Source organism: Ornithodoros turicata, chromosome 1 (assembly GCF_037126465.1).
Source record: "Ornithodoros turicata isolate Travis chromosome 1, ASM3712646v1, whole genome shotgun sequence".
NCBI classification, from domain to species: Eukaryota; Metazoa; Arthropoda; class Arachnida; order Ixodida; family Argasidae; genus Ornithodoros; species Ornithodoros turicata.
In genome coordinates this window covers 139,829,755-139,901,843 of record NC_088201.1, presented here as the reverse complement: position 1 = coordinate 139,901,843, position 72,089 = coordinate 139,829,755, and the positions used below count along the sequence as shown (strand labels likewise).

The 72,089-nt window shown below is 44.9% G+C and overlaps 1 long non-coding RNA gene across 1 annotated transcript; it reads right to left on the bottom strand.

Annotated features, from left to right (window-relative positions):
- Positions 1–49,769: 49,769 nt before the first annotated feature.
- On the bottom strand, positions 49,770–56,654 carry LOC135369940 (uncharacterized). The gene is made up of 3 exons (XR_010415161.1): positions 56,508–56,654; positions 55,125–55,188; positions 49,770–49,981 (listed from the first exon to the last, which is right to left on the bottom strand). It is a non-coding gene; the product is annotated as an uncharacterized LOC135369940 (long non-coding RNA).
- Between the last annotated feature and the right edge of the window lie 15,435 nt (positions 56,655–72,089).

Here is a 72,089-nt window from a genome sequence, read left to right as displayed (position 1 = left end):
TAGCTCTAATATGGAGCCTGGTCCCTTGATCCCATCAACGTCTCTTCCTCGAAGTGTACCCAACTTCATTGCTTTCAATACGCTACCATGGGTCCGCTCGATGAGCATTTCTGCTGCACACGCTGCATACTTCAGTGTTCCTGTGAAAGAGGTATTGAATATGGGTACAACGCACAATTAAACTTTCGTGACAAAGCGGGGTACCTAGAAACTGATTTGTCTATTCATCATTGTGGGAATACTAAATTTAAACCATGAGGAGCCCTGTTTCGTTTAGATGATATTATTCATAGCAAAGAGTAACAGACCATTTTTGCTGCCATTTTCCTTTTCCATATCTTAAAATAAACGTCAACTATCATTATACATTATAATTTCATTATACATGGGAGCATCCAAAAATAATGCAAATTTTCGCATTGAAATTTCAATATTTATTTTTGAATGCTGAAACCTCACACCCTTTCGAAGTGGTCTCCATTTGATGCAGTGAACGTGTCCTGACATCTGTTCCCCTGCTCAAGGCAAATTTGGAACCCAGATTTGATACCCTCTAATGCTTATGTCATTTTTGGTTCCACTTCCGCGACAGGCGTGTTCAGCAGCGTTTGGCAAAAACTGACATCCCCTCATTCCAACTCCCTTGTGCACCTGACCTCATTGTTTGTGACACTGTTTGTTGCACCGAAAGCAGAGTGAAGCGTTGTTCTGGTGCTGGTGGAATGAAAGGCGACTGAAGCACAATAGGTTTCGAAATTGTTCTGAACACTGGAACAGAAATCTCGACAGATTCACTGTATGAAAGGAAGACTGCTTCAAATGTGTGTGTGGAATATCCGCATTCAAAAATAAATCTTAGATTTTAATTTGAAACCTTGTCATTATTTTGGGGTTCCCCTATTACCTGATAATTTCATTACATAACAATTTTGTTATAATTTCTTTTCTATTACTGCTTCTAGTAATGGGGATATTCAACACAGCTTACCACTTAGGGAACAGGTAGGAGTTGTCGAAACAAACAGGTGGAACTGGTAGTCGTTTAGTGCAAACCTGTTATCGCCAGAAGACGGCTATAACTGCTATGTCCATTGCAACATCTAGTACTGCACTGTAAAGCAATTCAGGCACTGCACTTCAACAACCCATCCCTTCCTAACTTGTCTAACTTTGCGGCAGCTGACCCTGATTATTTGCTGATTGAAAATCAGTATGGCACATGTTGCTTTAGTGAGTTTACAGAGCATGGGAAGCATACCATTCACCAATTCTCCTTTCTTCAGGCACCAGGAACAGCCATAATAGCCGGAAGCCCTGGCAGGAGAGTCTGACACGCAGCACACTGCATACACTCTTTACTTTAGCGTTGTATCTGCAGCTTTCCAGACAAGTTCTCCAACCTTGTTAAAGGTGTGCGCAAAAGACTTCATAAAGAGGTGGACTGGAGGGTGTGTTTTCGAAAACAACAAGCTGCAGACAAGTACATTGCTCCATCTTGCTGGTATAGGCAACTCGTTTATCATCACCTGTATTGGCCACACAGATGACTTGCTGGACTCGAAGGCTGGAGGTCCGTCACTACTGAATGTCACAGTAAAGTCTGTCCACCTTAGACTCAGCTTTTCCCGAATGGTCTTGTACAGCTGTCCATCAGTTATGTCGGTGTAGACGCCTTCAATAGATTGGCTGGCAGCAAGTGTCCTTAGACGACTGAAGAGTGCTTCTCCAACGTGCTTCAGCAGTAACTGCAGCCGCTTCTTTAAGTTGAAAATGATGAAAAAACTCCCAGAAGATAGGAGCTTTTGCTGTCCTATTGTCATGTCACAGATGTCACATTTGAATGTGCTGCCTCGTGAAAAACGTGTTCGATAAACAAGGCACATAAAGCACGTTGGACAGAAAAAGTGTAGCTGAAGTAAATGTCCCTGCCGGCGTTTCCAGATTTTTCGGAACATATACTTTGTTCTTGGCAAGATGTCTTGGCCAAACAGAGTGTTAATCAGGGTCAGAAGACCGTCCACCTGCGACCATGAAAGACCTGCTGTCACTGCGTACATCAAGACCAGGAGGACTGCCTGGCTCCTTCTGATGTCTTGATATGGCAGCGTCTCTGCACCATAGTCGCTGAGGAATTTCTCAAATTCATCACTACTTTCATCTTCAGAGCCCTCGCACAGGTCCTCCTCCTCATGGCTGGTTTCCTCTTCAGCTTCGTCATCACTGCATTCAAGGCAGTTTTGAGCTGCCTTGAGCTGCCACCTGATTCTTGATCAAAATCCTTAGGTGATGTTGACAGCTCAGATGTCTGAGCAACTTCGTTGTTATGGAGACCCTCAGTGTTGGTCTGATCTCGTTGTGGCACCTGCAACAAGAGTGATCCTTTTGTAGGCTGTTGCAAGCTACGTTACCAAGTCGAACAGCTGAAAACTGTCAACAATAATAGCTACAAAATATCATCAGTTTTCATTTTTGTATGCAAAACTCTGTCAGGCTGTACAGACATCAGATTGCTTTCATGCTCCAACTTATATTAAAAGATTAGTATCATAACGTAGAATGTAATCGCACGTCGAGACTTGACTAATGCAGACCATGCCTCCACTGCGAGAGAAACTAGTTTTGAACTATGACCACGTAAAACACATCGTGACTACACTGATGCAGACCGTGCCGCCTTCTCTGTAAGTGAGTCTAATGTTCAATTACAATCACGTAATCCCACATCAAGACAGCACTAATCCAGAGTGTGCCTCCACCATGGGAGAAGTAGAGTTAAATTAAGGTGACATAACCACATGCCATAACTACAATAATGCAGACCATGCCTCCACCATGGTGAAGTAGATTTAAATTAAGCTTATGTAATCACATGTCACGGCTGCACTACTACAGACTGTGGCTTCACTATGAGTAAAATTAGTTTAAAATTAGGATCACTTAATCACGCGTCGAGACTGCACTAATACAGACAGTGGGATGTTGAGCGAGCTTGAGTGGTATGCAATTTCCTACTGTAATACAACGTGATCTTTTCAGCCAGCGACACTAACCTGTGCAAACTGCATCTTGTCTATGTGCCGTGTTTGCCTTGGACTGACATTTTCCGCTGCCGTCGGCTCCATCCACGCATGGTACGGCCCGCGACGTTTCTTCTTTGACGGCGGGTCCATTAGTTTTTGTTTACTCTATTGCCGCGTTAATGGTCAATCGATAAACTAAAAGGAAAGAGTGATGAGAAGCACAGTTGTTCCGAAGATCTCAAGATCAATGGATGATACCGCCATGCCGGCTAGACCGCTGGTCTTGGCTTGGAAATTTCTTTCGACAGCTTAAAAAGCAACACGGCAGTAGAGTGCAACACCAGTGTACAATTACATAAACGGCGACGAATAATAACCAAATGTTAGCAAAACAGTATTTCACGTCAACATTTTCAAAATACGATTAACTGTTTAAAAAACTTACTGCGCTATGGATAATGTAAAAACTCCAAGACTAGGGAACACGAATGGACAGACACAACACGAAGTCTCAAATACCGACAATATATAAACAAGAAGAGTCTCCAACAAGAAGAGTCTCCAACAAGAAATATATACAAACAGAAGGGAAGGGAACCCTTCCCTTCTGTTTATATTTCTCGTTTGTGAAGTAAAATTTTCAGCTGTGTTTGAGACTTCGTGTTGTGTCTGTCCCTTCGTGTTCCCTAGTCTCGGGGTTTTTACATTATGCATCATCTTCACCAGCTCGCTTGCTTCCTAGCCATTTTTTCATTATTGCGCTAGTCATTGGCAAGTTGTCAAATGTCTTAGATATTGGACGAATAGAAAAAAAAATGTAGTTGCGCTTACAGCAATGTCGACTTTTGTAAAGATTTTTGAAAATTTGATTACTTTCATGCAAAATTTGGCTGCGCCACCGCCACCGAGGACTTCCGTCCTTCCGCTTTCCGGCCTCTTTGTTTGTCTTGTGTTGCTTCTGGTTGCTTCGCAAAACGTGGTTTTCTTTGATGTGTTGTACGTTTACGTGGTTTACTTAAATATTGTGTATAATGTACTTCGTGTACGTCGAATTTGTGATCGACAAAGAGAAGTTGGTTTCGACGTCCGATTATGTGAAGAATTTCGTTCCCGAAGACGTCAATGATTACGATGGAGATATCATGTACTTAGTCTACTGGCCTGGGGACGACAGAACTGATGGCGACTACTACGAAGCCAGAATCCTACATATGACTGGTAAGGTTATTTAAGATTATCCTGCGGGCACAGTGGACAAAGGTGATTCCTTTATTACGCCTTGTTTGAAAACGGTGTGGGCGATCTTGGAAGAATGATTTTCACGTGTCATCGTATCATGACAGTTCGCCCAACAATGTCTACTCAAAAGCTTTCGGTGTATTGATCGTGCTTGCTATCGCATTCAGTGTGATACGCGATGAGGTAGAGTATCGCCCCTGACGATGAAACTCCACATGATATCACAATAAAGTTGTTATTGTTCAGTATGATACTTTTGTCACGAATAAAGGACACCTTTATTTGCAGAAATAAAAGAAGATATGGACATGCACTTGGAAAGACGCCACAACGTAGCAGTGCGCCGAGATAGGCCTTCGAAGAAGAGAAAGCTTGGGAAAAGTGTGCATGCTGCGATCAGCAGGGCAGAACTCAAAACTCATTGCGTCCAGCTAGCCTGCATTTATGCCATTCTTTCCATGTTCAGCTCTTTTTTTGGGTTGCATATGGGCGCAGTAAATTAAATTACCCGGCGGCGCAAATTGCCACCATGATTTGCTCAACTTTTGGCATGATATCGAGTATTTAAAAAATGCATCAGAAGCACGGAAGCTAAACTGATATGTACTTGGTACTATGACAAGAATGTGAAAATGTCCCTAATTATGTGCAGATATGCTAGTGAGACTTTGTGAAGTTGTGTTACTGTATGAAGAGCATGGAGTTCTATGTAGAATGTGCTTAAAAATGAGTTTGCGTTAACTCGAGTGCCACACTGATGAGTGCCATACAAATAACCCTGGCTGACTGCAATTATTCAGGAACAGATTACCAAGAATGTGGCTGACAAGAAGAAATGAAAGTTGGCTCGGGCTGTAGAGGAGAATCGTTTGCTGCAGACCATTGACAGTTCCGACGATGAAGAATTGATTCTCAAGAGGATCTACAGCGCAAGTATGAAAAGCTGAAGAAAGAGAGCATGCAGCTAAGGAAACTCAAAATTGATCTGCAGGGAGCTGTGTGCTCAAAGATCTTTGAAAAAGGTGAGCATTCTTAGAAATTGACATCACGTCTCTGGTTTGCGTGAATGTGCCGTGTGTACATATGTGGGGTCTGTTGCATGATTTTACCTCTTTTCTTCGACGTGTACCACCAGTCCTAGCACGATGCTTTAAATTTTGTTGTGTCGTCTCACACTTTAGTTACAACCCAGACAGAACAGACTGTTTTGTCTTCCTTCGTGTCTCCTATCTAGGTTTTTCATTTAGTCATGCACCAACTAGTATCCGCCCTGGGGGCGCTTGTCGCTTAGCGAGCGTTTCTCAGCAGGCAGCGCAAGTCATTGCAGTCTCCTATTCATGTAGCTTTGCATCTGTTTGCACTAATTCGGTATCCTGCTGCTATGAAACCCTTTCCTGACGTGTTGTTCGAAGTGTGGAACTGCTTATAAGTAGTTTTCACCTACGTCACTTAGTGACGTGGCATGCTCGTAAGCTCCTCATATGGTGGTCACTTTTCGTGCTAGCGGCTTTGAAAGATGACAAACTGCACCATTTTTCAAAGTGACGACTATAGTTTTCATAAAAGAAAATGTGAGAACGACAAGGATGAAGTGTCTGCAGGATAAAAGAAGGGTACAGACGCGACCGCATTTCGAAACACCATTCAAGGCTTCATTTTTGAGCAAATACTAGATAATTTCGGCCGTTTGCTCCGGAAAAGTGACCACCGCCATGGCGGCCAAACGCGTTCGTTTGACGTCATGTGAAAACACCCAGTTTGTCCCTTGTTTGTCCTAGCCAGGCAATGGGTGGTTTGCAACTTCCTGTCAAAATGATATAAGGGAAGTTGCAATGTCACATGGATTTAGTTCTGCTGCAGTCGTATAGCGTCAGCATGTTTTCAACGTAAAAATATGTGGATGTTCAGAGCTTAACTGCACAAAAAAGTGGAAGAAGGACAAAATGTGTCGTGTACCTTGGAATCCTGTGCCTTTGAGAAGATCGTTTTAGTGCAGCATATGCTTTCAGTAAATGGAACTTGTGATAAATTGAACACACTTCCTCGGTTCACCTCAGGTTCCATTAAAAAGATTGTACTAGCTGCAAGTAAGGAATTTATGATAATTGTAGTGAATTCATCATGTGCTATATGGTGAACATTTTGGTGTGCCACCATGCCATGTAATCCAGATGATGTCCCGTTTCCGACAGAATGTGATGCATGGCAAGGGGCCCCTACTCCGCAGTATCTTACACATCATCCTGCTGAAAGCGAAGACACGTCACCTACCATACTGCCTTGTATATCCGAAGAATCAACCCGGACAGCCCTATCCGCAACATCGCCCAGCCGTCACGGTGACACATGCTCCCGTTCCGACACGATACCTGATCCCAGTCCCCCTTCGCAGCCACTGTGTGACGGGGTGTTGACATGTCAGTCGCAGTTGCCTGCTTGCAACATGGGTAATTTACCATCCGTGTCTCACAATGTACTATGCCTAATGGTGCAGTTAGTGATGTTGTCTGTATGATCCAAGCTACACAAATACACATATCTCTTGTTAGTTGTATCTGAATGCTTCAGTCCCTTTTTTTCCTGTTCCTGCCCAATATTGACTACTTGATATATTTCTATGCGCAGGTCCAGGTGAGGTATCACTGGCACAATCAGAAGCAGATCTTCCCTGTGTGGGAGCTGAAAGAGATTCCATGGTATGATATTGTTTTGCTGCTTTCAAAACCACTGTTTTAGACACTGCACTACTTGAAGCAAGAAGCCTGACATCATACCGCATCGTGAAGCTATAGCACAAAGCAGCATAGCCTCTGAAACTTCTCTAGCAATTCTCTGCCTGAACTAGGCCAAAATCGCTGTCCATTCAAAAAATGATCTGCATTTACAGTTGCGGCAGTGGATTGCCAAGTGACCGGACGCATGTATTCACGACAGCTGCTCTGTGTTTTGAACAAGCGCGTATTGAAGAAACGATCGGTTTGGCCAATACAGTCAAACTCCTTTACAACGAAACAAAGGGGACAGTGAAATAAATTCACAGTACAGGTATTTTGTGGTTGTGGTCATCCAATACAAGCACAAAACTTAATCCTCTCTCCTCAATCGCTGTTCCAATTGATTTGTTTTGTTCAATTTGTTTTCTCTGCTGTCTGATAGGCAGATGACACTCGTGACATTTATTGTGCTTCTGTTTTCAGATACATGCAGGACATGATGTCTGGATAGCCAGGGCGGTCTGGGACAAAGTGTTCCTGTATAAGGAAGACTCTATGTTCATTAGGCAGGCCGCCCTGGCTATCTGGTCAACATCAGTTGTACTGAAGAAGTCTGTGTCTGGGACGCTGTCCAACCGTGCAATTTCTGAGGGGCATACAGAGGTTAAACCAGGACTAACACCACGAAAACTTAATGCTCTGTATGGTAAGTGGCATTTCCTCTTCAGTTCTAAAAGGAAGACGTCACATAGTTCATAGTACAGTAGTTGATACAGTGTGCACAGTGTTTCACCGAAGACTGTCCAGAATAAAAAAAAAAAAACTATGAGAACAGCATAGATGGTGTTTTTGTAGTTGAGTTCTCCGGCCAGTCGGACATCCTCTTGAAGAAAGTGTGCAACTACGAGATGAATAATTACCTAAAGTTCATTCTATCATCTGCTATCTCGCTTTCGCCTGAAATCCCCTAATTAAAATTTGATTAATGACCTAAAATTCATTAATTATCTCGTAGTTGCACAATTTCTTTGAGAGGATGTTAACCCGACCGTAGAACTCAACTGCAAAAACACCATCTATGCTGCTCTCACAGGTTTTTTATAAAATTCTGATCAGTCTTATGTGAAGCACCTTGTAATGCAATGATGCGCAGGTGCCACAATTGTGACAGGACACAATTGAACCTCTGTATGCAATAAAGGGATAAGTCGAAAAATCCCAAACTGAGAAAAGCGACCTGATCTGATTGTGCGTCCCATTGACATACATGCATTTCCCATTCTTTACCTTCCTGTAGCGGGCCAATAAATTGCAACAGGGTCCTAAATTTTCTTTGGCCGGTACATACTGGTATGTAGATGTCATTGCAGCAAATATAACAAAAAGGAGATAAATTGGCTTATCCCCTTATTGTATACAGAGGCTGAATTATAGACTTCTTTGGTGCGGCTGTGAGGGAAAATGTTGAATTTAGTGACCATGTTATGCTGTCCTGTGTATTATGATTGTGCTGTATTATTCGGACATTTTTGCGGTTATTTATTTATTGTATGTACGTCAAAAGCCCGCAGGGCGGGTACAACATGACGGAGTGGAACATAACAGAACAAAGGAGGCAAATGAACATAAGAAAAAGTCAGGCACGTGATACATCCCATCAAATTAAAAAAAAAATACAATGCGCAAAAATATATGTACAGGTCACAAGGCACGAACAGCAAAGCGCAAAAAGTTATGAGTAAGAAGAGGATTAACTAGGGCGAGCAGAATAAATCGAGGATTGCTTGCTTAAAAGCAAATGATCACTAATCGTAGCGATGTCACGAAGAAGATCGTTCCACCAACGTGAAGTTCGCGGAACACAAGAGTCGGAAAAACGCTGAGTATTACATCGGTATTCTCTAACCTTAAACACATGATCCACACGGTGAGATATATGGCTAGGGGGCAGCAGTATAGAGGAGTAGAGGAAGCTATTGTGGAAGGTTTTGTGAAAAAGTAGCAGGGCAGAAATCTACGATGAAGGGCCAATGTGGTTAAACCGAGCTTCAATTTTATCGCAGAGACTCTGCTATCGGGACGATAGTCACAGGCTATGAACCGGGCGGCCCGGTTTTGAACCTTCTCCAAAGAGTCTATGAGGTACGCCTGATGAGGGTCCCATATCGCCGCGGCATATTCAAGATTTGGCCTCACGAATGTCGTATAGGCTAACTTTTTCACTGACACTGGGGCCAGTCTCAGAGTCCGCCGAAGGGATCCCAAGGTTCGATTAGCGGCAGCTATAGTCTGAGAGATGCGATGAGACCAAGAAAGCTTGCTACTTAGATGAATCCCGAGGCACTTATATGAGGTAACGTGTTCAAGCAGAGACGAACCACAAGAGTATTGAAACATTGTGGGGCTGGACCGCGTCAACGACATTGATTTACATTTATCGGCGTTAATAGTAACTGCCATGAGGAGCACCAGGAAACGATCTTATGAAGGTCATCTTGGAGTGCAGTTTGTTCTGACGAACTTGATATATAACGATAAATGACGCAGTCATCAGCCAATAGGCGAATACGAGATATCAATCCAGATGGAAGGTCATTAATGTAAATGAGAAATGATAGGGAGCCAATAACCGAACCCTGAGGGATTCCGGAAGTTACTCGGTCTAATGAGGACGGGGAATTGTTAACCAACACGAATTGCTTTCTGTTACTCAAAAAATTCCGTATCCACGTAAGGACAACCGGTTCGATGTTTAATCCGGAAAGTTTTGATATTAAGCGAGCATGTGGGACCCTGTCGAATGCTTTAGCAAAGTCAATAAATATTGCACCAACCTGGCATCCGCCATTCATGCTACTCAATAGGTCATGTGTTAGACCAAGCAGTTGGGTATACTTGCAAGGTATACTTGTGAGAGAGATGGGCCTGTAGTTATGAGGTTTCACTGTTTCGCCAGACTTGAAAATCGGAATTACCTTCGAGATAAGCCAGTCGGATGGGATATCCCCCGTAGAATGTGATTGGTTAAATATAAGCATTAAAAACTTGGCTGAGACCTGTTTAGTGTTTTTTTAGGATTTTGGATGTTACTCCATCGGCACCGCAGGAGGAGGAAAGTTTACAGTTATCAATTAGTTTTAATATACCGCGGTAGGTAAAGGATAGGCCCTCCAACCGGGTGAAGTTGTAGCAAGGGGATGAAGGCATAAGTGTAAGGTCCTCACTTGTGAATACCGAAGCAAAGTATCGGTTTAGGATAGAGGAACAATCTTCGTCCGGGGCCATCACACCAGTACTGTCAAGCAGCCTTGTAGGGGTAACAACACGTGGGGAAATAGTTCGCCAAAATTTTTTTGTTGGTGCTCTAGGAGTGATGGCAACGTGTGGTTATAGAAGGAAGCTTTAGACTGCTTTACACACTTCGTAATTTTTTTCTCAGCTGAATAATAGCGATTCCAGGCACGTGAAGAGTTAGACGTTTTAGCCAAACGGAATAATCGCTTCTTCTTGGCACGAAGTCGCCTAACAGTAGCACTATACCAGGGAGCTGAATCCGAGGAGGGGGCAGAACAAGTGGGTATGTGAATCGATTCCAGTTCCCTGAGCTTCTCCTTGAACAAGCACCAGTTGTGTTCAACAGATCGCGTGTTAAAGTCCATAGCGAAGTTTAGTATTGAAAGCTTCGAAGTTGGCAGCATTAAAGTTCTTAATGACTTTGCGCCGTGTATGAGAACGGTTATGTGCCGCACAAATAGAAAAAGAGATAAACTTATGATCACTTAAGCCATCAAATGAGCGCAAGTTGGAAATGATGTCTTGTCTAGATGTTCGTACAAGGTCGAGGCAGGAAGCTGAGGAACGAGATACTCTAGTAGGGAAAAGGACCATTTGTTCTAGATTAAAGCTCAGGCACGTATCTAAAATATCCCGTTCTGATGGGGGAAGGTGTACTTGATAAGCAGGATGCGCCCAGTTAATGCTGGGGTTTTTAAAATCGCCCATCAAGACAACAGGATAAGACAGGAAACGTTCCACAAGGTTTGCGAGTGCAGCGCTCAGCTCATAGTTGAAACAATCAAGGTTAGGCGACGACGCCTTTAGAAGAAAGACGGTGACCCCCAGCTCTGACTTCAGAAGATCCCGGAACGTCAGGGCAGTGACACCACACCGGACAGCGACAAACGAACCTTCCAGAACGTGACTCATCGACGAACGCCAGGTGGCGCGAATACACAAGATTACATCAACAAGCTCAATCCATAAAGGCCTTGGACAATCTTGTTGCCTCTTCTGTCCCGAAGAAGGAGGAGCTTCCCTCCGAAACGTCGACACTTCCCTATTTCATAAATAATGTTTTAATTATGTAAAATAAACATTTGTTTTTATTCTATTAACACCTCAAATCCGTCGCTGTGTCCCCTTTCCTTTCGCTCATATTCCACGTCGCGGCTGTTTGATTTTTCATCTTCTGCAATTTATTTATATATTATATATATATAGATACTCATGGAACGATGCGGCAGCACCAGAGGACACGTGTTTCGCCGTGTTTGCGGCTCGTCGGCCCTTGGTAGCTGCGCATCGTTCCGAATTGGCAAACCAGGGGTCACTCAGCGAGCGATATACACCTGGGAGGGTGACTGAGCACTCCTCAATGCCACAGTGCAAGCCAGTGAATTGTAATGGATAATTGTAATGTACCCAGGGCCGACGAGCCGCAAACACGGCGAAACACGTGTCCTCTGGTGCTGCCGCGTCGTTCCATGAGTATCTGTTTCTCTGCGTGCAGCCATAGAAGCCATGTTAATCTGTAAGTTTGAATTTCAAACACGTCCAGTATCATTTATTTGTTTCATTATATATATATATATATATATATATATATATATATATATATATATTTGTATATAAAGGAATCTGTATATATTACCGAAGACTTTGCAAGCACGAAGAATGTACTGGAGTGCCAAGATAATGGCATGAAGCTCTGCAGTAAAGATAGATGCTGCGTTGTTAATACGATGTGACTTTGTGCATGTGCCAGAAATCATGGCACAAGTCACTCCTGCACTAGAGTTTGACCCATCTGTGTAAATTTCGGTGTGACTTCTAAAGCTTTCTCTCAAGTGTTCGAAATCTTGTTGTACTACTCGTGCAGCAGTTTTCTGTTTACTGTAATTTGTCAATGTGGCATCAGACTTCGGAAGTGGTTCCTAAGGTGGGACCCTCTTACCACGCTCTACAACTTGGGAATTAAAAGAAAATTCGTGCTGCTCAATATTCCTCTCAATTAGAATTGAGAAAGCAGGAATAACCGAAGGCCTGTTAATAAACATCTGTTTGAACTATGTTTTTGTAACACAGGTTAAATGTGGTTGTTGTGGGTAGCTTCTTATTCTTAGGGCGTATGATGCCCCAAGGTAAACTCGCCGTCTGTTCGAGGAACATTCATGTGATTCAACATATAGACTTTCGACCGGCGAGGTCCGGAATGCACCGAGTACGAGCCTAAGCCCCTAGTGGCGGACAGGGTCTAAAATTTTCAATACAGACTTACGGGCGGAGCCATATACGACACATCCGTAATCTATCTTTGAACGAATGCAAGAGGTATACACACGTCGCAAAGTTTCCTGGTCCGCTCGCCATGACTTGTGTGCGACAATTTTCACTAAATTCGTCGACTTTATACACTTAACCTTCAAGCTTTGGATATGGGACTTGAAGGTGAGTTTGGAGTCGAATATGACGCCAAGAAATTTGCTTTCCAATTTTACAGAGATGTCTTGCCCATTAAGTTTGAGTGTGGGTGGTAGAAATGCTCCTCTCATTCTCACGAAGTGGACACACTGATTTCTCTGTGGAGAATTTAAACCCGTTTAGTGAAGACCATTTACCCATTTTATTTATACACAGCTGCATCTGTCGTTCCCATCTTGACAAGCTTGCCGAACAACAGAATATTTGGATGTCATCCACATATAGAAAATATGATATGGAAGGTGGAATGACATTGGCTATAGAGTTAATTTTGACCAAGAATAATGTGGCGCTAAGAACGGATCCCTGCGGGACACCATTCTCCTGCACAAATGTACGGGATAAAGTAGTTCCCAGTTGAACTCTAAATCTTCTTTGCTGAAGGAAATCAGCGATGCGTTTCAAAAGACAACCCCTTATACCCAATGAATACAGGTCCTGCAAGATACCGTATCGCCATGCGGTATCATATGTCTTTTCCATGTCAAAGAAAACTGACAAGCAGTGCTGCCTCCTGACAAAAGCTTCACGAATAGTTGTTTCTAGACAAATGAGGTGATCCAGTGTAGAGCACCCCATTCGAAAACCGCATTGGAATTGATATATACAGTTATTTGTTTCTAGGAGATGAATCAGCCGGCTGTTCACAATTCTCTCAAAGGTCTTACCTATGCAGCTTGTAAGAGCAATAGGGCGGTAACTGCCTGCACTTGAAGCTTCCTTCCCTGGTTTCAGGAGGGGTATTACAGTGGCAATTTTCCATGCGGATGGAAGTGTGCCCTGTATCCAAACTTGGTTGCAAAAGTTTGGAATTTTTTTGATGAGTCAGACATGTGGTCAAGCATCGAATATGTAACTCGGTCTGGGCCTGGAGCAGTTGCTTCGGCAGATAATAAAGAGCGTGAAAGTTCTGCCATGGTGAATGGTTGGTTATACGCAAACCTTCACCATTACGTAACGGAAATTTTTGTTTTTCAGCTCTTTGTTTAGTCTTAATAAATTCTATTGTATAGTGTGAATGCTTTCAAAGTGTTCACCGAGGACATTAGCCTGTTGTTCTAGGCTTTGGCATACCTGGCCGTTGACTTCTAGAAGAGGAACCGAGCGGCTGACATGCTCCCCACGGATTTTGCGTCACACTACTTTTTTTCCCACACTACTTTGGATGGGGTATTAGAAAACAGAGAAGACACAAAGTTGTGCCAAGAGGACCGCTTAGCTTGTTTTCGCGTCCATCTGGCCTTTGCTCGTGCCTTTTTAAAAAGTAAGAGACTTTGTGTTGTGGGGTACTTCCGAAAAGTGCCCCACTCCCAGTTTTGAAGTTTGCGAGTTTCCTGCCATTCACTATTCCACCAAGGCTTTGGTCGCTTTGGGAGATGACCAGAAGTTTGGGGAATGGACGCAGTTGCTGCATCCAGGATAATCTTGGTGATTAGGTTGTTAGCTTCCTCTATTGTCACCACATCCAAGGGGGTTAGTAGGAGGTCACATTTTTCGATAAATTTATTCCAATCTGCATCTTGCAATTTCCACCTGGGTGGTCGTGTTGTTAGACTGTTCACAGACTGTAGATGTTTTAAAATGACAGGGAAGTGGTCACTTCCATAAGGGTTCTCTTCCACAGTCCATTCCAGGTCCTGAAACAGAGATGGACTGCAAAAGGAGAGGTCTAATGCAGAGAAAGATTGAGTGGTTGTATGCACATGTTTGTAAGCAGGTATTCAGGAGACAGCTAGACGATGACAACAAACAATTTTCGAGCATTTTTCCGCGACTGTCGATTCTACTACTGCCCCAGAGGGGATTGTGGACGTTAAAATCACCCAAAAGGATAAGAGGGGATGGAATCTGCCTGTACAGGTCTTCTATGTCCTTTTGTGTAACGGATAGCGATGGTGGGAGATAGACTGCGCAGATGGTAACAATTCTGTCGAGGCACACCTGCACAGCTACAGCCTCCAAGTCTGTAACTAAATTAACTTCTTTGGCTGGAAGAGACTGCCTTGTAATGATGGCTACACCACCAGATGCACGGTTTGTGTCATCTCGATCTTTGCGTAAAATATTGTATCTACGGAACGTATTTTGGACATGTGTGTTCAGATAAGCTTCTAAAACACAAACGCATACTGCGTTGTGCTTCTCAAAAAGATCATGGACATCGTCTAAATTAGAGAGTAGACCACGACAATTTCACTGAAGGATTGTGTGGCCCGTCATGATAGCGGAAACAAGAAAAAGAAAGAGGGTGTACAGCGCTTTGCTCTGCCGACCAGAGAGAAGCATTTCCATTACTGATGGCTGCTAGGTCTTACGTATCTGGGGAGGAGTAATCCTCGGCTTCCGCGCTTTTCTTCTGGTCTCCGCCAAATCCTGCTCTGATATATCTGGGAGAGAACCACTCCTCGAGAGGTTTCCTCTTGCTGGTATCAGAAATGGTGAGCTCGTGCTCCCCAAGGAGAGCTCCGAGCTCGAATTATCATCACAATCCATGGAGGGCATCTCCACGGAGGGTGATGACGAGGGTAGGACTGGTGTCGCAGTCACTACCACATTTTCATTATGGGTTTTCACCCCGTCTTCACTTGTTGTTGGTTGTGTTCTAGGTGGAGTGTCTGTCTGTATCTGTACCGTTGATGTCGGTTTCTGTTGAAGCACAGTGGCGAAAGATTTTTGAGTGAAGAATGGGGATACCTTTTTCCTTGCTTCGGGGTAGCTGATATTTTCGGTAACCTTGATGCGCAAGCTCTCCTTTTCCAATTTCCACTTAGCGCAAGACCTGGAGTAAGAGGGGTGACCACTGGAACAGTTTACACAGCAATCAGGCCCTCTACACTCTTTGGTATCATGGGCCTGCTGGCCACAACGAGCGCAGCATGGCGACCCACGGCAGGCATCAGCAGCATGTCCGAAGCGGTTGCACTTGAAACAACGAAGAGGGTTTGGAATGTATGGACGAACCTCTACAGACAGCTATCCAACTTTCAATTTATCGGGCAGCGAAGGACGATCGAAGGTAAGAACTACGTTTCTGGTTGTGATATATTCATTGGTTTTTCGTATCTTGAGTTTCCTCATATCAATTACTGCCTGTTCCTTTAGATTTGCAAGAATCTCTTCTACTGGGACATCGATTAATTCGGCAACGGCTACCACACCACGGCATGTGTTCAGTCTTATGTAAGGATGCGGATATGGGGACCCCAAGCAGCTCTGTGGTGGTCAAGATCTGTTGGCAGTCTTTTTGCGATGTCCACTTGATAAGGAGGTCACCTGATCGTAACTTGTTAATTTCGGTGATGTGGTTAGAGAGGGACGACACCGCCTTCTTAATAAAGAAGGGCGACATCTTCCCAAGTGGTACACGTTTGTCTTCTTCCGAAGATCTAGAAGACAACACTATGTATTTGGACAAGAAAAAATGCTCTTTTGGTCTGGAGACTTCGGTCCGGGGGCGTTTTCCGCCCCCGATCGTAGGGGAAGACAAGTGTTTAACCATATAGGTTTGATTGCTAGGCATTCGACGAGGTCACCCACACTTCATGCCTATACATGTGGGAAGGTTCCGTAGTTTCCAGAAAAACCCGTCGTCCAGGGCCTGACCAAAACCCTGACCGCCACCGTTCAAGGTTTCTACCCTTCACCTCATATCCCCTCGGCACGGTAAGGTTAACACCTTGGGAATGGGGTCCATGGTGGCTCCACTGACCAAACACCAGCCGAAACCGGTGGCCCCTGCTGGGCGCGGCGGATGTGGGTGCGGTGAGTTTCGGTGTCGAACATTATACGAACGATGCGAGAGGCCGTGCGTCCCTGGGCCCATGCTCGGGCAGTGTGTAGAAGGACGTGGGGCGTTGCTGTGCCACTGTCGGCGACCGTGGTGACAGAGGCATTCAATGAAGTGGTTGTGTGGTCATGAGAGTGATCCGAATGCGCTCCGCGCGGACCCTGTGCTTGGCTGTCCTGCACTGTAGCGGCCGAGCGGTTGCACTGGATGTCGCAAACACTCTAAACCAAGTACCGTCTAGTAGAGGGTAAACATTTCAAGATTTTTACCTTCTATTTTAGAAGTTACCTTGTAACCTATGGGTAATACCCTCTATAAACGTTACACAATTCACCTGTAAATAGAGGTTACAGTCTTCCCTCGCGTACCCGGATGTAAAGGTTACAGCTGTCTGGATCCATACGGAAATTGACGGATCGCGTAGATTTCGTGTTTCTTCTGTAGAACACGTGAATGTAATGTGGAGAGAGAGAGAGAGAGAGAGAGAAAGAAGGAATTTCAAAAGATTTTATTTTGCACAGTGTGAGGGTGGGGTGATGATGAGAAATGGAATGATGATGAGAATGATGAAGGGATGAAGGTGAATAAGGCTGGAGTCACTGTGTCAATGATAACTGGTTTATTGACGAACGAGAAAGCGTTCGTCCGCACGCGAGGCAAGGCAGGAGAACACTCTGGCCGGCAGCGGGGGAGAGGGGCGCCGCCAATGGTAAGCGGGGGGAGAAGGTACTACGCTCATATCCCACCCTTCTCCGAAGAGACCAAGTCCTCTTGGTCGCACAGTGCAAAGGTTCAAAAATATAGCAAGAAATGCAAGAAACTGAACAAGGAAAAACAGTGCCAAAGACACAAAATGACTGAAAATGTAATAATTGATGGTCTAGCAGAGTTCATGGTTGTGTAGGTGACTTGGCAACCTGCGCTGACGCACTGGACGGTCCGAAGACGGTAGATGAAGCCCTGGAGAGGCACCAGGTAGTGCGTCGCTCGTTTCTTCGCTAGAAGTTCTGGAGCTCTGCTCATCCACAGGCTGGATGGGGACCATGTGATCCACTGGTGATGCAGGCGGAACATGACGGTTGATTTGTGACACGTGGACAGTCCTTCGCTGATTCAGAATGCGTGTGCTGTTGGGAGACACATGGAGGGCCTTGAATATAGTGTCTGTAAGCTGTTCCACTAGTTGGTAAATTACTTTGAATCGTGGGGCGAGCTTTTCCTTTGAAACCGGCTCTTGGCGACGAACCCATACAAAGTCTCCAATGGAGTAGCTATGTAGACGATGGATTCTGTCGTAGATTTGCTTGCGTGATGTCTGAGCTACTTCAGAGTTAGAGGCTGCTTCGCTTCGTTGGGACGATAGGTCCAGGATACGTTTCATGAGTGAAGACTGCTGGACGGAGCGGTGCTGTTGCAAGGGGATCTTTGGAATATACCCAAACAAAAGTTCGAAAGGGGCGAAGCCTGTGCTAGAATTCACTGTCGTGTTGACGGCAAATGCTGCCTCCTGTAGCTTTGGTTCCCACGTTGAAGATTCGATTGCACACAGTTTGCGAAGCGTTGAGACCAAAGTTCCACTGCTTCTTTCTACGAGGCCCTTGCCTTCGGGTCTGTATACAGTGGAGTAGTGCAGCTTAATGCCATGAAGGTGCATGAAACGCTTGAACTGGATCAACTCAAACGCTGACACATGATCCGAGATGCAGCAATCGGGGGTCCCAAAAGTGTAAAAAGCATGATGCAAATGGTTAATAACTTCACTTCCTGCTGTTGACTTCACTGCTGTTGGAATGATGTAACGGGTACCGAAGTCAATTACATTGTGGGTATAACGCACACTGTCTAAGGCAGGCATGGTGACATGGTCCATGGCAATAGTCGAGAAAGGTATGTCCGTTGTAGGCATGTGCCCTAGCAAACCAACTTTACGAGAAGTGGGACGATTGAACTGTTGGCATATCTGGCAGGAAGACACACAGTTGCGCACTGGGGGCTCTATGGTAGGCCACCAATAACGGTCCTGAACTCTCTTGAGGGTTCGTTGAATATCGAAGGGTCCCGCGGAGTCATGCATGGCGCCAAGGATGGCAGGACGCATTGACGCTGCTGCTACAAGGACTAACTTTCCCGAGGGCCGCTGTCGGTAAAGAAGCTCATCGAGGACCACGAAGTGGGTCTCACTGTCGGCACCAGAAACTTGTTCGAAAAAGCTTTGGCATCAGGGTCTTGGCGTTGGAGATCACGTGGAGACTGTTCAGACTGCGTGAGAGCACATAAAAGACGCGACAGATGGTCAGCAACCACATTTTGACGACCCGGACGGTGCTGGACAGTGAATTCAAACTCAACAAGATCCATGAGGATAGTTGTGAAACGGCGTCAGGGTTTGACATTTCTCTCAAGCATGCGACTGTCCAGTTATCGGTGAACAAGGTGTACTTCTTGCCAAGGAGGTAATGGCGGAACTTAACTGTGATGGTCCAGTGAACAGTAATGCATTCCCATACGTTGCTATGCAACTTGCGCTCATCTGGAGTGAGGCTTCTGCTTGCATATTCGATGAACACTTCCTGGCCGTTTTGTGCTTGGGAAAGAACCAAACCAATTGCTGCTCCTGAAGCATCTGTAGTGACAGTTGTTGGGGATTTGGATTCGAAATAAGCCAAAAGCGGGGCTTCGGACAGTGCACGGCGAAGAGTCTGGAAGGCTTCTTCACACTGTTCTGTCCAGGCGAAATCAAGCGACTTGACAAGCGAAGTCAAGGCTTGGAGTGGAGCTGCAACCCTGGAAAAGCTGGAAATGAACCTGCGGTAGAAGTTTGCGGTCTGGACCCATGAGATGACTTCTTTCTGGGTATGCGGACGGGGGATCCGAATCATAGCTTCCACTCGGTCAGGGTCTGGCCCTTCACTGGAGAGAACAAATCCAAGGAATCTGATGCTGGGGAGGCCAAAATAACACATGTTTAGCGAAACCTTCAGGCCATTCTACTGCAAGAGATGAAGAACTTAATCGAGAAGGCTCTTGAAGGTGCCAAAGGAGTCAGCATAGATCAGAATATCGTCCAAATAAGCACGAATGCCATGCTTGCCAGTGTGAGGCTGGAGGTCCCGAAAGACAAACTGCATAATACGTTGAAACGTCGACGAGGCATTTTTCAATCTGAATGGCATGCGAGCCCACATAAAAGTGCCATGGTGGGTAATGAAGGCGGTCTTTTCATAGTCCTCTCTGCGAAGGCTCACTTGCCAGTGGGCGCTTTTTAAGTCGATAGAAGCGAAGAATCCACATCCGGCAATGTCTTGGATGATGTCATCCGCATGAGGCAAAGGTTGAACAACACTGATAGTACGTTCGTTCAAAGGCACATAGTTCACGCAAAATCGCTTTTTCTTACCCTTGGCGACGACGACGACGGGGAACGCCCAGGGGCCTGTAGCATAACGTATAATGTCTTGAGACAGGAGTTTCTTTGTTCCTCCAGAAATGTCCTGTCATCCGGAGCGTAGCGGTACGGGATGCGGCTATAACGTGTGGTATTAGGCAAAAGGTCAATGCGATGTTCAATGCCCGTGTAGTGGCCTATATCATCTTCATGGCGGGAGAAGACTTGATGATGACCTGTGAAGATGGACTGAACTTCGGACTGTTGGCTTGGCGATTGCGGCTGATGGAAGCTCACTATGAATTGAAACCGAGATAACACCGGTGGGCTGGGATTCGTTGTTGGCCTCAGGCATGTTGAAAGGTACTTCCTGGTTGAAGGCTTTCTAGGGAGGTTCCTGCTCAGAAGGCAAGGGATCCGTTTGCAGGCAGTCTTTAGGAATGGGGGCACCAGCACAATGGGAGCACCAGTACAGGCAAGGGCAGAACCTCGGAGGATAACAGCATTGGCCACGCGAGGTGCAACCTTGGGGCGTGCCTGTATGATAGTGCCAGAGAAGTCATGCTGTAAGTAGGTTGGCTTGGGTGGCTGGAAAATCAATCGAGCTTTGGCATTTTCGAACCAATTTTCAGCAATGATGAAGGGCAACACATTGTTGGTCAGAACTGCTGCTTTGACCAAGGCATAGACGTTTCCGATGGTGATCTCAAGGATGGCAGTACCTATGGGCAGCTCTGAGGAACCACCTACTACATCCAGAGGAGGCTGGGTCCATGGAAGGACCACGTGGGCGGGAAGAAGTGATTGGGACACGAGAGTGAGCTTGGATCATGTGTCCGGGAATGCGTCGTGTTTACCAAGGCCTGTGATGGTGGCCTCAAAGAAGGAACACTCTAGCTGGGAGCCATCCGTAACAGCTGGGGTGCTGTGAAGTTCTGATTGTGACGGCGGTACTTTAGTTCCTTGAGCTTGGCTGGGCTGAGGGCGAGCCCTAGAAGCAGGGCACTTGGATGCCAAATGTCCCATATTTTTACATTTGTAGCACATAGCGATGGAAATATCTTGTCCTCTACGAAACGCTGGGGCTCCGATATTGGTCGGATATCGCGTTGTATTTCGCTTCTTGCTCAGCTGTAGGCAAGGCAGAGATACGTTGGCGACGAGCAAACAAAGAGTTCGTGATGCCGTTCCAGGAGATGGAAGAGTGTGACTAGGGGAGGTAGACGAAGACATGCGACCATTTTGAATCTGTGATCCAGTTGTTGACGTTCGCGGTTGAGGTGGGCTGTCAGTCCGTTGCTGAGACGTAAGGCGATGACAACGTCGGCTCAAGGAGGAGGCTATTGTCGAGGTCAGTGACGATGTCAATGAAGCCTGCAACCGTCTTTGGTCGCTGGGCAACAATTGCTGCCACAAAGTTGAGGTCTTGAAGTCCTTGAAGAAGATAGTCAATTTTCTGCTTTTCAGTCAAGGGAACTGGAAAACGGGCAAGGAGCTTGAGCTTGGCGAACGTGTAGCTGTCCAGTGATTGCCCTGGACTATGAACGCATTCAGAGATTTTTGCTTGCCATTCTATCAGAGTGAGATCATATCTGAACTGAGTCTGGAACGCCGTTTTCCAAGCCTTGTTCTTGTATACAGTCGAATAGTCTCCGCATGAGGGCATTTCGATGACCATGACATGATAACCCACGATGTCGCAGATCTTCTTTGAGGGCTTCGCCCGATACATCACCAAGCTGAGTGGTACTGGACAATGCGTCCCAGTTTATGAGCGACGCCATCGCGTTTCGAGGCTAACGTGAAGCGAAGAGCTAGGAGCGGAAAGGGCAAATGGCAAGTCACGTGAACCCGCGACGACATGAACGGGGGCTATGCTCGGGCGGGGAAGCCAGGCCGCCAGGCGAGGAGGATGATGCAATGGCGGGACGAATGTTCAAGTGGCGGCCATCATGGAATGTGTAATGTCCGTCTTCGGTGGCGAGGCTGCCGTGGGGAAAGGTACAGGTTTTTCAGCAGGGGACGGGGCTGCGGGGCTGCTAGGCTTGGAGTGATGATCATCTAAGCTTGTCTACTTATCGGATGCGGGCTCGCCCATGTTGATATTTGAAAGTAGACTACGCCATGCGAGGGTGCAGTCTGGTTTTGGCTTAAATGACTAGTGAACGCCGGATTCCTGAAACGGAGATCCATGGGTGGACTGTGCCATAAGAGGGTACAGTCTGGCTTGGGAGGCTTGAATGACTAGTGAACGCCGGATTGCCGAGGAAGACATCCGTGGGTCGACTGCGCCATGGGAGGGTACAGTCTGGCTTGTGCGGCTTGAATGACTAGTGAACGCCGGATTGCCGAGGAAGACATCCGTGGGTCGACTGCGCCATGGGAGGGTACAGTCTGGCTTGTGCGGCTTGAATGACTAGTGAACGCCGGATTCCCCATGCAGAGATCCGTGGGTCGACTGCGCCATGTGAGGGTACAGTCTGGCTTGTGTGGCTTGAATGACTAGTGAACGCCGTATTCCCGAGGCAGAGATCCGTGGGTCGACTGCGCCATGTGAGGGTGCAGTCTGGCTTGGGCTTGAACGACTAGTGAACGCCGGATTCCCGAGGCAGAGATTCGTGGGTCGACTGCGCCATGTGAGGGTGGGGTGATGATGAGAAATGGAATGATGATGAGAATGATGAAGGGATGAAGGTGAATAAGGCTGGAGTCACTGTGGCTACATAATGATAACTGGTTTATGCATGAACGGGAGAGCGTGCGTCCGCACGCGAGGCAAGGCACGAGAACACTCTGGCCGGCAGCGGGGGAGAGGGCGAGGCTTGGCACCGGGGCGCCGCCAATGGTAAGCGGGGAGAGAAGGTACTCCACTCACAACAGTCATACAAATGGCTCTCAATATGCAATAACCTTTCGGTAATTGAGCAACGCAGTAGTACACAACAGTATTTCTAAAGGAGGTAGAAAAATTGGTAAAAGTAGAAGCTTAACTCAAGCTGCCCAAAGTGTAATATGCACTTTCCCCTTCAATAAAGTTGCGGTAAGTTCAACATGAATGCAGCAATAGTGTGGTCCCAATACTAACATCTTGGGGTGCATGATGTTCCACTTTTTAAGAAAAAGTACCTAGCAATGAAGTATAAGGGAGAAAGAGTGAATCCTGGATTCGGAAAAGCGCATCAATCTTTTGAAGAGGCTGTAAGGACATTGAATGACATGAAGTTGTACCCTCATAGTAAATATAAAACGAACATTTGAAATTCGGTTAGGTCACATCATAAGTAGATACCAAAAACATGTAAGAACTTGTGAAGGCCATAGTTGCTTCTCATTGGCCTTCCAACGCTGAAACTAGTTTGACTTGGACAAGAACAGTGGGGCATGTCAAAGGTACAAGGACCACTATCAACTATTTTAGCTTCCAAAGTACCGAAAAACGGGAAGAGAAAGGGGAGAGGAGAGGGAAGGAGGAAACGTAATAAGGAATATCTGGAGGCGTGAGGCCCCGCACGCTGTTTTTCGTATCTTCCTCCATGTGCGCCAGCAGTTGACTTCATAAACCCTTTCATCATTCAACGCTTTCTTGGCACCTCGTTGTTACTGAGAGACATAAAAGGGCTGCTGACGCATGCATATACTCAGTGAAGTAGTAAGGTACGCTTCTGTAAATTTCGGTGCGATTTTTTTCTTGTACTCCGGCTATCACAATTGTCCTATGGAACAATGGTGAACATTTGCAACAAACACAGTGTTGCGCCATGTGACCAGGGGACTGTGTACTTGCGTATGCACATTTGTGGCCTTTGGTTTTCATTAATGCATGAAGAGTGAGGGAGCACCCATATGGATATGAAAGAAAACAGTCCCCTGGCGCAACGCTGTGTTCGTTGCAAATGCTCACCCTTGCTTAGCAGGACAACTGTGATAGCCGGAGTATACAAAAAAAATCGCGTCAGCACCCCTTCCATTGCTTTCAGGAACACCAAGACGACAATGATGAAAGCGCCAATCAAGAGAACTCCCCGCTCACAAGAAAGGAGGTACAAGAAACAGTACACGCAACTTCCATGTCCCCAGATTCCTTGAGCCCTTTTCTTGTTTTTCTTCGTCCCCCTCCGGTGCCTTTTTTTTTCAGTGTTTTTTGATACCCCGGAAAACGAAACAGTTGATAGTTGCGCTTGTACCTGTGCACAGGTCCTTCCACTCTCCATGTTCCTGTTCAAGTCAAAGTTGTTTCAGCACTTGGAAACTGCGAATACTTATGGACAACAAACTTGCCCAAGGTTTGACACTGACAAACACTGTTCCCATTGTTGGGACTTGGAATGTAGTACACAGAGAAAACATACATCACGACAAGATGAAAATGGTAAAGCTGAGTCCTGCAGGGACTTCCACTTAATAAAATATATAAATGGCACAACTTGCGAGCAAGATTAGCTGCGCATTGCTACATATCTCTGTCGCTGGGTGCGCAGAAACACACAATTTCCATTCAATAGAAACGTAAGGCACTCATAAGTGTAGGCTGCAGACCAAAATATTCAAGGCATGTTGTAACAGAACACTGCCTTTCATTTTCAGTGTTTGCTTACTTTTATGCCCTTGAGTTTCGACAATATGCCTCTGAGTGTCGCATTCATCAAACCTCTTGGAACTGAGTCTTGTGGCAAAACAACTTTTTGTAAGAGAACAAGTGTTTGAGCAAATGCTAATGGGTACTTGAGGTTCTTGATGTAGTAGATGGCACGGCAGAGTGCTAGTGCCTTTTCAAGGCTGCAAGTTGGCTGCAAGACAATCAGTTCACCAGATGCTCCTCCATACACTGCCTTTTGGTTAGATGTGTGGGACTGGAAGATCAACATTCTCGGGTATGGGAACCTGTAACGAAAGATACACAATTCCTTCATGTGGGCACTGGCTGTTTCGGTAAAGAAGTATGAAGCGGGAACTGCCTCAGTATGAGAGCGGCCGGTATTTCGGACAGAAACCGTTTTTCTGCTCACCGTCCTCATCATTGGCATGGTATTTAAATTGTTGAGGATGATGTGTTAAAGGTGCATGCAGGAGTGACGTGTTAAAGGTTCATGCGAATTCTGGGTCGACAGACAAGGGGAAGAAACGGCCCATTCAGTATTTCACGATTGTAAGGCCCATTCACCTCGGTCATAAAAGACTGAATGGACCTTTTCTTCCCCTGGGCTGTCGACCCGTAGTTCACATGGACCTTTAACACCACGTGGGTGGCATCGAATGTATTGCTCCATGGACGAAGGCAATGCATCCTGGACAGGTCCTGGTAACACGTCACAGCGAATGCCAATGCACTCGTGACCAGATGGCCACGCCCGTGATTGGCGGCCAAACAATTTGTAAAAAATGTGTTCGTTGTTTCTGGGCGACAATTTGTACATCTATCGATCATGGTAATTATTTCATCTGATAATCTATCAGTCCAACATCCAGTTTCGTAATAAGGCCTCGTACTTTTACCGACTTCCAAAGATATTGTGACGACCGCACATGAAGACGCACTGAGCCAATGCACTTAAACTCAGCAGATATGGCATACTATATCTCGAAAGAAGCAACAGATAGTTTTCGGTAGCAGAATAGGTTCATCTCTTGGCTTTATGCCGGCAAACGATAAAAGAACATGTAAACAAAGTCACATGGCTTGAAAACAGTGGCGGTCCCAAGGGGGTGGGGGGCGGTTGCACCCCCCCCCCCGCAAAAAGCATAGTCTGGTTCAGTTTTCGTCTCTTTCCAAGTGACACTGTAGAGTACAACAGGCTTTATGCTGGGCACTATACCTAAAATAGATTACCAGTGATAGGGTTTTGTGCAAGAAAAGTTTGAGCCCGTGGCTAGAACCCCCCCCCTCGCACCCAAATAAATAGAAACTGGCTGAAGGCTCGCAGACGTCGCCTGCCCCCCCCCCCAAAAAAAAAGTACTTCGCAGGGACCGCCCCTGCTTGACAATGACCCATAACAGAACAACCCAAGACTGGAGGACAAAAAACGACAAGACAGTCAAGGTCTCTCAAAGGTTTTTTGTCCCCCAGTTTCTGGTTTTTATGTTACGGATCGATACTACCAGCTCGCTTGCTACCTCTCTATCCTTTGAAAATGACGTTGACATGTGAGCAGGTCAAGGTGATGATTTTGACAAAAACCACATGTAAGGCCAGTTACCAAAACCATGGATTTAGGTCACCCCTGTATTTAACACGTCCCTGCATGAAACTTTAGCACATTATCCCTAATCCTTTACAGATGCTTCTACAAATGCCATGCAAATGATGACGAGGGTGCCCTGAAGAACAACAACCTCTGTTCTAAATATCAGCGGCTCTCGTACTGAGACACTTCTCTTCCCATTTTCTATTGGTTTATGCTTTAGAAGAACTTTTTGTAATGCATTGGTTATTATTTGTGTGATGCTTATATTGTCACACGACAAGCTCGCAAACTGTGTGGGAATTTGTGGTTTAGCAGCTTGAATCAGTAAAGGACTTCACCATTACTTTCGCAATTTAGTTAACCAGTAATGCACAATAGAGATGCACAAGTCACTCACCTCATTGATCAGAACGTGCTCCAGACCTCCAGGCTGCAGAAAGCACTCGATGTCTGCAAATGTGAGTTCGCTTTGCTAGATATTGGAAATCTCCGTTGCAACCTCCTTGAACTTTGTTTCAATCTTGTGTATTGGAAAACCAAATCGTAACTCAGTCTCCACTGTCAGCTGTAAAGCGGGCAGAGTTCAAAGGTTATTGAAAGTTATTGAAGAGCTAATATGCAATGTACACAAATGCATAAGGATGCCGCTCACTGATTTTACATCGAGCACAGCACAATAACATGTTCAGTGCTCTGATTTCAACAGCTTCACTACTAGTGACTAATTTGAGTGCATACCACATCTTTACTTAAGAAATACCGGGCAAGTGGATTCATGTGCGTGACACGGCGTTCATTTATAGTGACCTTTAGATGTGATGTCATTCTACCAATACCAATGGATACATTATGCTGTGATGATGCAAGCATCTGCAATGTAATGCAATATAAATGTAAGGACTAGAAATGACATTTAAAAACTGTAGGTGAAGAAAAGCAGAAAAAGATACCTCAAGCTCTGCCAAGGCGTTTTCTTTGGTCACTTGTGCAATCTGCGCCTCGCTTGATGAGGAGCTTCCTGTAGACTTCTCTTGGGTTCTGTACCTTCGGACTTTCCGTGCAGTGGTCAGCCCTTTCAAAAAAACACTCTGAAGTGGAACAAAAAGGAATCATGTAAAATATGTTTGCATGGACACTTGTACAGACAGGAATTGTCTCTGAGATACCTAATGCTTTGATAGCACCATTTAGCTTGCATGAAACACTATGGATGTGAACTTACATAAAACTGTCTTCGCTTGTCGTAACTGTGAGTACCCTCAGGTGGGTTCTCCCACTGTAGGAAGGGATACTTTGCTGCTAAAGCGCCGCCAAACCCTTGTACTCCCATCTTCTTTGTCCTCTGGACCCAGAATTGATCACGTCGTGCTCACTGTAAGTTGCAATAGAGAAAGCGCTTCAGACTTATCCTGTGAATTGTTGAAACCCACTTCCAGCTTTTGAAGGGATGACTGCTTGATAAATATACAAGCAATTTCGAATATGAGCTTGGTGTTATGAACTGTCTATGTAGGTCGTCCTTCTGCTTCTGTTAAAACAATTAGCGTTCCAATTTCTTCCTCAAGGAAGTTTAGAGTGAAGTGTAAATGAAATACAAATTGTCAACAGTGGAGAAAACCTTGCAGTTCAGCTTTGCTTACTCAAGGAACATGGTGATCTCATCTCTCAGCTGCCGGCTTAATCTTTTATGTTGACGCTGATCCATTTAGAAGCGGCTGTACAACCGTAGAAAAGCTTGGTAACTTATCGAGTGCCCAGGAATGCGATATTTAAGAAGAAGAAGAACACAACAACATCATAGTTAAATATAATATTCTTGAATAGCTGAATACAATAAAGATCAATTATACACATGAGTCACCATTTTATAGTCTTACTACAATGCAACAGATGTGCAGACATTTGGAAATGCCGCGGTAGGTTTGATTGATCTTGTATGTCCACAGTGGCCAGGGGAAGAGTATTGTGTCTGGTGTTACCACGAGGACATGAGAAGTAGCTTTTGGTAAGAAGCTGTTACACTTGGCATCAAAGCGGGTTTTTAACAAAAGCCTGCATAGCACAAACAACTTGTCACCCCACAAAACAATCCTGCCAATAACACCAAAAGATGGCTCTTCAACTCCTTTTCGAATAGTCACAACGTCGGTACCTCGTGCAACTACATTGGCTATAACAAATGACTCAATAGAAATAGCAGTTTTTCCAATGTCAGACTTATCAATGCTAGCACTTTGGAACTCATGTGTTGACACAAAACGCATGCCTGGTGCACAGTTGCTTAGCACAGTGCTATCATGTTGTGTATTTAAGATTCCTGGGCCATCCCACAAACCAAATGAAGTCTTCATTGGGAAATACTCAGCCACTGAATACGGGGCATTCTTGAAATTCCAAAACTTTTTGACTTTGGCAATGCATTCTTGCCCTCGAAACGCATTGCCCAATAATGGCGAGGAGGGCCAAAGCTTCTTATTTGTTGGACAATGTGCACTAACAAGTGGTGCTTTGGTGAAAAAGCAGGGCTGCCATATATTTCAACAAACAGCTTATTGTGCTCTGCAATCAACGCCTCTAATTGACAAAGGGCATCCGCGGTGAGTATTGGGGACAGGGTAATTTGTGTTACAATACACAACAGGAGGTAGCACTTCACATGAGGTTCCTCGTCCGATGTTATGTGGTCTTTCACTATTATGAGGAGGTTTAAAAGCAACACAAGTGAAGCACTTGCTGAGGAAACCAGTGCTAGACCAGGTTCGAACATCCGCGGGTAGTCACTTTTACTGATTGAGCAGTGGAAGGGGGACGTTGTGATGAGCTTGTTCAACTCCTCCAGTGATAACCACTTAGCATCTCTCACAATGAAGCGCACAAAATGGGCTATTTCTTTTGGCACAATGCCTTCGAAAGGGATGTGCATCGGATCATACATCAAATCAGATATTAGTGAGAAATGATGTATTTCTGAAAGCACAGATGGACCATTGACTCCAAATTGTGCTGAGAGCTCAATCTTATGGTGCCTACCTTGGCACGCATTCAGCTGCATTATTTGATCTTTAAGGTGCTGCTCTGTTCGCAGGGGACACTGCATGGAAAAGTGATATAGTTTGGAAAATCTTTTGTTGGCAGCGTACATGATCTGCACGAAAGTCAGACATTAGGGCCAAAAGACTCCTTGATTCCAGCAAGGTTATGGCAGGCAAGAGAGTCAGTAATATAGGCTAGCAAACACCCTTGGAACTGCACTGGTCCATATGTGCTCTGCAAGAAGCAGCCTTCTGCTAAGCTGTTAGCAAATGATATGAAGTCATGGAGCAACACACCCTTCGCAGCTTGGGTCTTGAGACTTTTTGACTTCCCGACAGCCACTAAGAAAATGTTACTAAGCTTCGACCTTCGTGACACGGGAATATTAACAAATGTTACTAGAAAACCACGAGTTTGCCTCGATGACCCCTCTTCATTCCCAGTGGGTTAGCGATCTCAATATCGTCTGAATACAAGAGCATTACAATTGAGTTGCGGCTATTAGCGCAATTAAGAGGATGTGAAGTGAAACAACTTTCGTCTATCCAGTCTCGAAGGACACCGTCATCGTGTGGACATCGTGGTGCTGCAAAATGTCTTGCAAACGAAGGATGCGTCAACAAGTTCTCCACTAAGGTGTTCATACGGATAAAATAGGCCTTGTCACCACATGGAAGTGCCACCTCCATTTGTCTGACATAGATGCCCTCACATTCATAAAGAGCTCTTCGCGACTTGTCGTTTGCAAGTTCTGATATGTCAATATTCACAACCCTTGTCAAGAGCACATCTTTAACACGGCACACAACTGCGTCCACAGCAGCCTTCGAACACCTGTGATGAGCCTCAAGGTTCCTGCACAAGTTTGCTAAGACATCAGTTGTACTAGCAGATACAATATCAGTAGGTTCTTCCGTAGCTTGAATGATGGTCTCAGTCTCTATTTCCATGCTTTCATTTTCATTCAGTAAAGGCTGCACTCGAGTGACGTTACAGTCGTCAAGACGCTTCAGGTAACGTGTAATGAAACGAAATTTTGTTTCACAAGTGGCGCATTCTATTGCATAACCCGATCCATGTATGCGTTTAATGTGGTCACAAAAGCGTTGAAAAATAGGTGTCACAAAACTGCAGCTTGAGCATATATGCTTACGAACCTCACAGTTTGTAGTATTGGAGGCCAAGGTGTTGGGGTGTTCATCTGGAACACAAATGAAAGCAAGATCAAAATTAATTTCTGCTAGAACGCACGCTTATTAATTTCTAACATTAACAATTTTGGGAAAACGTGCTATTTTTAGAATATGGATACATACAAGAACTTCTGCCAATAGGAAACATGATGTAGCAACATAAATTTTCTAATCTTAAAAGGCACTACTATGCAAATTATAGTTAAGAGTATCGTAAGACATTTCAAAACTATTCAAACCATGATACAATTTAACAAAAAGAAAGTCACGTGCAATAGGTACTGTGCAGGGGGCTTCGACGGATGTCGCTGGTGGGTTACTGATAGGACAGGGCGGTGACATTCCTACAAGAGCACAGAAAAATGCACTGTAACATGATGTGTAAAATCAAATGTGCTGACATAAATATGTTCCCTTGACAATAAAGCAATGCATGTCACAAGTTTTCTTCAGTTAGTACCCCGATGTTTTTGCATAATGTCAGCAATGTGGCACACCAAAGTCAGAATTTGCAGTTAAATGCAAACACTTATGTCATGGCTATCTCATATCTCCAATCTCGCTAGCAGATGTTTCGTATAAGGATAGAGAGCGTCACACCTGCCTACTTAGGTGTTACAAGGCATTACACACAAATAAATAAATTAGTTTGGCATATGAGACCAACCTTGTGTGTTGTTAGCATCATCTGCAACAGTGCCTGCTTGACCACATGCCTCATTTGCACGACACTGTCCTGAACTGTGGGTTGGGTCGTCTGCACGCATGGGAGATACTATAACTCGATATGGCCATGGCAAACTTTGATTTTCAACATATACAGTCCCTCTTATATGCTCACCTGCAGGTGATCCTTCTATCCACTGGTCATCACTGAAGGAACCTGACTGTAAACAATCAAATAGGAAAAAATTACCACAACTTGTTTTGCATAATGCAAAGCCTCCTACAGAACAGGACACTATATTTTTAATGACAATAATACAGTGCGTATGTATATGCCCTAGTGAAGCAAAAATACCTTCTCCATGCCATATATACGGTGATGCTTGTACTTGAGATCTTGCAACCATTGACTCGCCCTGGTCTGCAATTATGAAGTGAAGCTTTAGCACCATTAAAACTGACCAAAGAAACATAAAATAACAAGCGCTCTGTGGTTGCTGTGTTTACACAATAAGACAAACTACTCAGTCAGTTTGATTCAGTGGTCTAATAACCAGAGTTCGAGGTAACTCGTTACTGTAACTAAGTTCCTTTTTTTGGTAACTTGTAACTTAACTCGGTACTTTTGCGCCGTGGTAACTTTCAGAGGAACTCGTTCCTTTTGCATGTAACTTTGCCAAAGTAACTTAAGTTAAGTTCCAAGTTACTTTTAACTCGCTTTTCACTCACGTCTACATATTTTCTTGCTTTCTCTCCGGTTGCTTCATGGCATTTTTTTTTTGCCATAAAACGTGATATTCAATCAATGACAGTATTTTATTCAGGAAGTAAGAACCGCTGCCATTGTGAGCCATTGAACCATTGAGCGCCCACAGGGACTAAGATGCAAAGCGTTCGAATAGACCTCTACCAGAGAAACGTCATGATGACTGAAACCGACACAAATCGGAAGGGGGGGGCTGGGTTCCACGAACGGGCACTTGTTCGCTTCCTCCCATTGACAGAAAAGCAGGACCGAGGGTCACGTCCCTTTAAGGGACCATATCGTAATCCCCTCAAGACCGTGACTTTCGGGCGCGACCTTCACCTCTAGCTTCGAGCGTAGTTCAATTCTATCAAATTTGTGGCGCTGTCGAACAACATGACGTCATTTGTTTACAAACAGGGAGAAGACTATTGTTGGGCATAAACGAAAACGATCTAAGCGTGTTGCACTCCTCCGCAGCCAACTCAAGGTCTAACTCAACTGCTCACGCGCACTGCACCTGCGTAATGCGATTTTGTATCCGAAGTAACTTGGTAGTAACTCGTCCTTTTTTATAAGTAACTCAGTAACTGCGAGTTACATTTCAGGCTGAAGAACTTCGTTATTAACTTAAGTTACCGTGTGTAAAATGTAACTAACTTGTAACGAGCTCTTTTCGACGGGTAACTTCTCAATCTATGCCAAGAAGTATCAAACACAAAATGAATAATAGTGTCAACCCTGTGCTCCTTTCTACTGTGTTTTTTGTGAAACTTTTGATTCGGTGTATTGTTACGTATGCGACATCTTCTAATCTTGTGAACTTCTGTCACATTTACAGGGTGTAGCTCTTTCAGCTTAGCTTATACCTAGGTTTGCTGTGTTCTACAGTTCCCGACAAAAGTTAAAGGGACCGAAAAGTGAAAAATAACCCCCATATTTTTGCCCACTGTCGTGCACAACATCATCGTTTGATAAGACACAGAAAGCATTACTTCTCAATTCGGCATATTTTTTACGTATAAATATTTTGAACATTGCCGGAACATGGACGGTGCTGCCAACAAACGGCGAAAAAGAGAAACTTGGGTTTCGGCGGTTTCCGGTCCAGGGCTCCCAGGGATTGGTCAATCCTTACCACGTCAGAGCTAATTTTATAGAGAACAAAGTTGACGCACAGGATCTTACAGCTAAACGACATTTAAAAAATGACGCTCACTTCCATAGTTTCTACGTTAATAAAGCATTCAGCTACTTCGCCGCTACGGGCTACGATCCACCGCGCCATCTGCAAGGCCGTCTGTGTTATCGCGTTTATTGTTTACGTCGTGGGTGGTCATGTTGGTCTCGCGAAATAGTAAGTGGAAGTGTGGCTGCTGTGTCACGTATTCAAGATACCTACATCTGCCTGGTGTAGTTTTGGTGTTCGGGGAAGCTAAAATCCTGTTCGTTCGAGGAGTGAGTGCGAGAAGGAATGTGGTTCGAAACACTCGGCTGTTGGACACAAAGTCGTGTCGTGTGTACTGAGCTTATTTTGCTGCAGTTCCCTTAGAAGTCGGCCCAGGACGCACATTCCCCCAGGGCGTCAGTCGTGACGTTGCCCACATACGTGAGGCCGACAACGGTAAGCCCTATCACCACCACCACCTATTTTGCTGCCGATGACTACGAAGAAGATGACGTAGACGGCGAATTGCGAAGGCGTCTGAAGCAAACTGCCGTTCAGTAACCAGTGACTTTGCTTCACCGAAGTGACGGGTTCAGCACAACTCTTAGGTATGTACGACGTCACACATGTATAAATTATAATATAAGGATGACGTATTCCATTTAACTTATGTTATCCTACTTGTCCCGTACTCAGTATTGTCAACATCAACAAATTTAATTTCAGGGGCTTTCCAGTGTTGAAGTGGCGCCAGACTACTACGTATTGTGTGATCCAGGCACTCAAGTTGACATGACAGAAATAGCTGAAAGCAGGTATGCAAAGTCCAGATATGGAAGCAGTAGATTTGTTAGGTGTTGCAGACTTTGTGACATTTATGGAGTCTTTGGACAGGCGCAGAACGTTAGTACGACGTCAACAGTAGGAGAAGAAACCGATGAGAACTGCTAGCTTGTTTGAATGGTAGAAGAATACTTCCTGTGTGAAGAGGTGTAGTTATATGACTAAGAAACGCGAATTAATTTTCTAGAGATGCATCCTCTACACTTGAATGACCATGAAACAGTGAAAGTTCATTGTCTTTGAAGCCCCACCACGGGAATTGTTCAATGTGTGTCAGCGCTGTAGCCATGCAAGGTTATCACATCATATTGGTCCTAAATTTGCAGAGTTCCCCTATCTCGTACGCAACTGTCATTTCTCTTGATTGCTCTTCCGATCCTACCTTCTCAGAGATTAGTGTGGTTCACCGTACACAGCATGGGCAGTGCCTTTCTCTACTCATGCTTTCGGTTTCTTGTTGAATAAATCTTCACTTGATTTGCAGCCATCACGCTGTCTACTGTGTTTGCCCCTCATCTATATTGATGTGCTATAGCGGTATAGCACATCAACATGCCAACAACCTACCAACAACTACCAAACAACCTTGCCTAGTCCTACTTTTGGATGGAAACTACATGATGTGGTAACATCCACATATATAAAGATTTAGTCGACGGATATTTGCTGTTTTTGTACAACCTTCATTGTACATTTCTTCTGCATTACATTAAACATTTTGTACATTAAGCCCCACTACTGGAATTGTTCAGTGTGTGTCACTGCTGTAGTGAGCCATGCAAGGTTACTACATCATATTGGTCCTAAATTTGTAGGATATGCTGTGTAGTCACGGTTGGATCTGCAGCATTATTGTCCCTGTAATATTTTCACCAACAGAGAATACAAAGCTGCACAAATGGTAAAATATAACTAGCTTGTTGAATTCAAAAGGGAAAGACGAAACTGTTTATACTTCTCTTGTTTATTTTGTTGCAGGTTTTACAGCTCTATCAAGTACGTCAAAACATCAGAGGGCAGGAAATCCTACTCTGTTACCTAAATCCCTGGACAATAATAAAGAGAGATATAGTTTGAGTTGTGACAAAATGTTGCTTCTACTCTTATATTATATTTCAATCAAATGTTACGATGCATTTGTAGTGTACACTGAAGCCGGTTTCAATTTGCATGGCTGTCAAAAGTACTTTACAAAAGTACATCTCAATTACAGTAACAGAGAACTTATGCTATAAATTATTTAGCCATTTTGGAGTACTATGCACACCAATGGTGCATGATTAACTTTGAACCGAGATCAAGGGTTAATAATACTTGAAGTCAGGCCTCAAGTCCTTCTTTACAAATGTTAGTTGGTGACGTGATAATGAACCAGTTACTCCGTTTACCAAAACAACGCTAATTAAGTGTTAAATCCCAATCTTGGTTTAAATATTAATTGACATTTGGAAACGTAGTCACTAAGAAGTATACTAAAAGGTTATGAACACAGTTCAGCTGAATGACACTGATGAAAATTATCTTACTTACGCCTCACATATACAATTGAGACTTGAGTATAACCTACAAATACATCTACGCCCACAGGTTACTTAACCCTCCAGGAACAAACTAGTAATTATAACATGCTGTGACAGCAAAGAAAAAGCAATGCTAAAAGTCAGCGCACTGATGGGAAAGCATCCCTAATAGCATGCATGACGCAGATCGAGATCCGGTGGAGTACTTTCTATTGTATTTTCTCAGAGCACCACATACCCATCTTGTGAATGGCCGACAGGTGGTATAACGGAATTTCTTGCAGAAATAAGGGTTTTCCGTCCAGTTTGCCGTTCAAGTAGCGCGTAAAGACCACACGGCGCTGACGTGTATGTTGCCATGCTCTTCGGTTTCTCGGATGTATGTAAATGACACTTGCAGTACTTCGGTGTCAAGGCACAGTATTTCGAAATATACGGTAGTTCTGATGCAATCGTCTGTCTGCTTTTCACACGCATTCTCTACCTCTCGGCAGCAAAAACCGTAGTATCCGTCGGTTTGCATTTCACACATGAACACCTGCACGACGAAAAAACAGCGCTTGTTGCGGCTTACACAAGTGCTTCTCCCTGACACATGGAAATTTCACAAAGCAGTCCATGTTCGCGGCACGGTGAGCAACTGCTGAGGACGAATGTGACTCCGATTAATCTCTGGACGAGGAATCTTCTGCTGGGAAGAACTCAGTTTCCAGCACGTTAACGCACGAACCACAGTTCCGTGTGAGCGACAGTTCTCGAATGCCGAATTCCAGCGCAGTCATGTTCAAGAGGCTCGACGTTCTCGACGTAGAAATTGGTCACTAATGCCCACTGCCATTTTCGTTTTCGCCGGATTAGTGCCCGGAACTGCGCGTATTACATGCGTCCTCGACAGATGGCGCGGGGCCATGCAATTGTTGACAGACTGCCCGGTTTCCTACTAGGTCCCTGGACATGCAATTATGGAAAATTCGATTATAGAAAAACTAAAGCGATTTCAGCGGAGTTCTTTGATATTTGAACTTTTGAAGGTTCAAGCTTTTCGCTGAACATAAAGTTTCGATAGGTTTATATTCACTTTTCGGTCCCTTTAACGGAACACGTGAGCTGCATACTTTTTCTCTGGTGCGGCACCCAAGCGATCTTCGGGAGCGGTAGAGTTCTTTATTGAGAGAAGCGTGGATCAGTGTGCTGCTAGGAACTCGCTACAGTAATTTCGGTATTGTTTTTCTTGAACGTGCCCACGACGCCCGTTAGATTTCACTGCAGTGCTCTCCATCAACACGTGACTGAAATACTGTGTATGTAAGCTGTCATCTGGTCACGTCTGATATTTAATATAATCATAGCTATGTTCCATAACGATTAATGTGTTTAGAACATATGTAATGCTTCTTCGCTTTTTAATTTGGGAAACATATATAGTATCGTGTTTCCACAATGACTTATTCTTATGTCCTCAATAATACCTGGGAACTACAAGTCTTCACAATCTTTCAGAGACGTGGTGTTGCAGAACACTGCAGTGGTTTCGAACTCACTTCACAGGCACTATCGTGAAAAGCCATAGCGAAATTACCGCAGTATGTAGCTTGCAGCACGCTCATCTACCCCTCTCAAACAATGACCGCGCTCAAACTCACCTGCTTCCGTCTGCCGCTCGGGTGTCTTGGCGGAGAAAAAACTGGCAAAAAGTTGGCAGCTCGCTCATTCCGTACACTTCTGTCGGGACCTGTACCGTTTTCGGAAAAAAGTTAATGGCGTTGGTTAGCACGTACATACTTTGTTTCTATCATTCAATATGCAACGGCCAAGACAGCTGTGCAAGGCGTGCCGGGGACATTCTTTCACATGAAATGTCGGCAGTGTGTAACTGTGATATACCTGTACCTTATTTCTTTGAGTCTGGGCATACAACTCCCTCCTCAGTCATAAGAGCTGCAGTTGTTGTTTTGCTAAAAGCACCAAGAGTGGCTGTGATAAATTATGTGTCGATATGAATAGTTAATGTAGGGTATGTGTACAGAGGATGTTGCACGAGACAGTGATCATCAATTATTGAAAAAAAAAAAACTGCGTGAGATAAAAATTGAAAACATTCTGCATGACACTTGTGAAGGTTTTTGCTCCCAAACAGTGGTTTTCTGTGAGTGTGCCTGGTTAATTAATTTAATTAGCGCAATTGAACTAAAAAATTTGCAAAGAAAAGGTAACCTTTTTGTATTAATTAGAAGGCCAATGGCCACAACACACCATTTCAGTCACAAATACAGGATGTTTCACAACGTTTCTACAAAAATTTGGCACCCAAACACACCCAACAACCGCCTGAAAAACCTTTCCGTGACAAATATTGAGTTCAATTAAGATAATTAGCCTAATTATTGAGGTACACTCATGCAAACCGCCTGTTTGGGTGGCAAAATCTTCATAAGTGTCGTGCGTTTCCAACTTTTATCTCACGTAATTCTTAAAAAAATAATTAAGGGTGACTCTCTCGTGCAACGCCCTATATATATGACGACAAGCGTTTCATAAATGTTGCTGCACTGTGATTTGCTGCGTACCTTGCAAACTCAATAAATTGTTTTTCAATATACAGGGTGTCCACGCTAAGTGTGAACAGTTTTTTTTAAAATACATCAACCACTTTTTTCCAGATGAAATCAATTGCAATATAGCTTATGCTGAAGGGCACTCCCTATGGGGGGGCATTAACAGACTCCTAAGGCAATGTCTTAATTAACTTTCAATAATTAACTTTTTAATTATAAAAGCTACGAAGTTGCTCCAATGAGAACATCTGATCTCTTCGGTCCCCAGATACCAAAACCGTTTTCAGAACAAAAATTCGTGAAGGAACGCCATTTTTTCTTTATTTGGTTTATTGCGCATCTTCGAAGAAGCGTCAGTTACTGCTTCATCCTTTAGAGATTATGCCCCAGCGGGTGTATTCTCAGTACAGATTTGGAATTGCCTTATTTGTTAAATGATTTCGCAGGCATTCTGGCACCACCGAAAACCTTGCACTCCACGTCTCAACTACCACCGTCGGGGTTTTAAGCTGAAGGTTGTCACCAGTGCCAACCAGACGCCCCTTCAAAGTTAATCTGTTTTTGTTGACGGAACAGTGACGCTTGGTACTGAGACATTTCATTTTCTAATGGAGCAAGTGCATTGCATCCCTTGTGCTCGACTTCTTTTATTCGTATACCCTTGCTGTTGCTCGCTAGCTTAGAGCAACCATGCCTGAGGTGTTTGTGTTCTAACTCCAGCGCTTTCAGAGTACATTTAAGCAGTATGATCGTATCATATGCACGGCAGTACATCTTGTGTATTTTGAATAAGGTATAAATTAAAATGTTGGCTCATCTGTTGTATTTTGGTCACAAATAAGGTGTTCTTCCAGAGCGCTCAAGGGCAATTCAAGCAGTTTCATGTGTGCAACAGCACATACCTTTTCCCAGTTTCGAGTAAGGTAAATCGAAATCTTCCAGTTGATGTGTTTCGGTCATAAATTATGTTTTTCGAGACGTTTCAGGATTACATTCAAACAGCATCATGTGTGCAACAGTACATTCTTTTTATCAGGTGAAGTAAGGTAAATCTGTCCGCTGTTGTGTCCTGGCAATGCAGCAGAAGCTTGTGTTGCATTCAAGTGGTATCATGTATACAAAAACTTGTTTTATGCCTTTCTGTAGCTGCTGTACTAATATTGTGAATACAGAGAGATTCCTGCAGAACATATCGGGGCATCTTGTGTGCTATTGTTGGTATGATCTGCAGCAGTATATTGATAATGTTAATTATTCAATGACTTCAGCTAACATTTACATTCTTACTTCCAGGTAAACGTGTCACGGAGGTGCCCTACCCTTTGGTATGCTTAGTTCAAGATTGTACCGAAACAATCCACCTGGAGCATTATTTTTCAATTGGCAGGGGCATTACTATCACAACACACCACACACTGCATGTCTAAGGTGCGTGTACAATGCGTCAAACCTATTCTCAGGTACAGGCGAACTGGTATGCAATTACAACATGAAACACTTTACACAGAGATCGTAAAGCCATGCCTTTTCCTCCGCGCCTCGGGTTTCATGTTATTATCCTCACATGCAGTGTTTGCAAGTCAAGTGTCGCTGACCAAGGTGATAATTAAAGGGGTATTTTCATAAACATTAGGCAGTTTTAGCAACTGAAGTCTTTCACCAGGGTAACATGCCAGAACAGGTCCCCAGCAAGTTCACCTCTAAAATAAAGAAACCTACATTTGATGCACTATGTCCTCAGGAGATTTTGTTCCTGCTACAACTCTGCACTTTGTTTTACGTTACCAAAAATAACCTTACGAATCACTACCGTATCAGTAGTGTATTGCTGTGTCCAACCAGTTCGACTTGCTCTGGGCATCCTGTAAAGCCTGTGCAGCTATTTCAGCCCTTATTTGCTGGTAACATTGGTGCCAATACAGTTGTTAGATCATCTGTGTGACAGTGTAAAATATAATACATCCTGCGTTTGCATATGCATAAAAATTATGCATGTGTAGAATATAACGTGCATATGTAGATATTTCAGTAATTAGGTCTTACGTATTTTAATTATCGTACTATTTCAGCTAAATGCCAAAATTTCAGCTGTTTGAGCCTGATGCCCTCATCCTTGACACACATACAAGTAGGCCCACATCCTCGGTGGAGCATGCACAGCTGAAGGCTCTCTGTGCAGGTGGGAAATTGAACAGCTCTTTTACAAAGGAGGCAGATTTCCGCCAGAAAACCAAACAGCAGTTTATTTGAAATAGTACCAATTACTTCTCGTTTTTTTTTAAATGCAAAATATAGGGGATGTCACGTCACTACTGGGGCTTTTTGTTTCTTGCCAGGTACCTCAACTGGTGACGTCAAGCTTATGTAACACAATAGTATAAGGTGTCAAAGAAGCAAGCTAGTGTCGTTAGTTTGTGTCCCTCAGTTATGGATGTATTACATAGTATTGGAAATCTGGTTGAACAATAAATGCGTTAAACAGCAAACAGTTATCAGAAATAAATACGATGCAGAATACGCTGCAGTTGACGTTCTGTAGGCATGTTTGTTGTTAATGCTAACTGTTCAGACTTACGACGTGCAAAACATTGAATACCTTATAAAACACAAATTCTTGCGTGAAACATATTCTTAGGTAAACAAGTCCTTCGATGGAAGGAAACGCAGGCAGTCCGTCCCGTCTGTATACCACGAAATGCAGAGTAAACCAGAATCGCTTGAAAGCGCGAAGCTGCTTTATATAATAATAGTAATGATAACGAAGAGCACGAGTTGAAACAAAGTAAAACAAAACATTAGACTACACAGTCTTTTACGTTCGTGTAAACGTATCGAGCAACAAAGGGGGACAGCTCCCAATTATCACAGTCGCACTTCACAACGCACTTGCTTTGTTGTGAGATTGCCAACACGTAAATATAACTGCAACTGACGTAAATATAATTGCAACGCCACCCAGCCACCAGACACTTTCCATTGGTGACAGCGATACAACCAATACAACGTTGCGGTGAATCGCTAGAGGCGCAAGTAACTCGTCAGCAAAAACTTCATCGTCACAGAGATGATTGGGTTCCTTGTTGTGAACAGCCGCCGAAGATGATTCCCCACCACCCTATCGCCATCACCACCACCACCACCACCAGACGATTCCATTCGATTAAAAAGGAGAGCTCACATGTCGTACTTGCCAGTGGAAATGTAGCAAACGATTCGCACGCACAAAACTGTTCATTATAGCGTGTTATCCGAACGCCTGCAACGAAGAGAAACGTAATGCGTCAGCCCTCAGACGCGACCAGAGATCTTGTGACCTTCTAGGTGCGACTGCCAGGCGCCAGCGGCCAATGGGCTCACAGCTGGCTATGGCGACCATTACTTGACATTTCGCAACACCAATGACATGACGGGTGCCACAGCAGATCCGTATAGTTACCCGATCTACAGGAGATTGCGCTCGGTTGAGGAGGAATGCCGAAGAGACATTTCAAGCGCGCGCTTCTCACAGACTGGAGCGATTTCGCGCGGAAAAATTTCCGGCACATTAGTTTCTCGGCGGGAAGAACAGTTTACAGCAGAAAAAGGAAAAGAAAAAGAAATGGGGGTTCGGGAAATTTCATAGTCCCTTTAACGTCTTCTGCTTTCTCCTCCTCACTCTCCCCGGTGCCTTCCACCTCTTCCACCTTGGGCTCATCAGCCCACCACCGTCATCCAGAGGCTCAAGAGTGTTGTACACTAAGTCGTGCCATTGTTTATCTTGCAGCACCGGCCAATAGCGAAGTGCAGTGTGCGGTACCTCTGTAGGCACCGGAATCGCATCTTCAGCACCCCAACGCAGTGCTCAATACACACATGGGTCGTGCGGTGTGCAGTGTTGTAGCTTTGTTTCTAACGTGTTAAGGCAAACGGACTGGTGTCATCAGCCAGGGTTGGAGCGGGTATCCGTTATCACCTGTAAATAGTTTCTCTTCAAGTAATTATCTTAAAAATGTATATTGAGACCTATTACCCGTGCACTATGTGCGTCATTTTGACGATGTATATATCATTGTACTGTACCTTGAACTGTCAATAAATATAAGCAATGTATATTAAATAAAAAATGAATGATCTGTTAGCACTGGTGCAGCCATGAAAATCCTGGTTGTGTAGTATGCCTGTCAGCCAGTTACGCACAACTATTTTTCAGTGTTTCGTGTATCCAGATTTCATTACGCAAGCCTGCATTGTTGTGCATCATTGAAAAATAAAAGACACACAAACATATCATGCCATCTAGCCAATCTCCACCTTCGAATATAGTGACCTTGACCCCATGCTGATACCAAGTTTGGCAAAAGCTTGGCGGCCTGTGGAGAAAGTATGGTGCGTGACAGCCGTCGGGTAGCCAGCTGTGTCTATATGTGAAGTGTGAGCGTCTTTCTTTCTTCTTTTTTCTTTTTGCACGCACTGGAACAATTGTATGGCTAACTGTGCAAACACTTAAAAGAAATATTAACAATGGACGAGATATTCCATTCCATGTGATTTCTATGCTTCCCAAAGGAGGAAGAGAGGGAGTTGGTTCATGTCGCTACACTGCAGCACTCAGACGGGAAGAATGAAATTTTGTGTAGCTAGTGCGCCACCTATCATTCTTGTGATTTTTTAAATATGCCTGCGCAAACAAGTTTCTGTCAGTTGAGAGTCTGCAGATCCGTTTGTCTCCTTGTTTTAACCGCCTTTCGTCCCGTCTGGGTGCTGCAGTGTAGCGACATGAACTATGCTTCCAATACCACCGAGTGCACTAGTCGCGAAAGCGCCTAGAGTTTGAGACGCGTGATCCGGCCATTGCACCACCGTCATGAACTTCATTTGGAGATAATGATCGGGGATCTTCATCGCAACAGCCAATGTGCCTATAAGCTTTCCTAGCAAGCTGGGATTTTGTGATACATGAAATAGCCATCCTCTCGACGCATCACTCGCAGGTGTTTTGACACAGAAAGACGCGAGTGGGCGTATCGCCTTGCGCACCGTAAAATACACCATAAATATGGCGGTTGATTCTATGCCGTTTGTCTCCCTTCTGTTGGTTCGCGGCCCTGAAAGCTTCCACATTATTCGCACTTCGAAAACCAGCCCTTCTGATTGAGCGATCGCCACTCAAACGTTCGGTTGCATTTGAGAATGCATAGGACTAGCAGCGTGCTGTCACGTAGGATATTCCGAAGACGTTGCGTTACGAACGTAACTTCGACCATCTCTGAAGCTAAACATTTTTTATGTGCCCTTTTGGGTAGTCATGAAGAACGTTTGTGAGCAAACTCAACGATGTCACGAGTCGGAATATATGGGATGCGCGATGTCGAATTTACGCATTTTCGGTAGACACCCGTCACAAAAAGACTGTTGGGTTGGTTGCCCCAAATCACAATACGATGTACTTGCTATGAGAAGAAAGTGCATTTCGTGACGAATACAATGCTATAGATTACTTCCTGGCATCACAACTGGGAGACCACTAGTGGTTCCAAAGACTTACCATATTTTACAAATGAGGCAACTTTGCGATTTTTTATCTACTCAAAGGCAAACCTTAAAATATTCAGAACTTAAGATCCAATGCTACCCACCCCTGACAATACGTGAAAAAAAAATCAGCTGAATATGTCAAATAGTTATGAAGATACATGGCGTCAAACATCGCAGGAACGCAATGGTCGAAATGCCAACATCTGAATGATTCTTCATTAAAAAATAACCATCAATTATTTTCATCTACTTTCAGCGCCAATATGCCTCCTAGGGACAAAGCTTTGATATATGTTTGAAAAAAAAAATTGGAGAGGTCGACCGGACCATCCTGGGGTAAGACCATGGGGTAAGATTTCGATTTACTTTTAATCTGTTTCCTGCAAGGCTATAGCACGTGCAAAGTAATCCACTTAAACTTCAGAGAAATGATTATGCATCTGCAAAGTCTCAGGCGAGATAAATGCCACCTTAGATATTTACCATACAATCGAAATGTGTAATGTTTGCTCAAGTATCCCTGTAGGAAACACTATTTTGGTAGAATACAACTCGAGTCTCGTAGATTGCATAGATATTAATTGAATTCAATTCAATTCAATACAGTTCGGTTCTACTCTGATAATATAATACATAGTGTACTCTAATTCGGGTATCTCATATGATACGTGTCCTTTGCATTTTCCGTTTCAGCTTTCCCTGTCCGAATAGCAACAATTCGTTTCAGGAAGCCCTGGCAAGAAATGGAAGGGTGAAGTAGATGCATCATGTGAGATTTTTTCGAGCGACTCCAGCGTCAGGTTACAATGGTGGCACTCTCCTGAAATTTATTCTACTTTAGAAAATATTTTGCTTACGCCAGTGAAATTTACAAGCCGCTGCATATCCGGCCAAACAGGGAATTTTAGTAGACGCAAAACTGTCTGTATGTGTGTATATTTTTTTTTGCTTTTGTTGCTACTATTTTTTGCTACACCCTCACGTAACGGCGTCAGGGGCCCTTGAGGTATCTGCATAAATAGGTAAATAAACGGAGATATACTGCTTTACTTTAAGTTCGCTGTTATAACACATGCCACGTATAATACACGCCACCCGCGTAAGACGGAATCGAGTAAGCTACATGTCCCCACCAAGCCTACTGAGCGACACCCCCTGTCACATCTACTTAGCGCAGACAAGACACAAGAGACAAGGCAAAAATACAAAGCATACAATACCGCAAACATAGGTTTGGCTAGCCACAACATGTCCGGAATCCCCAAAATTTATTGCTGCCGCTGTTTGACTCAGCCTCAGTCCGGAAAAACAGCCTCAACCGCAACCCTGACATACACACACGCGTCTTAGGTGTCGGGTAACCCGACACCTAAGCCGCGTGTGTGTATGTCAGGGTTGCGGAGCTGCCACTGCGGGGTTGGAATGATTCCGGAATCATTCCAGATTTTTCAGAGCCCGGAATGGAATTGGAATGGAATGGCGGAAACTGTCCTGGAAATGGAATGGGAATGTAATGGGCTGAGTGTTACACGGTCAAGTGCGATGGTTTCGTTTGATTTTAAGAAAAAATAAAATTGAGATTTTGGCTTCACTAGTGTGAGGCCCGCAACTTGCACCACTCACTTTAGTGGAAGACTCCTGTAATGATGATGCCTATGAAGAGGAGGAGGACGAGTAGGAGGGCGAAATAACCTTCACTTTATGCTTTTTCCATGCTGGGTAATGTCAATCTCCTCTATAGCACGGCTGGGCTAGCTAGTACGGTTACCGGTCCTAATTCTTTTATTGGTAGAATCAAAGGAATTGAATGGGGTTGCCGAGCCATTCTAGGAGTGGGAATTGACCATACCTTTTCATTACGAGGAATTGAAAGGAATGGAATTATCACAAATCTTCATTCCTCGGAATGGAATTTGAATGGAATGGGTTATCCCATTCCGCATCCCTGGTGTATGTCTTCCAGGTCGCTTTCGACCACCATGAGTGTGATTCTCCTGCCGTTCCCACCGTCCATGGTTTTACTCTGTATCTTTGTGTCTTTGCTTTGGCCGCGGGACCTGCGAAATATGTTCGCACCTCAGACATTTGCAGAAACCAAGTAAATTATCGCCATTCACGTAAAGCGGCTGGCCGTGTTTTCTGACACAGAGCTCTCTTCTGTAATTTAAGCAAACAATCGAGGTAAGTCACACAGGTCACACACACCCCCAGAGGTAACACATTATAGGTAACATGTGGAGAATATCGTCATGAAATATAGAGCCGTGAAGTTCCAAAACGTCTGTGGTTTGACGGTGGACACATTCCTGCGTCTTTTAAAGATGTATCTCAGCTCCCTTCTTGTTGAATTTAACGACCATATTTTCACTCAAAAGGCCGGAGTGTGCATTGGGTCAAGTGTAGCCCCCATGTTGAGCGAAATTTACCTCCTTTTTTGTTGATCTTGCTGTCGCTGAAAGCCTTGCAAGTCCCCTTAATGATAGCTTCATTCACATCTTTCGCTATGTGGATGGTTGCCTAGTTATCCACCACAGATCAATTAAGCAGGCAAAAATCGTTTCTATTTTCAAACAACATATCCCGGGCTTGCAGTTTACCCAGGAGCTTCCCGACAAGGGAAACCTCCAGTTCCTTGATCTCTCACCCCGATTCTCCCAAACTGGTACTGTTGGTCTTACCAACAAAGAAGTAAAAAAACCGCTACTACCTTTCTCCAGCTATCATTCGAAGACGGTAAAGGATTCCCTAGTTAAATCGGCCCTGAAAGCCGCTCTCAATAAGTCATGCTCTCGTCTCTGCTACAGTAGCCTTAAGTTTCAGATGGAGAGATTGTTTTCGGCTGGGGTACCCACCATCGAAGGTTCAAACGCTGGCAAAAAGCGTTTTTCTTTCTGAGGGTAGGGTCCTGCCTTCTCCTGAGGAAAAGAAGCGGGTTGTGAGCATTCCCTACTCCCACGGATTTGCCCACAGGGTTAAAAAAGTTGCGTCTTCCTTTTCCGTAGAAGTTGTTTTTCGCTGCCCCTTTAAATTGGCCAGATTGATCACCCCGGTATATAGACCAAGAACCAATGAAGAATGTCAAGTCAATCACCGAAACAAATTTGTTCTATGCAAAAGGGGTGTTATATACTCCCTCCCGCTATCTTTCGGCGAACAATGTATCGGCCAAACATCACAATGTCTAAACGTTCGGCTCCTCCAGCACAGGGCAAAAATTCGAGCTCAGTGAGATGACATGCCTTTAAGGCTGAAAGACCACCTACGCTCCTGCCCTACATGCACTCCTCTCTACCACAATGCCTCTGTTCTTCACAGCCACCATTCTAGGCATGACAGCGAGATTGTAGAAGCGACCTTCATACATCGCGCGTCCAATAACGTGAGTCAGAGGTCAGTCAACCTGTCACCGCTAGAGGTCGCTTTTATTACTCGGGACTTTCCTGACCAGTGTTGTGTGTACAAATAATATCCGTTGCTAGTTGAACGCATCCGTGTGTGTGTCGTCCTTGTCCCTCCGCGTTCTTCATCATGTTCAGTCCCAACCAACACGCTCTACACCTTCTCGCACTCCTTAGGAAAAAAGAGTTAGACACGGCTTGCATAACACACTATTATAGCTTGGTACACAACATACTCTTACTGACAATGGCTGGCATGTTACCATTTTGTGAATCCCATATGTCGCCTCGCATCACAAAAGTTATTCCCCTATCAAGTCTTAAAATGTCGTATCTTTTGCCACTTTTCCGTACCTTTGAGGAATTTTTATACTGATATTAGTATTTAGAATTTCTCATTGAGAGATGCTGCTGATGCAACCGCAGCTTGGTCGTACTAACAAATGACGACTAACATCAAATCAGTCTCTGTCTCTCATCACCCGCTAATACACTTCAATAAGATAATTGACATTGCAGCACCCAGACCAATCTACACGAAGGACACAACTCAGATATTTGTGAGTGGCACAACCGGTCCTAACATTAACATACATTTCTCACCTTCAATCCTAAGATGCCACTCCGGACTAAAAAAGTACTAGGTGTTTTATTTCTTATTATGGAATATGGATATACCTTGCTGAAAGATTCGGTACGCAAAATTTAAATGCGGTCAGTGACCCTTGCATGTTTTCATGAATTTTCGAAAGAGCCCCAACATCATACGCCAAAATATCACGGTCTAATGTTCTCTAAGACTACGTGACATATCCCAAAAGCTGTACCGTCTGTCTCCTAGCAAAGTCAAGAGCTACATTCATGACGGTGGAGTGAGGTGCATCACCACAGGCACGTGGCATATCTACTAGCAACAGCGCACGTACCCTCCTGTACTACGCTTCACTTTGGAAAACTAGAGACGGCTCTGGTGAGCGTGCGGAAATCGAGTCTGCAGAAGCAATGTTGCCAAACGGGTGTAAGAACGTGCGAACTGATTTTTGTGACTCGGTGCTAGTGCCACCAAGCAACTATGGCTCTGTGTACCAGAGGCGTACGGACATGAACAGGTAAAGAGAACAGCAGGAAATAATTGGAGAAAGGAGGCGTTAGTACGCGCCATGAGCAACTTCAGCGGGACACCCCCCCGGCAAGTCTGCCACACAACCCAGGAAATACCTCAGACAACACAATGTTGTAGGATTCACATCTGCGACCTCCCAGTCTGGAGCACGACCATGCAGCTACTGCCAACAAACGGATGCTTTTTATGCACTAGGCCACGTTGCTGCTACATTGCGATGTCTTACTTCTCAAAAGGAGAAGTTAATTTCATGACAGTTCCCCGTCACATGGAGAAAGTATTTTAGCAATATACAGGGTGTCTTTTTTTAGGTGATACAGATTTTTCATAAGAAAACTATAAGGGCTATAGACATACTGTTTTCACTTCTATAATTTCTGGGACGGTGGACGTTCTTGGCCATATGTTGCTCAGCCGCCAAATCACTAATTACCTAAAAATCGTTAATTAACTTTTTAAATATAAAAGCTACGAAGTTGTTCCAATGAGAACATCTCTTCCTTTCTGTGACCTGATATCGTAGCCATTTTCAGAACAAAAATCCGTTCGGTGGATCGTCCGCAAAAGATTGGTGAAGGATCACCATTGTTTCCTTTATTTTCTTCATTGCGCATCTTCGGATATCGTCTTTCCTTCACCCCCAATGTGAGATGGTGAAGGAGCCTCATGTGTCGAAGATGCCGCCACAGTGCCGGCTCATGCGTCGAAGATGAGCTTTAACTTTCGGAAACAAAACAAAAACATATGTATCGGGCGACGCCATCGGAACTGCCCTTATCTTGGGTTGCATTTTCTGTGAATCTTTTTCCAGGACGCAAGAACCGACAGTGTGCTCCTTCCTCCTCTCACATTGGGGGTGAAGGAAAGACGGGTCTCCGAAGATGCGCAATGAACAAAATAAAGAAAAAATGGTGTTCCTTCACGAATTTTTCGCGGACAATCTACCGAACGGATCTTTGTTCTGGAAACGGCTACGATATGAGGTCACCGACAGGAACAGATGCTCTCATTGGGACAACTTCGTAGCTTTTATAATTAAAAAGTTAATTAACGATTTTTAGGTAATTAGTCATTTGACGGTTTAGCGGCATATGGCCTTGCTACTTCAAACTTGCTTAACTTACTAACTTAAAACTTACAATAATCTCCCAGAGGGTAATATGCTGCTTTTTTAAGAGCATGCGTTCTGCCAAACTCTGTCAGCAGAAAAAAACAAAGCAGGAAAGTATTGCTTTACTTTTATTTGTTACCATTACCGGTATCGCATTACCTTTAAAGTTTGCAAGAAACTCCACTACTTTCGTTTGCAGTGAACGCTATTTAGTATTGGAAGCATTTAGAACATTCCGAAACAGTGTTTTTATTGTCGCTTCTGGGTGTAGTGTAGGGACAATGCAGAACGTAGCTTGACACTGGCCTGCTTCTGCACCAACAAATTATAGCTGGAATATGTGCAACTGAAAGAAAGATATGGACATCTTAGCACATCAAATATTCTGCGTCGACATTCCCGTTACGGGCAGCCGTGCAATATTTTGATGAACAGTATACTGTGCTCGCTCAGATGATCTCCCAGCAATATACTCTAGCCTTACGTAGTTTCTTAACCAAAAAGTGACGGTGGTATTCCACGCAAAGCATAATTTGTTCATTTATTCAGAATCAGTTGTGATCTTCTCTTTCTATATTTTATCAGTTGTGACTGGTAATTTGATCTGCAATCAATTGGCAGGTAACAGTTCGAGGGAGCAGAATGTCATGCGAGAATGTGGTCGTGCACGTGTAACAGCATTGATGCATGTGTGGCGCTGTACGTTTTCCCAGTTTCATCGAAATGGAGCATGCTAGCGATTCTCAGGACTTTCACTTGGTTGCTTGGTAGTTACGTATCATAAATGTTTCCCTCGTTTACTACTACCATTTCTCCACACGCGTATCGTACAGGGCGACTACATGCAAGAAACGAAGTTCAGCTTAACTGCAGATGACATTACCTTGTAAGATCCCGCTCCCCATACTGCTCTAGTGTTTGTCGATCAGCTTGCGTGCTATGCACAATAGTAGCCGACGTCGCCCCTCCTCCAACAGTAGCAATCGCTTCCGACGTTACCGCAGTTATCCACTGTAGCATTGCACTGTGCAGGAAAAAAAAAACGAAAAATAATCGCTTTCAGACTCTTTTTGCGACCAAAAATGCACACGGACGAGACATCGTCGTTCAAATATTTTGCATAGAGACTCCTGATAAATTGTTTGATGGATGAAACAGTGTTCGAGCAACCCTATACACTATTTTAGTGCTCCAGTAACGGGACCGTGTATGCCACCTACCCAGAAGAATTTTTTTTACAGAATTTGTTTCATATTTAGCGTGAGCAAGACTACTTTAGTGCAGCAACTGAAGAACGTGAGCACTCTTTCATTAAGGATTTTGACTCTACTTTATCAGGACAGGTACGCTTCCCACACATACTACAGTATAAGCATTGCTTCCACCTGCAGCATGCTGAGTTGGCGAAGCAGCAGTCTTTAAGGCAGAAGTCCTGTGTGCTTCCTGTCTCGCCGCTTGTAAAGGATCTGTCTCAATTAATCGACTTGTTATTCCTACCAATGTTACTGTTTCTCCCAAAGCTCTGGCTGTTGTTTCGCTACCACCAAACTTTTGTATTCTTTTAAAACCGACAAAGTTCGATGTTCTAGTGGTCATAAGCCGCGTGTCAACCAAGCTTACGCACAACACTGAAAAGCTTGTTTATGCTGAACGGTTCTTGCCCCGCATACCTCAAAATACTTATGCGTCTAGAACTTCTTTCTCTCTGGAGGAGTTTTGGAAAGTGTTTAAAAACGAACTTGGACGGCGTGATGATGTGTTTTTGATATCTCAAAAATGTCGAAAATTTGCGGTTTTACCAAGTTCCTCTTACCAATGTAAAATTCAAACTGCCATAACTGATCTTTTCACGCATTTTGTCGGATGCTTGCAGAATAATAATTCCTCTATTGTAGGTGTGTTTGCCAATGCTAATCATGCCATGAGAGAATTGGTTGCAAACTGTCAACGCTCTCAACTGTCAGTCAGGTTCCTCCTAAAAGATCATAAACCTGAGCTGCCCCTACGGGTGGTGATCAGTAAGATTGGTACTTATCAAAATACTGGTGGCAAAATATTATTCAGTGTTGACTTAAGACCTTACATCTTTTGCTGAGGCATTCAAAGGAACTTGACGAGTGTCTTGAGTCGCTCCATGGCCCTGTTGTCAATCTATTTTCACTTGATATCAAGGATCTATACTATTCCCTTGATGTACAGGTTGGGACAAAAGTTTACGGAACACGCTTGGGACGTACTTTTTTTTCGATGGGACACCCTAGCGGCTGCCGATAGCGGGTGAGTTCACTGTTTCGGAGAGGCGGAAGGGTGCGCTGTTAGCGGCACACAGTGGTAGTCTCGCTTAGGTGTGCCTGGGAAGTGCACGCTACCGCTGGTGTCGCTTACAACGCACCCTTCCACCCCTCAGAAACAGTGAACTCGCCCACTTCCGGCGGCCGCTAGTATATCGCACCGAAGAAAAAGTACGTCGCTCGCGTGTTCCGTAAAGTTATGTCCCAACCTGCACCGCTTTTACTGAGGAGGGTTACTACGCTTACTGAAGATCAGCTGTTGATGTCTCATGCAGAAGTGGGTGTTTCGGGTAATTAATTTATGAAAGTCCTTGATTGTTATCTTAAATGTACTGTTATCTCATTTAATAACGTCTTGTATGTACAAAGAAATGGTGGTCGTATTGGCTGAGCGATTGCCCTTATTTTAGGGGACAATAATTTTAACGTCCTGGTTGTTGAGCAGCGCAGGCTTCTAAGCAAGTGGGGAGAGTAGAGACATTTCATTCGTTCGGTTGTGAACGAGGGACTTTATTATTGTGTCCGCAATAAATTCCCCCTCCAGGAACCGTGTATTTGTGCATTGTATTATGTCCGTATAGTGGTACCGCACTTGAAAGTTTCAGTTGCACAGCCAGTCAATGGTAAACTGAAGTTGACCTAACAGACCACTGCAAACCACACCTTTGTTGGTCCTATGGAAAAGAGGGCGCAAAGCTTATCTTGCCATATTACAGTTTCCACTCCAAGCTTGTTGTTTCCCGTTTATTCATCCCTCCTGAACGCTGCTATCAAGAAAAGTTGTTTCATTTTATTGCAAAAACTCTGCATGAACAATGTGAGAGACTTCGTCTCTTTGGCTATGACACCACATTGTTCCTACACGTGCTATCAAATTATTATGTAGCACTAGACCATCAATAATGGCGGTGCAGACATGCTTCAATGCTTCATGACAATAGCAACATTGTAGTAATTCCCTACTTTCATTCCGTGTCACACAATATCACAAAATATTTTAGCGTCTGGCTGAGTTTTCCTCTAAAACCAAAGCCCCCGGCGTCAAGCACAGACAACCCTTGGTGCCCTGAAAACAAATGGTTATTCATTCTACGCCGCTTGAAACCAACTTAAACACCTTGAAACTAAAGTGCAGCGATGGCTCCCCGCAATCCAACATCTTTCTGGCTCAGGATGGGGCTGTGATCAGTGTTCCCTGGTCGCGGTTCACGCGGCATTGGTGAGGGCAACTGTGCTTTACAGCCTTCCTATTCTGCACAGGATATCAACAACTTCATTAAATACACTTCGGTCCCTGTTTGCTCGAAGCCTTCGTCGATGCCTCGGAGTTCCAAGAATGGCTGAAACACGACAAGTACTGGCTGAAGCTGGTGAGCTCCCGATTGAAGTTCTCCGTGAACGGGAAACGACTCGGCACTACCTCCGTTTGCGTGCTCACATTCCCCGCCACCCGCTACTCAGGAAAATTCGATACCGCCCTGGAAGCGACTTCTATCGAGTAGCGCAGAGGACACGCCAGACTCTCACTGGCTTCATAACTAAGGACACTATACCGCCGGAAGCCCCCTGGTCTCTACCGGTACCGCCCACTTTTGTACGCCTCCCAAACCTTCTGCAAAGAAGAGATCAGGTCCCCCCTCAAGTCCTCCGAGCCCATTTTCATGCTCTGGTAGACGAGAAGTTTTCTACGTTTACGGCAGCATATACTGATGGCGCATCCCGAAACAACAAGTCCGCCTCAGCCTTCGTCATTCCATCCGAAGGCGTCGTGCACGGAATACGCCTTTCACATCCAACCTCCTCCACAGCTGCGGAACTCTATGCCATCCTTTTCTTTCTACAACACATCGCTGATTTTCCACCCCGGGAATGGGCAGTCTTTACAGACTCCAAATCTGCACTTCAAGCAATTGAAAATTCCGGCATACGAGGCCCATCCGCACCCCTAGTCACAGACGTGTTAATGGCTTACCACACTATCTACGCCGCAGGCCACAGGCTAGTTCTCCAGTGGGTTCCAGCCCATTGTGGTGTCGTGGGGAACGAGCAGGCCGACAGCGCCGCAGAAGCAGCACTCTCGTCTCGGAACCGGACCCGTATTGTTCTGCTCAGAGGAGACCGCCGTTCAATTCTGCGACGTCTAGTGACACCCCTGGCTTCCCGCCAACGGACAACCGACATTCTTCCCCCCTCTATGTTGAACAGAGTTGATCCCACGCTCGCTTTCCGCATGCCACGAAACACATCTCGTCAGGATGCTGCATTAATCCACCGCATGCGCCTCGATGTGGCCTTTACAGCTCAGTGGCGTTACCGCTTGAGACAAATTGATTCTCCCACCTGCTGCCACTGTGGTGCTCTTGAGGATCTGGAGCACATTCTTCTTCATTGCCCTCACTACGAACCTTCCCGAACCACACTCTCCGAGTCTCTTCGTCAGCTGGACTCTCGCTCTTTCTCCCTACCGAAATTGCTTGGTCCCTTGGTCCTTGGTCCCCAATCCAGCCCAGCAACGCTCTGCGGTCAAAGCTCTTCTGACATTTCTGGACACCATCGGACTTCGATCGTTATTGTAAAGGGGCTCGTTATTTCATTCCCCCCATTCCACCAAGCAATGGGGTAGAGTATCGCCTGTTGCGATGAAACTCTCCACTCTCCAAGGCCGAAAATAAAGTTGTTGTTGTTGTTGCCGCTTGAAAGCGCTGCGTGAGTGAAAGGATTAGGGAACACCTAACCGATGTAAAAACGATGTCTGAACATTGGTACCTGCCGTTGGTTCCAATGAAACATTGGTTCCAACTCGGAACCTGTACACCGCCTGAAGGGTGTCTAGGCCGTGCGCCATGTTTCGAGGACACCGTAGAGCTCGCATGGGAATCCCTCAGTCATCGGACGTTGCTTCGGGAATCGTTGGAAATAGCAGGCAGAGGAAATGTCATAGGCAATGCTTCCTTCTTTCCTCTTACGTCCCTCCGCCGGATTTTTGGCAATATAAGTTGGCTGGCCATATAAAATCTCTTTGTTGTGTCTGATGATCTGTGTTTGTGTTGTCCCCTTTATTGTCCGTGCCTCTCGGTTTTCTTACATCATGATGCTGCCTTGGCTTGGCGCTCGAATTCAGCTGTCTGATTTTTTCCCTTGGTCTTCCTCAGCCTCTTTAAATTAGGTGTCGACAAAGTCCATCGCCGCGAAGGACATGCAATAAATGGATTCTCGCTGTGTTCCGTATACTGCCTGTGTTACACATCACACCTGCCACTGGTCCGCTTATGGCTTTAGATGCTTTCACTGCCGGGCCGATGTCAACAACTTGCCCTAGAACCATTGGCACAGGACACGCAGTAGAACACGCTCGAGTCTCCCCTCTACATCTGTTTCGTAACCTCAATGACGCTCTTTGGCTACAACTTCGCTTACTACCACAACTTTCCGGTGTTCTTCCTCAGTTCATTGCTAATTAACCCGGAAATGGGCAATACCAAGTATTATGTCGCTTTTCTGAGTTTTTTCCTCTCTTTCATTAACCATGTTCTTGTCACCGCAGCCAACCCGCATTATTACGCCAGGAAAAGTGCGTTCACACCGTAGAACCGCTTGCTTTAAACGCACAGCTCGCGGAGAAGTACCCTGATGAGAGAGCGCATCATGGCGGAAAGCGCCAGAAAGAGGCGTGACGGGTGGCGCCCCTCGATGTCGGCGTCGATGAGCACGTATTCCTAATATAGGAGGCCTTGTGACCTTGCCTGCATGATAGAGTATTCGAGGTAAAGTATTAATTATAGAGGATAATACGTGAATGGCGATAGCACGATTCAGATTCCTTCCCAACCCTTCCTTGCAGTATGGCGCAATCGGAAGTATGGTGAGGCTACTTACTCTCTGCTTTCCACATTCACCTTGCGGTGCAGGGCCAAGTGAACCGCCCTCATTAGAGCAGGCTCTAAAAGAAATTAAGGGTGCGGGGTATCAGCATTTGATGCGCTATACATGCTTGTTTCCAAGGTCACGCATCCCCGCGCAATAGTTTGCGGCTGGGAAGCTTGGAAAAGAAGCTGGCGACATTGACAGCATTCATTGGCACAGAAGAGTGTAGCGAGAGTCACAAGAAAAGAAAAAAAAAAGAAAGAGAGGAAAAAGAACAGGAAAGGAACTTTAATGCGGCGTGATCGTGAGAACTGTCGCGTGGAGGATGTAAGCTTAAATGAAGACATCAATGCTCGTAACTCGATTAACACACGCGCAACTGGCAAATCCGTGGCTTTGCGTCGTGCGACGCCTATGATCATGGTGGACGCCTCAGTGGTCCATCGTGTATTAGTGCTGCCCACCTATGGGTGGTTTAACGGGCGGGCGGGCATTGAACTAGCATGTGGCGTTTGTTCAGTTGCTAAATAAACGCTGTGCGTGTGTGCGTGCATTTTCCTTTCGCGTTCTTCCTTGTACGTTCTTTTGTGCTTTCGAATTTCAATCAACACAAACTTCAACTTCTGACACGTTACAGATTGATCCAGCGAGGCCGTCGTTCCCTTAGGTGGTCTACCAAGAGGTCGACAGGAGTGGGTGTTGGCACGGTGCGCATGGTGTGGTGATGATATGCACCTCTCGATATGTCGGTCAAGTTCGTACGCTACAATGACACGACCTACTGAAGCCTTACCGAGGGACCTTATTCAACAACAGGATACGCCCTCCTTACATTCTCTTCCAGATGTTTTATCCTCCACACAGGTGTATAAAAATACTGATGTCGCGATCAGAATGGATCAGTGTGTTGTTCGTTGAATGAAGCGGTAAAGCTGTGCCGAAGAAGTAATATCCTATTTCCAATTTATTTATATCATGAGCGCATTGACATCATGATAATCAGATAGCGTATTCTGAACGAGATACGGATGTATGTGATCAAAAATGCCACTGTAGCGTAGTGGGTGGGCAGCCCGCTTGACCCGCAATCAAGATGTGAAGAGGGAGAAGACCCCATTGATAACACGGTCCGCCCCCAGTGGACCGTGCCTTTGAATGCGCGGCCCATAAAACGGTCGTAGGGGCAGTATCGCTTGCGGTGCTGCTCCGGGGAAGGCTTTTGATAAAATCAACAGGTGCGTGATATGATTTCTGCAGCTGTCTGGCTTTTCTGACCACTGCTATATTTAAATATTTTAATCACACGGTAGTGGTCTACATGTCACCCTAACACAAATTCATTTTCGCACTCAGCATATCCATATGCTATACGAGTTAAGGGAAATGCATACATACGAGACACCAGGAAGTGCAAAGGCATGCAGTGCGTAAATGGCGACAAACACAACGGCGAGCTTCATCCTGCGAATTCCGCACAGTTGTCTGAATCCAGGCAATTACAGTTTTGCGTAGCAAGGCAGTCGGCAGTTTTTCTGTCGTCATCTGCACTTTTATATGTATCTGCAAGTGTTATGCCCAAGAGAAGTCAAGAGAGAATCTGCAAGTGTTATGCAAGATATGCCCATCATCTATAACCTTCAAGACCGTGAGCCTATTACGACATGACATTTACAAAAGAGCGAAATATATTTCGCTGGGAGAAATGGAGCTGAGCCTATAATGAGTTCGCAGTAAAACGACTGTAGGATGCATATACCTACTGCACTTCTCAATCATATGCTGATGTGTGCTTCGAGCAAATTACTAGGGAAAGGAGGTCCAGCCATCATTTCGTCCGCTCAAGACATCAACAACCTCGAATACCCCCAAAATATGGAAAAACACCCTTTATTCCTTGACATAAATTCTTTAATAGTTACACTTTGCAACTCTGACGGGTGATTTTCACTCCATGACCGAACCATAAAACCTCACCCCGTGTCATGTACAGCGCAGGTTTCCGCTCTTGGAGTTGCTGCGCGAAGACATTAGAGGACAATGCAGAGGTTTGGTACACTGGTGATACATTGATATAACGTTGTTGATTGATGTTATCGACGTCATCACAACAATGTGCATCCGATAAAAAAACACCAGGCTGCCATGTTTACCGCCTGACGGTTTCGAGGGAACATTAAATGTCAAAATTCGCTCTGCCGCTCCTATCTGCGAAATCGACCTGGTGCCACTATGGTCCCAACTACGCCAAGCAAAACCGGCGATCTACACCACAGCATAAATCCCTGAAGAAACCAATGGAGAATTTGGTACACGATGGGATGATCTGGGATGATCTTTGGCATGATTTCTTGGGATGATCTGGTTTAGCATTCAGTTCTTCACAATCCACGTTAGCATGTCAAAACATGCTATACAAAGCTCTATTAGGCACCACGTTGTTTCCAGGGGCGATCCAGTGCACCCTCCTGCGACACCTGAGAAAATGTCAGAATTCTGACCTACGAGAACTCATGATCACAATCCTCTGATAGGTCACGCCATCGAACTCACTATTACTAATACTACTACTCCTTTCCCACCGACCTCGCGCCAATGCCGATAATGCGCCTTGTATCTGGTATCCATGTGCAAAATATTTCTCCAGTTTGAAATACCGAAAAGGGCACGGCCGATAATCGGGGGTTATCGCGAGTCGCCATGCCACAAGACGGACACCACAAGAATCGTCAATTAGAGCTACGGGCAATTAGTATTACGGGCGAATGTGCACTTTCACGACCGAGATATTGGGAGCAAATGCACACGTAATAGTAGTTAGGGTATATTAGTACACTCACACGATAACATCACACCAACAACTGTACAACTTGAACAGGAAACAGTGCCAAAGCACGTGTGAGAAAATCTGTGTACCTTCTTGAAAGCATCATTACCCTGCTATCTTAGGAGATTCGAATCTGCTGAATGTGACTTGATTCCAAAAAATGCTCATCTACCTCCTATAAGTGAATTTTCTTTTCGCATTCCAGTTTTGGGGGTTGTGATATATGCACTCCCTGATCGACGTACGTGTACACGTACACGAATATCTTGTTTTGTCTTCGAGTTCGTCCAGGTGAGAGAATGAAGTAGGGAAGCGGCGAGGCCACCGGTACACCATTGCACAATTTTTATATTTTTCTATATATTCCTTTTCTGCGGATGCAAAAGGGCGAGCGTATTGAGCACCCGCCCTGCTTACGCGCTGGTAGATGGATATTCGTTAGAACGTTCCTATGATGAAGCAAATTAGTGGGAACTACCCCATGGAATCCAAATTTTGTAGTTTTCACTGCGGAAAAGCACATTTGGAAGTTTTGGACGTCAGTGGACACGAACCCACTGCATTCCCTCGACGCGCAGGGTGGACCCTTCAATCACCTCCGTCGAAGTATTTGCGATAGCTCCGTCGTTGTGGATTTTCGCGAGCAAACAACATAAAGTTCGCGATTATCTGCCCCGAATATCTTTAATCATTAAAACGTCAGAACAAATGCAAAACCTAGAGGGCATTCTGACTGAAGACTATTCCCCCCTTAAGTGCTCCAATCGCTTATAAATAGGTAATCCCACTGCATACTCCAACATGTCCAGGGGGAACCATCTGTTTTATATCAAAGGTCGCTTGTTTGTCAACTGTTTCTATAAGCCTACTGCATGCCCAGCGCACATCCTATTTTATTTCACGCTCTAGAATGTGCCGCTGTCCCCCTCGAGGGCTCCCCTTTATATAAAGGTTGCGATATACAGGGTGTTTATTTTTATTCGTTACAAGATTTTTATTAAAAAACTAGCAGAGCAAAGTTCTATTGCCAGGCTGGCATCCCCTCGAAGAAAGTATGCTACTACAAGATGAGTAATTGCCTAAAATTCATTAATTAACTCTTTAATTAGGAGATTTCTTGCAAAACCGGGAGATCCGAATGAGAGACATCCTAGTTCAAAGCCATTCCACGTTTAAAAAATCATGAACCGCGCACCTGTGTTAAGATATCCAAGCCCGAATATTGATATGCAAACGAACCGAAACTGAAAAAGCGCGCCTGAGACGCGCATTACCTGCGCGGACGGATACTTGTCTGGGCGGGAAAGCGGTTTACCTGTCCCGCAGGTCGGCACCTACTCCAATCATCTCCATCACTCCAAATCACGTACCCGTCTGACGTGAAATGAGGGCTGTACCCCCTGGTTCCAGATCGCCGCGGTTCCGGTTTCGGCTCATTTGCATATCAAAATTCGGGGGTGAATTTGTTCACTCACGTGCCTGTTTCAGGATTTGTTAAACGTGGAACGGCTTTCAGCTTGGATGGTCCCTCTGATCTTCTGATTTTGCCCGAAATTCCCTAATAAAGGAGTAAATTAATGAATTTTAGGTAATTAGTCGCCTTGTAGTTGCGTACTTTCTTCGAGGGGATGTCAGCCTGGCCGTAGGACTTAACTGCATAAACGACATCTGTGTTGCTCTGCTAGTTTTTAAAATAAAAATTTTGTAATGAATAAAAATAAACACCCTGTATACGACTCATTTGAGATCCGCACACGCAAAAAAGGTATTTGTTCAAGATTGCTGAGCTGTGTTATATCCGAGTCGACTCCAGGTTGATTCTTCAGGCGAAGACTCACAGTGAGGAAGGTATGTCACTATTGTCTTCAAAATGAGGAAAGTCAGGTAATATGCCACGAAACACCTCTCGTCACGATGGTGCATTAATTCATCGGATTCGACTCTATGTGGCTTTTTCAGCTCAGTGGCGTTACCGCATGAGACAAGTTGACTTTCCGAATTGATGCCACTGCGGTGCTCTACATGTTCTCCCGTCCATTTTAGTCCAAGTGCCATCTGAATTAGTTCAGGTGCCATCTGAAATAATCCTAGCACCATTCCGTTTAATCCGGGCGCCATCTGAAAAAATCCAGATGCTATTTAATTTAATCCGGGTGCCATCTGAATTAATCCATGGTGTTTTTAAGCACTATAACAGTGTACTCACACGAGGGACATCCCCGCAGAATATTCTACAGACATGTAGTGGAAGGAAAAGTAAAAAGCTGCTGACAGGACTTATGGCGAGCATTCGCACGGCGCCGAGATATCGAGAGTTAAAGAGGAAGCATAGCAGACGACACCATTGGTCATGTCGTCTGCTACAGAATATCTTCTGACTGAGCTGCAGGATATTCCACACGGTTAGAATAGCGAGAAAAGGCATAGCTCACCATAGCAGACGACACCACTGGTGCTGTCGTCTGCTACAGAATGTCTTCTCACTCAGCTGCAGGATATTCCACGCGGTTAGAAGAGCATGAAATGCATGACTCACATAGCAGACGACACCATTGGTCCTGTCGTCTGCTACGGAATATATTGTGACTAAGCTGCGGGATGTGCGGGATGTCTTTCCGTGCTCTTCAAACCGCAGAGAATACCCTGCGGCAGAGTCACAAGATATTCATTCGCAGACGACAGGAACATTGGTGTCGTCTGCTATGAGCATCATGCCTTTTCGCGTTCTGCTAACCGCGCGGAATGTCCCGCAGTTCAGTCAGAAGATATTCTGTAGCAGACGACAGCACCAGTTGTGTCGTCTACTATGTGAGGCATGCCTTTTCGTGCTCTTCTAACTGCGCAGAATATCCAACTGTTCAGTCAGAAGATATACTGCAGCAGACGACAGCACCAGTGCCGTCGTTTGCTTTACTTCCGCTCCAACTCCCAATATCTCAGCGTCGTGCGAATGTTCCACATGAGACACTGCACAGCTTCAGTTCAATCAGCAGTTTCTTATTTACTTATTCTTCCACTAAAATACTCTACAAAGATGTCCCTCGTGTGAACACACGGTTATAATGCTTAAAAACACCATGGATTAATTCAGATGGCACCCGGATTAAATTGAATAGCATCTGGATTTCTTTCAGATGGCGCCCGGATTAAATTGAATGGCGCTTGGATTATTTCAGATTGCACCTCGACTAATTCAGATGGCACTTGGACTAAAATGGACGGCAAAACCTGTAGAAGACCTGAAGCACATTCTTCTTCATTGCCCACACTGCCAACGTTCCCGAGCAGCACTCTCCAGGTATCATCTTAATCAGCTGGACACTCGCCCTTCTCTCTCTCTCTCTCGAGATTGCTTGGTCCGTGGCCAAATCCAGCCCACCAATGCTCTGCACTCAAAGCTCTTTTGACATTTTTTTTTATTTTTTTATTTCGTAAAGCTTCCAGTCTTCCTTCTTTGGATCGAATGTCCTTGGACTGCGAAACCTTCGGACAGCATCATAAGGTACTGTGCCCGTAGTAGGCGCTGGAGTATCGTCCCCTTGCATTTCCAGACAGCTAACCCGCTCGTCGCCAGTTGAGATAGCCGATATGCATGGAATAACAACGGCTGAATAAGAGTAACTAAAGACAAGACAGTTCATGTTGGAAGCTCCGCGTCAAGACGAATCAGCCAGAAGAATGTCACAGGCCGTGCTCTCGCGCATCGTCTTCGGTGTCCACAAACCAACCCAGTAGCTCCACTACAGCTTTTATGTCATGTAAAATTATCTTTAATTGTATGCCGGTCCTCTCAGCCGCCATTGCCTGGCCTTTAAAGGGACAGTCTGAAACCCAGATGTGAAGTAAATAGGCCTTATCAGAGGATTCCTTATATCTTTCCGAACCGCCATGCAAAATATTGCCATGCACCACATAGTTCTAAGTAACAAGTTATTAAACCAAATTGCAAATCCTAGCTGGGTCAAATCTCACCTGAAATTCTTACTTTGCGCCTCAACCAAGCGCTGATTGTTGTTGTGTCGTCTTGAACAATTGTGACGTCGGGAACAACAGTGACGTCACGGAGAAACCGAATCCGAATATCGCTTAACCGTAGGATTTAATTGATTTTCTCTAAAACATGAAAGCTTTCACCCTTTCCATTTTACGTGGATGATATACGTGAATGCAGTCGCAATCCGAATACCCTCCCGAGGTCCGGACTGTCGCTTTAAACTCCTGGCTGACTGCGCCGAGGCTTTCGCACAGAGCAATGCGAAGTCAGATTTTTTGTTTCAGTGACACAATTATGCTTTTCTACTAGTTCTAGCAGCATCTAATGCTCCTCTGCACTGTATAGTGCACATGGACCCGCGAAAATCAGGGACCTATTGACACAACGTTTGCAAACAAAACGCAAGGATAACACGAACAGGCGCAACCTGAGTAGCAGACGACAGCCGTCGGAAGCGAAAACAAGGCGCGGTCTTGCACATGCGCTTCTGCTTCATTCTACAAAGAATTTGGGCCAAATCCCCATCGAGCCTCTAGACGTGCATTCCTTGGGAGACCGTTTACGGCACCCGTTCCCGGTACATTGGGAGGAAGGAGACAGAGGAGGTAGAGCAGGTATTGGAAAGGACGTTGCTGTCCTGCACTCCCAGGCGCTGTCAGCTTGCTGTATGCGGGGCTGCAATGTCCCAGCCCGGGAGTGCTGTTTCGACTCATGTCACCATAAGTATAAATATGATATTTTCAAGTAATTAGCTTACAATTAGTGGACCTATGTACCTTCCTGAACTGAATATCTGTAACCAAATTGCATTTTGTGTATAACGAGAAAGGAATTCAGCATAGACGCAGGATGTGATGTTGGATGTGCATGTGAAGTCACCACCCCTACGCTGTGATAATAAAATCATGCATGGGCAACACCACTATTAATGGGAGACCATACAGATACCTGAGTAACTCAGGACTAAATTGCGTTGTATATGGGACCGTAAATGTAACGAAGTTGAATTTAACCATCCCTGTAAAAGCTACATCTGTTCAAGTAACTTGAACAACTGTTGTTATGGCATTCACCTATTTTAATTCGAAAACATGATTACAAGCACAGCAAGATATAAGTAGTTATAGTGGCAGCCACCCTGCTCCAACACTGTTGTCTTCACTTTTTTTCAGGTAGTACTTTCTTGATAAGTAGTAGACTTAGCAGCACAGCAGAATAGTGCTTATATAATAGGAATGACGAGCACGGGGGGTGTTGCAAAAGTGGAGAATCATAATTACAGTTCCGTAATAACAGCTTAATGTACGTATCATTACAAGCATGTGTCTACGGCTGAAATAGCAAGCCTCCCGGCCTCCCAAGCCTCCCTGTAGGGGAAAGCGTGAGGGGGTGTCTCCAAACACTTGGGGGTGCAGGGGGTACGCGTAAATCACTCCAGTGGAACACACTTGACATTACTGAAGGTCAGGTATTAATAAAGTGTGATAGAATATCTGAAGTATACATCAAATTACTGGAACAGGTACATGGTAAGTGAGTCTCATTTCAGCAGCCTCGATCCGATCAAGTGCGGCATCGTGACGTCCAGCGCTCTCGTCTTTGTGCACATATTTTTAATAAGTTAAGTTGTAGTACGTTGTACTGTAATAATGATATGAAACTCGCCATAATCAGTGCTTATGTCGGGAAGCGGGTATCGCGCTTTCTCAGTTTGAAAAGATGAGGCAGATACGGCAGAGGTCACTCTCCTGCTTGCTTAGGCAGTCGTCATTCAACACCTGTACATATCACCGTGGCCCTTCCATCTTAACGTCCGTTAAATGACATCTAAGCGATATCTTGCTATGGTTATAATCATGTTTTCCAATTAAAATAGGTGAATGTGATAGCAACAGTTGTACAAGTTACTTGAGCAGATGTAGCTTTTACAGAGATGGTTAAATTCAAGTTCGTTACATTTACCCCCTAAGTGATCTTCAGTGACTCGTGACATGTTGATTGTGTAGAGATTGGAGTGGGAGATGTTTCGGCGTCTCATATAGTTTGTGCACACTGTGTCTGAACAGCAAAGAAATAAATGATTGCATAGGGTTAAAACGCTTGAAGCTCTACACTTGCCTAGATTCTAGACGCCTCATTAACAGTTTTGTTTTTAATGTGAACGTAACTGATTTAGATACATGGGATCATCAATTGCGCTGCAATTGGTAGTCCTAATTAAGGGGACGGATTGCAGATATTTGGATTAATTGATGCGTTAATTAACCGAATTGGGAAATATTACTAGTGTTATTATTAACTGAAAATATGTAATTCAAGAAAATAACAGGTTTCGACAGGCGCTGGGGATACGCTGCGCGTTTAGTAGCTGTGCATTCTCTCTCGAACTTGGCCATGTTCATTGTCATATAGTCTGCTATCACTGGTTCGGCTCCAGCTCTCTCCAGCTGACGCTCTCCAAATGCAACATGACAACAAATGGGTACTTGGGATACTTGCGGAACATCACTGTACCGCATGAGCCTCGCGCTCGCTTACCCCGTCTTTGTGCATTTTCAGAAGGAGGTCCCACTGATGTGTCCACAGTCAACCGCATGTGACTGATGCTATTGTAACGCGTGATTACTATGGAATTCTGTTCCAGAAACTATGTGGAAGGGGACGGCAGGGGTTAAGACGGAAGGGGTGTCCGCGTGTACCTTCTGTCCTTATGCTCCGAAGCAATAATCAGACATGCGTCAACATGAAAGGACGCTCACAGGGTCGAGGCCGTTCACATGTGACATCTGCAAGAAAGGTTTTACCCAAATGGGCAACTTCATTGAGCACTTCCGTCATCGCACTGGAGAGAAGCCTCATATGTGTCAGCCCTGCTCATGGCCGTTCACAGAAAAGAGACTCTTGTTAAGCCACATGAATAGACACTTGTCAACAGACGCCCGTATGCATAAAAAAACATATATCAATACGCCAGTGCACCAAGATGTTCGTGCACCGAAATGTCCGTGCACCAAAATGTTACACCGAAATGTCTTACACTGAGATGTCCTAGGCCCCAAGAATTCGCGTGATTTCCGGGGCCACGAGTGTTCAAATTGAGTGACTGTCCAGGCACACACCCAGATTACATGTTGCAGTGGTAGATGTAGGCATATTTACTTGTGCCGTTTCAACTTTACAGAAAACTTAAGCTGCTGGGGCTCAAGGAAAGATATCGATCCAACATATGCTATTAAGGACATATCGAATACTCTGTTGGACACAATATTCAAGATATCCGCAAGGCCATCAAACAAAGGACCAGCCAAACATGAAGTATTATCTATCATTCTATTATTATACAGGGTGTCTCAGAAAACGTGTCATTGAATTATAATAAAAAAACTACGCCACCTAGAATCATGCGGTCAACAGCATTTGTTCCTGTTAGGTTTTTGCCACCTCCTAATGTGAATGTAATGTACTCCAAGTTTAATTATGTAAATATTTGCGAACTGAACTCGGAAATTTGCCAAGTAAAGGTCACTTTTTTACCCTACCAATATGAAGAGCGTGCCGAATTCACTAAAATTCGTGATAATTCACAGTGATATTCACGAGCTATCCCATCGGAAAAAATAGCCGAATATCATGCTTTTCGGAGGACCGCACCATAGCGCGCGATGACTTTTTGAGCGCGATCGCTCTCAGTGCGACGAAAGGAGGTTCCGAAGCCAGCCCACAGAGTGATAGTAGAAAAAGCAACAGTTCCTAAAATTGGGAGAGGGAAGGCATTATCCCAGCTGAAGTCGGACGTGATAAGCCGTGCCTGTTTTATCTCTTTATGCGATGTCGGGGAGGGCTGGGTTTCCAACCTCCTTTCGTCGGACTGACAAAGATCGCGCTGAAAAATTCATCGTGCGCTATTCTGTGCGACCTCCGTAGAGCATGATGTTCGGCTATTTTTTCTGATGGGATAGCCCCTGAATATCCCTGTCAATTATCATTAATTTGACTAAATTAGACACGCTCTTCACATTGGTGGGGTAAAAAAGTGACCTTTACTAGGCAAATTTCCGACTTAAGCTCGCAAAAATTTACATAATTAAACTAACGTTACACGACATTCACATGAGGAGGTGTCAAAACCCCAGTAAGAACAAATGCCATTGACCGCATGACTGTAGGTGGTGTAGTTTTCTTATTATAATTCAATGACACGTTTTCTGGGACACCCTGTATTATATCTATTAGTAGCTATCATTTAATTATGTTATAGATACGTTATATGTACATCTGAATATGTGTAATGTTTGACTATAAATAAAATGCATTGTTGCGTTGGAGTTCCTTGGATCTACCTTCGTTGGGAACAGCGTTCCTTCAAAGGGGCACCAGTTACATACCAGTTGGGCTGGTATGTATCACTTGAGACTGGGATCGGTAGAAACCAGTTGGGCCAACTGATACCAGTTGATCGAACTGTTCTCTGTTCGATAACGCAGTTAACCGATTCCCAGTTGAAACTGTATCATCGGTGGAAGCATTCTCAGTCCTACACTCTTTAATGTGGTAATGGCAGGACTAAAATCGATAGTTTCTCGCGAAGTAGCATTCTCCGTGTATGCCGATGACGTTGCCCTTTGCAGAGTAGGCAAGTCACGACCAGGTATTTAGCGTCGTTTGCGACAAGCCTTAAACAATGTCCATCTCTACCTTACGCGATTTGGAATGGACCTTTCGCCCGAAAAGTGCGTCGAGCTCCCTTTCACTCCCAAGTCTATGAGTACTTTCCCTCTTTGGGTGGCTGCAAAGAAGCTCGAGCCTGTGCGTTCCCATCGCTTCCTTGGTGTGGTCCTGGACTCTAACCTGCGCTGGGCCCGCCACATTAAGAACCTTGAAACCAACCCAAGCAGCACACAGATGTCAGGCCGACATCGGCCTGATGTGCTCCTGCCGATATCCCAGACATCGGCCCAATATACACCTTGCAACACCGCCCGGAGTTGGGCCGATATCCTGTTCCGACATGCAGCCAACACAATTTACAGACAATCCCGACGTCGGCCCAACATCTTTTTTGCAACATCCCCGGAGTTGGGCCGATGTCCTGTTTCGACACAACTTGCAGACACACCCGACGTCGGCCCAACATCTTTTTTGCAACATCCCCAGAGTTGGGCCGATGTCCTGTTTCAACACAACTTTCCGCATTGTATCCGTTGTCAGGCCAACATTATTTCCTATTTTGTGTTTTGCATACATACTTCAGAAATGTGGAATGTGGCACTGTTTGAACAAGATAGGCCATTTACAAATGCATGCAGAAAGACACGACAGGCAAGTTACGTGAACGAAATTTTTTTATGTGATCACTTCAGTCCTTTCAGTGCGCTCTTTCCTGCCGCCCTCACGGTCCCCCGAACAAGTCAAATACCGCCTCACTCGAGCGGTGATATCTTTATCTGTCACTGGCAGCCTGAGGACATCCATACGTTTGTGGACTGCGGCTTTAGAAACAAAAAAAGAAGCCATTAGTGCCCATAATATATATATGTGATGTATTGAGCAGGGCAGAGAAGAAATGCACAGACAGGGGCTAGCTGCTACTTCACACAACACAAGTACTACAGAACCTCTATAAAGAAACAATGTGGAATGCACTAATTAAGAAGTTAATGAATGCATTTAAGTTCATTAATAATTTGTCAGTTAACTAATGCCTCACTCAAATGCTGCCGAGACATAACGGTAAAAATGGTACGCATGGAGCTCCAATTTCTTGGCCATAAAGATCCTGTAATGTTGAAGGAAAGTCCGCCCTGAATAAACACATTTATGTGGTAGAGCCTTACAGTAAAAAGCTCCAAAATGTCAGCAACACGTACGATCACTTACAGCTACAACCTTAACAATTTTCCGCCATTAGTCAGTGCCCTTAATTCTTAGTAAGTGTCACAAGGAAGACTCCATAGTAAGCTTCGAAAACGTTACTTACCCAGGACACAAGAAAAAAGTCTTGTCCCCTTGAAAGCTTTTTTGCCATTGCGGCCCTCAACAGTCAACTGTTGCTGCAGCTTCTTTCTTGTGCACGTTTCCATGACCAGTCTCACAACATCGCTTAGCGTCCTGCCCCCAACGACAGCTAGGCGGTCAACCTTACATGAATGAAAATGTTTATTAAGTACTTTCCTGAATTCGACAGAAGGTTTCTAAGGGTGCAAATCAATCTGATACAAATCTGCTGACACAGCAAAACACAATGTGCACTCTAAGACAAACTAATTGTATGAATGATGAGTCACAAGCTGGACTACATTTGCCAAAATGGACTGTTCTGTTGGTGTGTTATTCAAATGGGTGTTTCGAAACAGCTGGTACTTGTTACTCATGCAAGGAATGCCATTCAAGAAGGGTATTTAGTTTCTGTTCCAGTGCACTTATGTGTTCTTACAAGCGCTTTCCTCGTAGTACTGTCCTGAAGCCTCTCTTCCAGGACTTCCCACTCCTCAAGAGTGAGAAGTGGCTCCTGGAGGACCTCCTCCACGACATGAGTAACGTCGCTTTCTGTCGCAGTTCCTGCTGCTGTCCTTTCTTCCAAGGCAACAACTCTATGGGACAGGTCTCGAAGTGATGTTTTGAAGTGATGTTTTTGAAGTGTTGCCGTTCACGCGGCTTTGGTGAGGGCGACTGTGATTTACAGCCTTCCTGTCTTGCAAAGGGTTTCTACAACATCGTTCAATAACCTTCGGACCCTGTTCGCCTGAAGCCTTCGTCGCTGCCTTGGAGTTCCAAGAATTGCTGAAACACATCAAGTCCTAGCTGAAGCTGGTGAACTCCCGATGGAGGTCCTCCGTGAGCGAGAAAGGGCTCGACACTTCCTACGTTTGTGTGCGCACATTCCTCGTCAGCCACTCCTCAGGAAAGTTCGATACCGTCATGAAAGTGATTTCCATCGCATAGCGCAGAGGACACGATCTCACTGGCTTCATATCTTAGGACGTCACACCTCCAAACGCCCCCTGGTCTCTGCCTGTGCCACCCACCTTCGCACGTCTTCCGGACCTCCGGGAACGCAGAGATCAGGTTCCCCCTCAAGTCCTTCGAGAATCCTCTCTCATAGACGCGATGTTTCTACCTCTTCCACCGCATACACCGGTGCCACATCTCGAAATGGCAAGTCCGCGTCTGCGTTCGTCATCCCATCCGAAGGCGTAGTTGAAGGACGTCGCCTTTCGCATCAAACCTCATCATCAGCTGCGGAACTCTATGTCATACTTCTCTTTCTGCAGCACATCGTTCACTTTACACCACGGAATCGGGTGATATTCACTGACCCAACATCTGCGCAGCAAGCAATTGAAAATTCTGGCATCCGAGGCTCCTCCGCACCGTTGGTTATGGATGTGTTAATGGCTTACAAACTTATCTACGAAGCAGGGCATAGGCTCGTTCTCCAATGGGTTTCAGCCCATTGCGGTGTCGAAGGCAATGGAACAGGCTGACAGCGCCGCCGAAGCAGCTCTCTCGTCTCGGAGACGGACGCATATTGCACTGGTGAGAGGAGATCGTCGGTCCACTTGAGACAAGTTGCCTCTCCCCACTGCAGCCACTGCGGTGCTGTTGAAGATCTATAGTACATTATCCTCTATTGCCCACACTACCAACCTTCCCGAACCGTACCCTCCGGATCCCTCAAGGAGCTACACTCCCGCCCCCTGTCTCTCACAAAATTGCTTGGTCCCTGGCCACATCCAGCACACCAACGCTCTGCCCTCAAGGCTCTCTTCACCTTTCTGGACACCACAGGACTTCGATCCTTATTGTGAAGGGGCTCATTATTTCATTCCCAGCATCACCACCAGAAATGGGGTAGAGTATCGCCCCCGGCGATGAAACTCCCCAGTGATCATCCTGTAATAAAGTCGTTGTTGTTTTGTATCATTGGCCCAACTGCTTTCTGGCCGGTCCCAGTCTCAACTGGTTCCAGTTGGCCCAACTGATTTCTAACCGTCCCCAGTTGAGATTGGGATTGGTTGCAAACATCATTGTTGATCTGTAACCAGTTGAAGTGATTCCATTTGAACTGGTCCCTGTTCGATGGCGCAGTTCAACTGGTATTAGTTCAAAAGATTTTTGCCTGGGCTTGCTCAGGGCTGCGAAGCTGCAGCTAGAAGCCTATTGCGGCGGAAAACTCACGTGACTTCCGGCACTGGACCAATGACTGAGGACTAGCCGCCTTTTTTGTATTATTTCGAATGACGTGGCGCGCGTTTCTCTCGCACTACTTTCATCCTTTCTGCTCTCCTTCCCGTGTTTGTTGTTGTTTCTTGTTTATCTCTCCTTCCAGTGAAAATAAATAGATCCCCCTACTTCTTGTTTCTCTCTTCTGTTGTTTTTGGTTCGCGTTTTCTAGGATGCAGTGGGAGTTGCAGAAAAACGACGGAGCCTCTGTTGTTCATCTGATATCATATATTTTATTGTGTGGTACAGGTATATGCAAGCGACACGTACACAGCATGTTTGCAGTAACAAAAAGTAGATGACATTTGCTCCGGAATTTGCATGAAGAAGCCTGACGACGGTGAAATGCCTCGGGCAAGGACTGTAAGGCTGCTACGGGGGGATGGAGTTCAAATGGTGCAAGGTTAAAAGGAGGATCAGATACACAGATATGCATGGTAAAGTTGCATGGTGAAATTTCCAATGTAAACACAAAGACAAAAGCTCGTATTCAATGCGAGAAAAAAGAACCATTGTGGTACTGTTGTGAGGAGCTCGCAGCTATGGGTTGTGACGAATGACCTAAGTACAAAAATATATGTTATTGCGCTACCTAACAATGATATATCCAGGCCGAATACCCAGACACACTTGTCTTTGGTGCTACGTACAGGACACTTACTAAGTTAACAACGTCGGATAAAGCATGTCTACTGAAATCACCAAGAATCACAGACTTGCCGTAGTGTCATGCCTTTAGACTGTAGGGCACGAGCGGTTATTTAATCATAACTTGAAAATGATATTGTTTTACGCAAATAAATACAATCTACAATCGTAAGTACAAAGCTGCGCGGTGGGTCACAACGTAGGCCGGGATTCACAGTGACGGTTGAGCTAGTTATCTAGAAAACACGAAATGAATGCGGTGTTGTAAGGCAGTAAGCAATAACAAATGACTTACGTCTCGACTGTCGTTGACCGGGTATCGGAAGAACAAGGCGTTCGGTCTCTCGAATCGTTTCTTCACCAAGCAGCAGACCAGGAGCGTTGCGCAGGCATTTTTCCCTGTCGTCGATGGCTTTTCGAAGACACTGACATGGTCCGGCCAGCGTTTAACGAAAAAAACAACAACAACAAAGAATGGAATTCGCAGACCAACACAACCACAACACAGAACATGGACCTTCCAAGAGGGACACCGGCGATTCCGTGTACGCCGGTTCCAGCCGGCACTGCCGACGCGCTGTCACCTGTTTGAGCGCCCCTGAACAAATTTCGAAACGACCAATCATCGCTCAGGAAGCAACGTCATCCTCATGAGGACCAACCAGTACGGACTAGCCACCTGATGTCATCGTGACGTTAAATTTATGACGTTTTCTGACGTCCGGTGACGTGAAACGCATGAAGCGCCTCACTTTACCCTTCAAAGGAACACGCGAGTTTCGGGGCAAGCTGGCTTGCTCACAGCTGCGTTTTTCATTCAATACTGTAACGAAATTCTCAATTGCCTGTCGGTGGCGTTGGCTTCAATTCTTCTGCTTTCCTTTAATATCTCATGTTGTTCAGGGAAAATATTCACATTTTCTCTCATTACCCGTTGCCCACCGATATTCGTTGCTCACAAAACTGCCCGCAGTTCTGAAGAAGCTGATATATGAAAACAGTTATCGTCCTGGATATACAAGCAGGTGTCGTGTGTCAATCAGAAGAAAATTGTTTCTCGAAAGGACAGAGAGCATGTGTGAATCTCACGCAGTTCCCAAACGATCTTTGACATTAAAACGGATAACGAATACGCAGATGTAGGTTTAATCTAATAGATGACCTCGTTCCCTGAAATTTACAGGCAAAGTCGATATAAATACTACAACGAGATTGATATTCGTAAATAACTCGAGGTCACGAGACGACTATCACGTTAATGATATGTGTATTAAATTTCACGTGTAGA